This window comes from Dermochelys coriacea, chromosome 23 (genome assembly GCF_009764565.3).
Source record: "Dermochelys coriacea isolate rDerCor1 chromosome 23, rDerCor1.pri.v4, whole genome shotgun sequence".
NCBI classification, from domain to species: Eukaryota; Metazoa; Chordata; order Testudines; family Dermochelyidae; genus Dermochelys; species Dermochelys coriacea.
In genome coordinates this window covers 10,728,744-10,800,540 of record NC_050090.1, presented here as the reverse complement: position 1 = coordinate 10,800,540, position 71,797 = coordinate 10,728,744, and the positions used below count along the sequence as shown (strand labels likewise).

General features: G+C 50.2%; 1 pseudogene; it reads right to left on the bottom strand.

The window, feature by feature from the left end:
- Nucleotides 1-45,123: 45,123 nt before the first annotated feature.
- Nucleotides 45,124-71,250, bottom strand: LOC119846952 (annotated as a pseudogene).
- Between the last annotated feature and the right edge of the window lie 547 nt (nt 71,251-71,797).

Below are 71,797 nucleotides of genomic sequence, written 5' to 3'. Positions count from 1 at the left end.
AACATATCACTGAGGAAACGTCTCTCGTCCCATCTCACTGCCTGGGGACCAAGACACCCCTGTGGGAAGCCAAACAGCAGAGGGCCTCAAGGGAAATCTGTCAGGAACACAAGTCAGAGCAGTTTAGCAGAGCAATTTTTCATAGTAACTGATGCAGAAATGGATTGTCCTAGGATGGTGGCTGGGCACATTTCACCCCCGGGATGCAGTCAGCTCCGCAGAGCAGCTGGACAGGAGATGTTTGGGGGAGCTCAGATACTCAGGTGGGGGTCAGAGGAGAACAGTGTGAAACTCCCTGTTAGAAGCAGTGCCCAGAAGTCAGCAGGGTGGAAAAGAGTAAATATTTTTACTCCAGATCATTTATGAAGATATTGAACAAAACCGGCCCCAGGACCCACCCTTGGGGCACTCCACTTGACAGGTTTGTAGCTGCTGGGGTTGCATTTTGATTTATTTTTGTAAGTGCCTCCATGAGCCCTGGGACACTTTCCATGTGGGATTGTTATTGTAGGGTTGTCCATAAGTGCTGAGGTTACTCATATTTTGGGGCTGCATGCACACTGGTTTGTTATCAATGGGTCTTTTTGTGAGCTGTGGGGATCACTCCTGCTGGCTTGTTATTGTAATTTTTCTTGTGAGTGCAGGGGCTGTGGTCACATCGGTTTGTTATTCTAGGGTTGCTTGTGAGTGTTGCGGCTGGGGGTCGCACTGGATTGTTATTGTAGGGCTGCTCATCAGTGCTGGGTTTCTTGTTAATAACAACAGTGAAGTGGAATGAGAATCCCCAGTTGTTTCCACCCTGGTCAAAGAGAAACCCCCACGTGTGGTGAGGCTGTTCTATGGGGCAAGGGAGGTAACTTCATTGTCTGGGGGAGGTCTCCCTCTATCTCTCTGCTTTTCCCCCCAACTCTGCCACAGAGCAGAAACTCCTTGTCTCCCCCAAAGTCATCCATTGCGGGGTTGGTTTCTTTTATAAAGTCCACTGCTGGGATAAGAGCAGGTCTGTGAGTTTGGGCCCTGCACCACAAAGGGTTTCTCCTCGACCAGAGTGAGTAAGCCGCTGAACCGATTCAGAGCCGGGGGCTGGGGTAATCCCACTGGGTGCCCCTCAAGTCAGGACCCCCACATAGTGACATGTGACCGAGGGGAGCAGGGGCAGCCAGAGTGGTGGACACACACATGCTGCTTGAGGAAAGGAGGCTGCGCCCCATCCATGTGTCTGTGCCCTGGAGCAGAAACAGAGGCAGCAAGGTGAGTGCCCTGGCTTTTTAAATCATTTTCCTGTTGGTGTTTACCCCAGTGGCAATGTCAGTGCTGTTTAAACTTTGTTTGTTTGTTTGTTTTTTGCAGTAATGTTTTTTCTGTACCCTGGCTTGTTTAGTTTGTGGTTGTTTTTCTGGTGCTGGCACTGCACATGCTGCTTTGTTATTGTACAGTTCAAAGCACACACTAGTTTGTTGCCATTTCCATGTCTCCTTTTAGATTTTCACTGGTTGTTAACACCTTTATGGAGATGGCAAATGTTTTCCCCCGGCTTTAAAAGGGGCAAACTGAGGCAGCCTGACAGGAGAGGACTTAGCAAAGCTCACACAGAGAGTCGCTAGCACAGCTGGGAATAGAACCGAGGAATCCACCAAGCCCTGGGTGTTAGCCCCAAGATCCTTCTTCCCAGCCTCTGCAATAGAAAGTCTCATGTCTTCTCCGTGCATGGAACTGACACCATTTGCCATGGAAGCAAAATATAAGTGGGGGCTGGAATCTATCTGGATTAACATGCAGCCATAGTTGCACTAAAGCTAGGGTAGTGTTAAAGACATTTGTGTTTTGACAGTGGAAAGAATGGTGAATATCTTGTAGTTTTGAATGAGTGTTAATAAAACAAAACCTGAGTTATAGTCTTTAGTCAGGTTTCAGAGTAGCAGCCGTGTTAGTCTGTATTCGCAAAAAGAAAAGGAGTACTTGTGGCACCTTAGAGACTAACAAATTTATTAGAGCATAAGCTTTCGTGAGCTACAGTTCACTTCATCGAATGCATCCGATGAAGTGAGCTGTAGCTCACGAAAGCTTATGCTCTAATAAATTTGTTAGTCTCTAAGGTGCCACAAGTACTCCTTTTCTTTTTAGTCTTTAGTCAGTGATGGACTGTTTGGTGTATTGATTGTACAATTTGTAGTTCTGGAAATTTATGATAAACTGTTGAAATATAGGTGTTCTGGTGATTTTTTTTCCTTGGGAATGTTTCACTTTTCTATATGTAAGCAGAGTCAGAATGAGCTCTCCCCTGACATCTGGTGGTGAGCTGTAGAAAAGGCCTTCAGGGGCTGATTTCATTCGCAAGGGCACACCTACCCTGCCTAGCATGTTGGGACTGCTTGCCCAAATGGTCACTTTGGCTGCTGTGGGATCCCCAGTCTCTTTGTTATTGGGGCAGGACTAATAAAGTGTTGTTATCCTGGTTATGTGAATCAAGGACAGTAGAACTGTACTTCGCATTTTATGACTGAAGGACTCACCCTCAACTAAGTAGTACTCACTAGGCAAGGGACATGGGTTCCAAAATCCAGTTGAGGTATGGTGTGGTATTTATACTTGGTATTGTGGGCTCTGTGTGAGAGCCCTAAACACTACTTTGACCCTGTCTCTCCACTGTATAATAGCAGAGCTAAGTTTTTCTTGTTACATGCTGCAGCTTGAAATTATTGATACCTAGGTCTGAGCATTAGACCTATGTTGGGCTATTGGTTCTGATGCAAGAAGACTATCCATGTGCGCCATCAGTGAGGCTCCCCTATTAACAGCTGAAATAACTGAGTACTGTGTTAAGTAGGGGGTGCCTGAAGACATATTGGTGAGCAGCTAGTAGAACAGCTAGTGGAGAAATATGGCCAGCTGGGCAGCTGGTGGAGAGGCCAGCAGGGTGCCTAGTGGAGAGGACTGGAGCAGAACCCCACAGAGAGGCATGGCAATTGGCCATCAAGGACTTGAGCAGTGCAGAGTGTAAGGTGCCTCCATACCTCCACCCATGCTGGGATGTGAACTCTGCAGACAAACTTCTGAACTCTGGAGCTGCATTGACCAAGGACAGCAACTGTGGGTTGAGTGACTTTTGGGTTGCTGGACTTAAGACCCTGAGGAGAAAAGACACTGCCAAACTTACTTGGGGGTGGGTCTTTTGCTCATGGTTTGTGTTATGAATCCTGTTTGTGGAGGTTCCCCAACATAATGCCGCATTATTTCCCTCCTTTATTAAAAGGCTTTTGCTACACTCAGACTCTGTGCTTGCGGGAGGGGAAGTATTGCCTCTTAGAGGCGCCCAGGGGTGGTATGTAATTGTCCCAGGTCACTGGGTGGGGGCTCGAGCTGGTTTTGCATTGTGTTATTGAAGAGGAACCCCTAGATACTGAACCCGGCCCTTATTGCTGCCAACTCTGATGGGCAGAAAGGTTACATATATACTCCTCTAGCAGAAAGATCCAGTCAGAGATATGGTCCACATCTGTATATACCATTGCTTCTAAAATTCCAAGAGTACCAATTTTAGGTCAACGCATGGCATATTTGTTTCTAAAAAGTACTTTACAATGATAACGTTACATTTGTGTGCCAGTCTGAAGCTGCCAAATTTTAATTTGATGAAAAAAAAATAGCATGGCAAAAATGAGAGATAGAGCAAGACACAGGTTGCTAAGATAACAAACCCTGCTCTGATCAACCAGTGCACCACAGCGCCTTTCAGAGTGACTAACCCTGCTTGGGTTAAGACTAGTTCTAACCACTATAAACCACACTCCTCTCCCAGAGCTGGGGTAGAACTCATGATTCCTGATCACCAATAGCCTACTCCTGACAAGTGAATACTTGTGTAACCCATTGAGAAGGCATTTGTCATGTTCTTCTCCATTGGCTGGTCTAAAAGAAGGCTAATAATTACTCATGTTGTTCAGCTAACAAGAGCCTAAATGGGGGATCTGATACTTAAGGGTTCAAACCCTCCTGCTGTTCCACAGGGCGGCGACTGTCTTTATGTTGAGGGTTTGTACACCACATAGCACAATGGGGTCCTGGTCTGTGACTGGGGTTCTAGGTGCTACTATAATGCAAATAATAAGAGCAGTCTGGCTTTATGGGATTCACACAGTGAAGAGCCCAGTTTAAAACAGGTTTTGTACTTAAAAATGATGATAATCTGTAAATTATGGTGTGAATCACAAAATGCTGTAACCAAGTACTGTGCTGGCAGGATGGGGGAGCAGGGGAGGTATATCCACAGACAGCCCCTAAAGAGTGTTGCTGCTCACAGAGGGGACAGCCCCCCTCCCCTTACCAGGAAGTAACCCTGAGAGGACGGGCAGGGGACAGGGTGCTTTCTTTGTTGCCTGGGGAAAGTGAAAGTGGTTTTGGGTCAGCAGCAGGAGGGGAGCTGCCTCTGTCCCCTCGCCCAAGCAAGAGACACCTGTGCTGCTGTCACTGAGCTGTGCCTGCGTCATCATTCCAGGCAGGGCCATCCTTAGGATTTATGGGGCCCTACGCAGTATTATTAAACTGGTGCCCCTATGCTCTACTGAAGGTGATCCCCAGCCAGCGACACTAATCCCAGTGTGTCGAGGGGGCACAGCCACCATCCCCGCACACGGACCTCCAGAACCTCCCCCATTGCTGACACACACTGAGCTTCGTACGCAGCTTTCGCTGTGGCAGTGGCTCCAGGCAGGCTTTGCGCCGTCACATGGGCACTGCACCTTGCCAGAGCCCACAGCCCTTCTGCAGCCTCTAGCCACTCCTGGCTCACCACAAGTATTTTAACAGGAAGTACCAAGCAGTAATAACAACAATAATACAAGTGTGTGTGTGCATGTGTGTGACAGTGAGCCAGTGCATGTGTGTGTGAGAGAGAGAGAGAGAGCCAGTGTGTGTGTGTGTGTGAGAGACTGTGTGTTGGGGGACTCTGTGACAGAGTGTGTGTTGGGGAGTGTAAGACTGGGTGTGTTTGTGTGCATGTGACAATCTGTATTGGGGGACTGTGACTCGTGAGAGCCAGTCTTTCTGTGTGTGTTAGGGAAGTGTGACTATCAAGAGAGGGAAAATTACTTACAACTGTTGAGAATAGGCCACTTCCACCTTAATTGAATTAGCCTCATTAGCACTGACCCCCCACTTGGTAAGGCAACTCTCATCTTTTCATATGCTGTAATATTTATACTGCTTACTATATTTTTCACTCCATGCATCTGATGAAGTGTGTTTTAGCCCACGATGCTTATGCCCAAATAAATTTTTTAGTCTCTAAGGTGCCACAAGGACTCCTCATTGTTTTTGCTGATACAGACTAACACGGCTACCACTCTGAAACCTGTCTACATATTTCAAAGAGAAATGAAAACAGTGATATTATTACATTCACAGTTCATCTAAATGTTAACATCTCCTTTGATCTCTGAATTAACAGAATACAGTGATACACAGGAACCATTTGGTTACATTGTAAAGCTCTAAAAATATACATGTAAACACACAAAAACACAGTCATTATCTACTAATATGTTTCTAAAGGTTGAATCTGGGTCAATTAGCCTGCTAGTTGTGTAATCCTTTCTAGCCCTGTGTCACAGAAACAGTATTATTTGATTTCTCCAATCATCAGGATGAGGGATCCCAGGGAGACTTTGCACATAAAGGAATGGAGCTTTCCAGTCACAGCCCCCTATATCCAGAGGTAGCTGGGGAATCACATGGTGCTATCAAAGACATGATTTCCTGACACACACACTCTCTGTCTCTCTCTGCAGCTGTGGCTCCAGTGTTCATTGATGTGCTGCGCCCCCGGAGTCAGGGGATTGGGCTGGCCTGTAGAACCGCAGGCTGGTTCCCCAAATCCGAACTCCAGTGGGTTGGAAAGAATTGGCAGAACCTGGCAATGGAGATTGTGACCAACGTGACTCAGGACAGGGAGAACCTGTATAGTGTTGTGAGTCATGTCACTGTCACAGAAGGAGAAGAGAATGGAGACATCAGCTGCATAGTGCGGAATGGCCTGCTGGAGCCTGAGTGACAATTTGCCATTCACCTCTCAGGTGAGTCCCCCCCCCCCCCGTGTTGAAAGGGTTACCACGGAGTGAGGGGGCCTGGGTCACTTGGGAATTGCACTTGACTAGGGAATTGAAGCTAGACAAATTCAGACTAGAAATATGGTACAGATTTTAACAGCATGGGGAATTAGCCAATGGAACAACTGACCTTGGGACATGGTGGATTCTCTATCACTTGGAATCTTTCAATCCAAACTGGGCATCTCTTTCACTAAGATCCACTCTAGCAGGAACAGAAGTTCTGGGTTGGATGCAGAGATCAAGTACTGGTCCCCAGCTGGACAGGTCTCCCTATGACTCCAGCCTTTCAGGGCAGCCACATCTGCTTTTCCTGCACAGGTTGTGTCTGAAAGGGCCAGTGAATGGGGCTGTGAGCCTTGGAGCTGCGCTGAAGGGCCAGGGTCAGGAAGGGTCTGTCTGGCAGGGAGTCAGTTCTCTCGGGATGTAGCCTGCCCGCTCGCAGAGTCTGTTCCAACATCCCCAGCAGGGTGCACAGCCCTGCAGCAGGCAAAGACCAGGAACTGCAGCCTCCAACTTGGCTCCTGGTGCCCGTGCAGAACCTGAACAGGAGTCTCAGTGGCTGCTGGCCCAGCACCTGAGTTCCTAGGCTCTCTGCAGTATCCGGAGCTGGAGAGAGAAACCCTAGGAAGTGGAGGATGGGGGGAGGGAAGGGACTTGCCCCCAGAGGTTCAAGTCAAGACTGGGGACATCTGAAGTCTGGCCTGTATTTTTCAAATACAATGTTGCCAACCCTACAATAGATCCAGTAGGTCCCCTATCCAGGGGGTGGGGTATGGGTTTTCTTTCCTAAAACACACAAAACACCTCATGGTTTTATCCTTTTCAGGTGCCATTGCAACAGGAGACGCCCAGGGGCTTTTGGTCTGAGCCTGGTGGGACTCTCACTTTCCCGTGCTTACTGTTCAGACCCCCAGTTCCTGAGCTTCAGAGCCAGGCTCCCCTGGAGAATGTCAGAGACAGAGAGAAGGAGCCACAGAGACACCATCTGGGCCAGAAATATCACAGTGTGAGAGGTTCTTCAATCCCACATCACAGCCTGTGACACCCCCCCCATTCCCCCCCTCGCCCCTCTGGGCTGCTAGCTTGTGGTCAGGCTGGGGAGAGCTCACTGCTGGGCGGGGGAAGCGGTGTTTGCACAGGAGACGCTGCAGATGCTCAGGGAGCTGTTGGCTTGTCCTGCAGTTCCCTTCCTGTGCGGCTGCACAGAGCAGCCAGATTGGTGTGTAGAGAGTCGCTGAGCAGGAGCCGCTGCTCACAGCACCAACTCTCCTCTCCTTTCCCTCTTCAAAGCAGCAGCCGGTTGCTCTCTAGTCCCGCAATGTCTGGCTCCATCAATATCCCCTGCAGGATGGGGGAGACAGGTCTAATTCTGCCCTGGCTGCCTGGGGGGTTGAGCTGTAGGGAGGGAAGCAGGATTCAGCCCAGGATCCAGGCCCACCAGAGGGTTGGATGCTCTGTGAGATCAATGAAACCCCCTTATCCTATTTCCCAGCTTGTGTGTCTGACACTTGCCCTGTGTTTTCGGGCCCATCCCAGCCAGGCTCTCCCCACACTGGGACACAAACAGCCCCTGTGCATTGGCTTTCAGGCCAGAAGGGAGGATTAGCTCAGCCAGTGTGACCTGGACAGACCAGAGACTCCCCCAGTTCTCTGTAATGAGCCAATAGCTCGTGTGGAACTAAAGCCTCTCCCAGGAAGGTCTCCAGCCTGGCTCTGACGCTGTCAGGGATGGAGAATCTCCCCTGCCCTGGATGGTTTCTCCCAGGGTTAATCACCTGCCTGGCTAGAAATTGAGGCCTGTTTCTCACTGTCATTTGTCTGGCATCAGCTGGGAACAGGTTCCCCAAGGCGCTGCCTGTTCCCAGTGTTGGGGGGGAGGGATGTAATGGGAAGGGTTTGTGGAAGGTGGGAACTTTGGGTGAATAACCCCAAGTCACTGGAGTCCTAGGCTGTGGGCTCAGCTCTGACGTAGCAGTGTCAGCCCTAAAGGTCAGAGCCTGTCGCCAAGGGGGGCTGAACAGGTGCCCCAAGCACCCCCTTGAGGGAGTGGCAGAGGGGATGGAGCCCAGGCCTCCGAACGCCTGGGGACTGGATGGCGCCACCTCCCTGGAGTCAGCAGCATGTGGCCCCGAGGTGACAGCTGAGACCTCCTTGGGCAACATGTGGCCACAGCCACCTTAAGCAGCAGAGGGGACAGGTCAGAGCAGGGAGCGACTGTGGATTGTTTGCTCCTGACCCCATCAGGAGCAGAAGCTCCTGGACTGTTTGCATCCCTCTTGGTTCCTCTTGGGTTTTCTGAACCCAAAGCAGTGATAACAACTGTTTCTCTCCAAGCAGCATTAGGAATAAATCAATGGGGACACAGCTCCACCATCGGATAAATGATTAGCACAAACAAGAGTGCTTTTATCTAAAACTACCTTTTTTATTTGGTTTCAGAGTAGCAGCTGTGTTAGTCTGTATTGGCAAAAAAGAAAAGGAGTACTTGTGGCACCTTAGAGACTAACAAATTTATTTGAGCATAAGCTTTCGCGAGCTACAGCTCACTTCATGGATGCATTCGGATGCATCTGATGAAGTGAGCTGTAGCTCACGAAAGCTTATGCTCAAATAAATTTGTTAGTCTCTAAGGTGCCACAAGTACTCCTTTTTTATTTGGTCTCAAACACACACATATGTGCTGTAGCAGGAGATTTCAGAGCATCCCAAAATATTACATTTACCAAAAGTCTGAGATGGTTTTGAATAATCAACAGCCAGGCTTCCAGGGACCCTCCTTCCATCCAGCTGCTGGGGACTTTAGATGTCAGCTCCTTGCCCGAAGAAAAGCTTGTTCAAACAGCTCCGAGGTATTTACTTTTACTTAATCTTTTAACTCTTACAAAAAAACATAACTCCTAGTGGGTTACCACTACTCCTAACTTCAGCAAAGGGGCTGGCTGAGCCGGGAGGTGGCTTTTTGGTCATGGCTGCATTTCTTTGCTGGCTGTGTGGGCTGCAAAGGCAGGGGATGCTGCCGGCCAAGGCACCAGGAGGGGGCCCCACTGGGATGGGGAAGGTGACAGACAGATATTGACCTGCCCAGCAGCAGTAGCAATTGCCCTGCAAGTTCACAGCTGGGTTCCATCCCCCTGGTGATTCCCAGGAAAGGGAGATCTGCTCCCTGCTGCTTCTCCAGGACTTTCCCTTAGCCTGGGCCTGGAATTGCCCCCAGTGCCCCCTGTGCCAGTTGGGGGGTGGGAGGGGAAGAAAGAGAGGGAGGATGTTAGAGTAGATGCTGGAAGGGTTAGGCACTGGACACAGCTCCTTGGCTGTCAACTGATGAGCTCCGTGGCACAGCTTGTGTCCTTCACAGCGTGGTCTGTGGGGGCAGACCAAGGTGTTGGCTGTTCCCTAGACAGCCCTGAATGGCCAGTGGCTAGCCTCACTTTGGGGTCATATCTCTCCCGGCTGTACTGCCCAAGCTGGGTCAGCATGATACCTGCACTGGGGCCCTTTGTTCTAGGAGAGCATGCAGCGCCAGATATTTGGAGCTCCACCTGGCCAAACATCTAGGCTCTTCTGCAAGCAAAATGATACTGGGAAATAAAGTTCCCCAACACCAGAGAGAGCTCATCCTGCCCAGCTGGGCTGGTATCAGAGCCTCTATCTGAAACATGGCACAGACCCACCCACCATTTACCTCCTGCCCCATTGCACATCTGATCATCTGAAAGTTTGGGGCAAAGAACACAATGTGCATTCTGAAGCTGGTTTACCCGTATCAAAATTAGACATATTGACTCTTTTGACACAAGAAGTTAGCCAATATTTGGGATTTTGTGGTTTGTTCCATTGAGAGGAGAAAGTGCTGACAGAGTTGGGTATGTTCGTTGATTAAATCTAATTTATTTACATAACCTCTACAAAGTCCTGTTTCCCTGAACACAACAGGAACCAAACATCAGGAGGCACGTTCTTTGATCCCAGCTCCAAGCCTCTTTCCAGCCAGCACTCTGCCCAAAAGCGCTCTCTCTCTCTCTCTCTCAGCTTTTTCTCAGAGTCATGCTCCAAGTGCTTCTCTGGCTGTGTCTGTCTTTCTCGTTGCCTTCTCTGTTTGCTTCTGGGGAGTTTATGCTGCTTGTGTCATACAGGAAGTCACACAGCTGCAATCAAATCAACCCCTACTTCTCATTTGTTAGCAGACCCCAAGGAACCCTCTTGGACCACGCAGCCCTGCCACACCTGGGCCTGCCTGCGGTCCAGTCCATGGGTGGTGGTTGCTCATTGCTTCAATTGAAACTAAACAAAGGGGCATTTAATGGTTCCCTTATTTAGCCAGAATGGCAGGTGATTATCACAGCCACCAGCTTCAACAATGTACAGCAATTGCCCATAGATCAGAGACACACTTGTTGGGAGCAACTAATCTCCAGCATAAGAATATCATAATAACACGTGCAAATAACCTTTATAAATATCGCCATTAACAACATCAGTGATTAAAATATGAAACAACAGAGAAAAAACTATACTGCCTGCAGCCCAGAAGAATCCTTATTTCAGATAATAACCCCCAATTGCAGGGAGAACCCAGCACTACCTCGATGGGGCTGGCTGGCATGGAGAGAGGGAGAAGGGCTTCTCTGCCTAGCTGGCAGGTATCTGGGCAAAGCCCAGCTGCCTGGGGTGGGGGCAGAAAAGGGCCATACCAAGGCTGGGGAGGGGGAAATCTGAGCTGCCTGCCTCAGAGGGGTTTATGTAGGAAGTGGGGCCATTGGTGTTTCCCAGCCTAGATGCCCATTAGAACAGTCCCTGATGTACATACAGCAGTGCTATCAGAGGGGCATTTTCTGGCTTCATTTCTCTGGCTTTAGGCTGGCTTAGCAGAAAAGTAACATCAGTGTGTTTTATCTTAAAGCATCCATGTCCCGAGAGAGAAGAGACACCGACATACGCAACCATCACTGTGCAGCAGGACAGATGTTATTAATGGAACGCAGTACTTGTCAGTGTGCAACCGCATCAAGGAACTGCCCCAAATCAAAGGCAACAGTAGTCCCAGGTGTGAAATGCAGCCAAGTCCGTATCGCTGAAGGCCCTGTGTAGACGTGAGACATCAGAGGGGGGATGTGCCCTTCCAGTGGTGGGAAATGCCCCGGCACCCCACACAGATTAGCCTCACTCGCTATTCTCTGGCCAGTCATCCTGTGACTGCCCTGATGGGAACCTTACACTGATAGGAAAATAAAAACAAGGGAAAGTAACAACAGAAAGCCAAATAATTTACAGGAGACGGGACCTTTTGCTCAGACACTCTTCATTACTATCCAGTTTCATCTGGGGAGGGATGTGGGTCTGGTTCAGTTCGGTCTGGGGAGGGATATGTGTCTGGTCCAGTTCCAGGGGTTCAGTCTGGGGAGGGATGTAGATCTGGTCCAGTTTGGTTTGAGAAGGGATGTGGGTCTGGTTGGATTTGGAGGGATGGTGGTTTTTGGGGGGCACAGCTGGTTCTGATCCTAGTCTCTGCACCTCTCTGCCTAGAGGAAAGTCCAAACAAGACTAGTGTGAACAACGACGCTGTAAATAAAATGTATTAACATTTTTCATATTTTTAATTTTTAAATGTTTTAAACAGTTTTTTAACTCTGCCCCTTTTTCATACAAAAATTTGATTTAAGCCCTCATAGTTCATATGAGAAATGTGACGTGTGAGATAGGTCTGACGGTTCCCTTTCAGTGGGAGCAGCATATTGCTGGGGTTTGGCTGCTTTGGCTTTTGTTCGCTGTTTTTTTATTTTGTATTTTTTTCTTTTAGAATTTATTTTATGTGCACTTGTGTGGATCTTTTTGCTCTAGGGCTGCCATTGCTGGTGCCCTAAAGTCTGCAACTTAAACTAGTAAATATTGTAAATAAAACCTGTGCAGTTGTGAGCTGTGTCAAAGACAACTCCTGTGTCAATCTCCTGTCTTTTACAAGCGTTCCCCCTGGGGGCCCACAAATATGCTTGGAGCCGGGCCCACAAAAAGTTAATCCAGCCCTGCTTTCCCCCCTAAATTTGAGGCCTCTTTGCAGGAGGGATTATTTGTACAGAAGGAAGGAGCTGAGCTGGGCTGTCTGGCCAGGCATGGCCAGGCTGGGCTGGGCTGTCTGGCCAGGGCTGTCATGGCAGGGTAAAGATCTGGCAGAGCTCGGTGTGGCCCTGGCTTGGTTGGGAGTGAGCAGAGGGCTGCAGGCTGCAGGGCAGAGTGACTGACAGCGTCCCCAATGGGGAAGGGAAGAGGGACTGAAGGAGGCTGCAGCAGTTACCTGGGCAAAGACAGTTACCGCGGGGGCCTATTGTGCAGCACTGACCAATAGTGACTCCCCAACACCCGCTCAGAGCTGGGCACTGGTATCTCCCCAGGTAACTCCCCTGCCTCCACTGCTCACAGTGGCTCAATGGGGTTCTCCCACTCTCAGCCCCTCTCAGTCCTAGGGCTGTCAACTTTCTAATTGCAGGAAACCGAACACCCTTGCCCCACCCTCTGCCCCACCCCTTCCCCGAGGCCCCACCCCTGCCCTGCCCCTTCTCTGAGGCTCCGCCTCTCGCTCATTCCATCCCCTTCCCTCCATCACTCGCTCTCCCCCACTCTCCTTTACTTGCTCATTTTCACCTAGCTGGGGCAGGGGGTTGGGGTGCAGGGGGGTGAGGGTTCCAGCTCAGGGTGCAGGCTGGGGATGAGGAGTTTGGAGTGAAGGAGGGGGCTCTGGGCTGGGGGGTGGGGCTGAGGGATTTGGAGTGTGAGAAGGGGCTCCGGGCTGGGGCAGGGGGTTGGGGTGTGGGAAGAGTTACGGGCTTTGGCCTGGGGGTGCAGGCTCCAGAGTGGGGTCAGAAATGAGGGGTTCAGGGTGTGGTGGGGGCTCAGGGCTGGAGCATGGAATTGGGGTGCGGGAGGGGATTTGGGGTGTGGGCTCTGGGAGGGTTCAGGATACAGACTCTGGGCTGGGAGTGCGGGCTCCGGGATGGAGCCAGAAACGAAGGGTTATGGGTGCAGGAGGTGGCTCCAGGCTGGGGCATGGGGTTGGAGTGCAGGGGGGGGTGATAGCTCTGGCTGGGGGTGCTGGCTCTGGATTGGGGCTAGGGATGAAGGTTTCAGAGTGTGGAAGGGGGCTCAGGGCTGGGGCAGGAGGTTGGGGTGCAGGAAGGAGTGTGGGGTGTGGACTCCAGGCAGTGATATATCCCTCTGGCTCCTAGGCAGAGGGACGGCCAGGGACCAATGGGAGCTGTGGAGACAGTGTTCGGGTCGGTGTCTGTGGGTGGGGGCAGTGTGCGAGCCCCCCTGGACCGTCCTCCACTTAGGAGCCGGACACATCAACTGCTTCCCAGGAGCCACACAGGAGCCAGGCAGGAAGCCTCCAGCCCCACTGTGCCACCAACTGGACTTTTAACGACCGGGTCAGCAGTGCTGACCAGAGCTACCAGGCTCCCTTTTCGACCTGGTGTTCTGGTCAAAAAACAGATGCCTGGCAACCCTACTCCCCTCCCATGATGCTGTTGCTCCCTTCATGAGTCTCCTCCAGTCCTGTGGGCTCGGGCAGTCCCCATTTCTCCAGCACAAAGGTGATGATGGACGCAGACACTAGGAGGAGCAGGACCATGGAGCAATGAGTTGCCCAGATGGCGAGGGAAATGACCGGCCCTGCAATATGGAAAGGTACACGGTGACAGCCATCTGCAAAGCAGCGTGTGGGACTGCAGTGCCAACACTAGACACAGAGCAGCTGCTGTGTAATGGGGACCCTGAGCAAGCTCCCAGAGGCCTAGATCTAAGGGGGATCATGTTGCAGGGGAGCACGTTCCTCTGATGGGAGGCCTGTAATGGAGGCTGTTGGGGAGGCTCCTCCCTTTGCCCAGCACAGCGCTGAGGGGTCAGAGGAGCAGGGAACAGCCCAGGTTTGCTCAGGCTGCACCAGGACTCTGTTCAAAGGCCTCACAAGAGCCAGCGATAGATGCAGCAGCCCAGACCCTATCGCCCCTCTCCAGTGTGGCTGGCAGTTCACCATGGGGGTGACCCCGCTCTGGGCAGAGGGGCAGCACAAGGCCTTGGTACCTCTCCACTGCTGCTCATCTGGCCTGTGCAATGGGGACAAAGAGTATCTGGACCTGTTAGTGCCTCCAGGTGACACTCGAGAAATGTGGCTGCGATGGCTGAGCCAAGCCCCCTATACCAGTCAAAGGGACATGACTGTTCCCCGAATGAAACTTCCCCAAAGGGTCTCACCCTGCCTCCATCAGACCTGCCAAGTGTCATACATGTTACAGTCATTGTGCAGCCCTATCTTCTTGCATAGAAGATGTGTGTGGGTATGGACTCCCCATACTGCATCCTGGAGCCTGGCGGTGGCTCTCAGCTACAAGCCAGGAGGCCCCGCGCTCTAGGCCAGGTTCTTCTACTCAGTCTTATTAACTTCTCTGTGCACTTCACAGCCAAGCTACTAGCCAAGTGCTCATGCCCCTTACAGTATAGGTGACAGCTGTCATTCACCCCTTGTACGTATAACGAAGGGTTGCACTAGGTCACTTGAGGCAGAGCTGGGAACAGAGGGGGGTGTTCTAACACAGCAAACATCAGATTCAGCCACTTTGGCTCACTGCCTTTAAGGAATGTGCTAGATTTATGTGCTTGGCTATGCTGTCTGTAACACTACCCACAATCTGCTCCCAGAGCCTGGAAGTGACCCCAGGTGTCCTGGGAACCAAAAACCTACTCCTGTCTCACTATCATTCGTGTGATCCATTGAAAAAGCAGATGTTATATCTGCCACTAGGGGCTGGCGCACGTAGAGGATAAAAACCTACTTCTTCTGCCCGGCACCCTGTCACTGAGCTATCTGCATCTGGATTCTCTCTCTGCCATTGCATGGACGATTATACTCTCTCTGACGTTCACTCCCCTTACCAGTGATGCTGAGGAGCTGGGCAGGGCTGAGCTGGGATCTGTTCACCTGGTTGTTGCTGTCCTTGATCTTGTACCTGCAGGAGTAATTCCCAGAGCTCCCCCTGGACACTACATGGTCATAGTTGTAGGTGACCTTCTTCTCCAACCCCGTCTGGGACAAAAACCCCTCCCCGTCCTTACACAAGACGACAGGGGTGGCCCGGGCCTGTGAGAACACAGAGCACTGGAGCCGCATGGAGACTCCCGTGTGTGTGTGTGGACGTCTGGCTCAGGTAGAGGGTGGGAGCACGGAGACTGCCTGGGAAGGGGAATGGGTCAGAGCTGTCAATGGGGCAATAAGTCGGGCCTGTTTCAGGGGGAGCCCAGAGAGCAGTTTGCCAAAGGAAATTGGTTACTGTGGAAGCAGCTGGCAGCTACTAAGGGCACAACTACCCTGCAATCAAAACCTGCAGCTGGCCTGTGCCAGCTGACTCCATCTGGCGGGATTCGGGCTACAGGGCTGTTTACATGGCACAGCCCAGCCGCGGACCTCTAATTGCAGAGAAGAAGAACTTCTGCCTGCTCAAGGGCTGTGGGCTCTGTGCAAAGTCTCTGGAGCAGGCTGTTATTTCAGCACAGCTGGTAATGGGGGGATAATGTCAGATCTGGGACTGTCAGCTCTTTGGGGGCTGGGACCAGAGCTTCACATAGGGGTGTGCATCACCTGGCGCGATGGAGCACTGATCCCTGGGAGGGACTTCTGGGGGTCACAGTAATAATAGTAATTAATAATAATCTGTTGCTGGATGCATTTTCTATTAGTATAATCCCCTCTGGCAGGATAAATAGCTAGAGGAGTGAGGGTGTCTGGGGACAGACAGACGGACTCATTGGGAGCTGAGCAGATCTCCTGGCTGCTGGGACTCAGCGCTGGGAACAGAAAGGTGCCCTGTGGTTAGTGCTGGAGATAAAATCCCCCCCTTTTCTGAGGTCCCTCTTCAGGGACAAGAACTGCCTTAATAGGAAAAAATTCCTGATTTGTGTGTTGGTGAAGAAGCAAACCAGGCAGGATGTTAGATCTGGGGCATGGCAGGTTCCTCGTGCACACGGACCTTGGCTGAGCTGGGACCAACTTTCCCTTCAGTTCTCTAGAGGGCCAGATCCTCAGCTGGTGTAAACCAGCATTGATTCCAATGGAACTACACTAATTTACACCAGATGGGGATCTGGCCCAGTAGCTCTTATACTTAGTGCTTCTACAGGTTCCCATTTCTCTCCCACTGAAGAGGATTTGCCGACAGTCTGGGCCAGGGGCTGCTCTCGGTTCTGTTTCCTCCCAACCTGCTGTGAATTAGCGCAGAATTCCTGCATACTCCCCAGGCAGCAAGAGGCACAGAGACAGGATCATCGGGGCAGTCAGGGGAACAGATTTGGATGGAAACAGCCCAGTGGTGTCTGCTGCTGATGGCATCTGAAGGGAACAATCCTCAGTTGTTCCCTGGTCCCACCTGCCCCCTCCCCTCGCTCTGTCTAACTGCAGCAGAAGGGAAGCTCCGGTCTCTGTCTGCTCCGATCTGCTCCCTAGGGTTGGATGTTCCAGCCAGTCCCTCTCCCTGCTCCCAGGGTCCCCTGGGCTTTGTAGGACTCAGGCAGCAGAGACACAGCAGCCTCTCTCTGACCTGCTCTGTCCCCTCTTTGGGTCTGATATTCATCACATCTCCCCATTTTCTGCCCTGCACCACCTCCCTTTTCCCCGTCCCAGCCACAGCGTCTCTATTTATGGCTGGAAGATTGAGAACCGAAGGAGCCTGGTTTGCTTGTTGAGTCTAAACATATCACTGAGGAAATGCCCCCCATCCCATCTCACTGCCTGGGGACGGAGACAGCTCCTGGGTAAAGGTACAACTGGGACAGGGTGAAAGGTCACGGGGGGGGGGGCTGGGATGTTGGATGATCCTGAACCTTTTGCCTCCACCCTGGTCTCCAGTCCCTGGTGAGAGCTCCCCAGGAAAAAATTCACTCTCTGTGCTTAAGGGGAATATAAATGGGGTCTGGGATTGGGAAGGGGGGTAGTCTCATGTGGGACCCGCTGCACTGGGGTGAATTACTCCCCTAGAGAACAGTTACCAGAGGACTGCACGGGCTTCACCACCTGCTTAATCTCCTTTGTCCCATCCTCAAAACACAGCTCCAGCCACTTCTGCCCACCCTGCCCAATTCTGAGCTCCTGAGTGCTGTCCCTGCCGATAGATGGGAACAAGGTCCCTTCCTCTTATTCTGGTCCCTTTTGCATCCCTGCTCATTCTGCTGTCCCTGCTGGGAGATGGGCACCAAGGCACTGCTGGATGGGGAAGAACACAAGGCAGCTGAGAAAGAGCATCCAGAAAGGACCTCTGAGCAGGTGGGAGCCAGAATCAGTGTGACTAAACAAGTGGGGGAACCAGGGGAAAAGGTCCAAAGAAACATTTGGGAAAGAAAGAAAATCTTGTGAATAGATGTTAGCACCTCTGAGGGAAGTCAAACAGTTGAGGGCCTCAAGGGAAATCTGTCACAAAGCAGAGCCATTTAGCAGAGCAACTTTGCAGAGTAATTTATGCAGAAGCGGATTGTCCTGAGATGATGGCTGGGCACATTTCACCACTGGGATGGAGTCAGCTCTGCAGAGGAGCTGGACAGGGGACATTCGGGTGGAGCTCAGATGCATGGGGGATGGTCAGCAGAGCTCAGATCCTCAGGGGATGGTCAGAGGAGCACACTGTGAGAGTTCCTGTTATAAGCAGAGCCCAGAAGATAGCAGGGTGGAAATACCTAAATCATTGTTTCAAAATCTTTTGTGAAAATTATTCCCCCTCCCACCCGCCTCTTGGTGGCAAAATGATAAATAGGGAGGGAGGGGAAATCCCGAAACCTGAAAACTTTTAAAAATCTCTTAAAAGTGTGTGTGTGGGGGTTAAAATGAAAATGTTTATCTTTTCTTCTTTTTATTTTCCAATTTTGTTCTAACAAACCCCCAAAAAGAGATTTAATGTTTTCTTTGAAAAAATTGAAACTTTGCAAAAAATGAAAATGTTTGACAAAAACTCTCACTTTTTAAAAAAGGTCATTTTTAGATCACAGCCTTGTGGCAGCTCTAAGCCAGAGTGACCCTAGGGCTGTGGGTCAGGCTGAGCTGCTGGCACGCTTGGATGGCAGCAGGGCCATGCTTGTAGCTCAGACAATGCTGCCCAGGAAGGTCCTGATCCAAAGCCCCTTGGTGTCAATGGAAAAACTCCTCTGACTTCACTGGCCTTGGGATCAGGCCCCTGTGTAAGGGGTCGGTTCTCCCATGACAGAGAAATGGCTCTGGACTTTCACTTCAAGTGACCCCAACCCAGACTAGCCAAGGAACAGGAACAGGGAAAGTCTTCACCATGAGAGGATGCAGAGCTTGATCTGTAATCAAAGAGGTGCTGGAATTCAAGCAATTTTTTTTACATTCATAACTGATGCATCAAGCCCAGAGGTGCCGGGGTTATGATCTGCCAAGCCTAGAGGTGCTGGTGCTCAGCCCTGGCAAGCCCTGGCACAAATTAAGCACTGGGAGGGTGAAGGGGAGGTTAATGACAGGATCATGCACAATGTGGAAACCCCCTCAGCCAGAGCTCCAAATGCAGCTGATACATGAAGCAAGAGCATCCGTAGAATGAGTTCCTCCTGCTGCACAGATCCTGCAGCTCCTTCACTTGCACAGACCCTGAAAAGAGAAGAGAGACGGCTCCACACAGGGAAGAAATGACCAGGGTGTCACTGTGCCTCAGTGGGTCACAACTGAGAAGACCAGATTCAGGACAAGCTGCTGAGAAATAGGGTAGACACACCCCAAAACTGGTGGTTATTCGTCCATAAGGTATAACAAACCAGGAACAAAAGTAAACTTCTGTCTCACCACACTGGCTAATAAGAAGTCAGAAATGCAACCTCCTAAGGTATTCCAGTCCTTGTTTCAACACCCAGACATCAGACTTAAAAATGAGTGGTTATTTAAAACCAATTTAATCAATCAATCAATGGTTCTTCTGATCACAGAGGACCAGCCACAAAGCCAGGTCAATATATAACTCAGATCTTACCCAATAATCACGCTGTTGCCAATCCTTTAGTATCTAATATCTAAAGGTTTATTTATAAGAGAAAAGAAAGATGTGAGAGTTAAAATTGGTTAAAGGAAACAAATACATACAATTGCAAAGTTCTTGGATCAGGCTTGAAGCAGTGATGGAATAAATTGCTGGCTTGTTAAGTTTCTGGTTGAGTCCAAATAATTGGAAGGTCCTCAGGCCCTTGGTTAGAATGCTCCCATTAGTACAAGTCCATAGTCCAGAGATCAGAGCAGGAAAGAGTCAACATGGAGATGTTTCAAGGGCCTTTTATAGCTTCTGCCATGTGGAGGGAAACTCATTGTTCCGGGCAAAACCCTCAACATAGTTTGTGGAAAAGAAATGACACTCAAGATGGAGTTCAGTACCACATGATCTACTCACATGCCCTTGCATGCTTTGATGGGTCATAGCAGCCATTACCCATAGTCTGGCTTTCTCAGAAAAGTACATCAGGTGTGGATAAACTTCTTTCATGGCCCATTGTGTTCATTAATGTGCCTTCAACTTAAATATTCCCTTCACAATGGGCTAGCTAGACTGGATGTAACTACCTTGTGGAGAAAACACATTTGAAATACAGGTATACAGCCAATATTCATAATTTCAGATACAAAAATGATGCATGCATACAAAGAGGATAGTCACATTCAGCAAACCATAACTTTTCCATTGACACCTTACATGACATACTTTGTACAATATTTCTTGTGATTGTATAACAGTGGTAGCAACAATGATCTACATGGTCATATTTTAATCATATAATGTCATACGGGGCTTCTCTCTATGTTAGTGCTTTAAGAGAGACTTGAAGGAGTCCGCTGCACAGAGCTGGCAATAGAGACAGAGATCTATACATGTCTATGTTTTGGGATAGAGATATAAAGTGATAGACAGAGGATCTATATGGGGCTAGACAGATACAATATTACATTGAAATACCATGCACAGTTAAGCACAAACACTAAAACTTTCAAAAATGAGTATGATTTTGGGGGCCCCATTTAAGATACGGAGGGGGGGGCTGCTTCCACAGCCCCTGACTTGAAGTGGTTTCCATCATATACAGGGTTTACAGTTTGGTTCAATGGCTCTCAGTATCCCCACTATACAAATTGTTCCAGAAACACTGCTTGAGGGGGGTGATAGAGGAGGGGAGCCTAACTGCCACCTTGAGGGGATGGGGGGACCCAACTGTTACCTGAGGGAGGCTGTCAATAGGCTGGGAGTGGGGATCAGGAAAAGCCCTCAGATAAGAGAGGGACAGTGGGATGGAGGGAGGGGACAGGGGTTGGGCAGAGGGAAGGGAAGGTAGAAATGGGGAGGGGGAGGAGAAGGGACGGGGTGGAGATGGGGGAGGAGAACAGGGGATGGAAATAGGATGGGGGAGGGGAGAGAAGCAGTATAGAAACAGGTGGCAGAGGTGAGAGCCCTGACAGTGCCCATGGGAGTTGCCATTTATTACATTTAAATAAGAGGCAAATTGGTGAACCAGACTGGTTAAGACAATTGGACTAAATAAAATAACATTTAAGGTATATAATTAAAATGGAAGAGGTTAGTTTTTCCTCCCATTCTTTATAACTAACACTGCTAGTGCTTTCTGTTGGAAAGTTAACAATAGCACCAACCTGGTGCGAAATAATTCAGAGCTAGAAGAAAACAGCTTGCTTTGTGGTCCTGTGGCTGAATTTCTCCAGCCCATGCAGGTCACGTGATTTTTTGTAAAGCAGCTGCCCTGACTACTTGCTTTCAGTGGAGTTTATGAGTCCAGCTAAAGGCAGCCTATTGAGTATGCCCAAAACTACTACATCCAATTTCTATACTTGTGGGTGTGTGATACTAATTGTGCATCTGCGTAGCAATAATGCCCCAGACACAACTTATTCCTCTCCCCACTTCGCTCTAGATCTTTTACAGAGATATCTCCCTATTAGGCACATGGGTTACACTCACAGTCTAACATCTGAATTGCAAGGCTCCACTGGAGACAGTCAAATACCCAGTTAGGGTATAGAATATTGAAGCAGGAACAGAGACCTTGTTCCTTGGCTCCTCGTCCAGCACCTGTCCACTGAGCCCCGACTGCATTTTGCCGTTATTATTTATTTAACAGACCCTCCAGAGACCCCAGCTAAGGTCAGGGCCCCCTTTGCACTGGGTGCTGCAGAGACACTAAGGGCTGGTCTGCAGGGGGAAATTGACCAGCAGAACTATACTGATCTAATTAACGCACTACAGCTATCCCGAGATAACTCCCCGTGGGGACACTCTTATTCCAGTGTACGATGGGCTTTATCCAGTTTAGTTTATGTCACTTTGAAAATGGTGTAAACTAATCCTGACCACAGCTCTCTGATTCCAGAATAAGAGTGTCCTTGCAGGGAGTTATCCCAGGATGACCGTAGTGGTCCATTTCCCTGTGCAGACAAACCCTTAGTGAGCGACAGCCCCTGCCAAGAAGAGTTCCCAATCTAAGGGGGAGATTTTCAAAAGCATCTGAAGGACTTAGGAGAACAGTCACACATTTGTGCTCCTAAATCCCTTAGAGGCTTTGGAAATTCTCCACTTAGACAAGGCAGAATTATTATCCCCATTTCACAGATGGGGGCTGAGGCACAGAGAAATGAAGTAACAGGCCCAAGAATGCTGTAGCAGAGCTGAGACTTGAACCCCAGTCTCCCTGAAGTTCCACCCTGGTGCTTTACCCATGAGCCCATCCTTTCCCCCTAATCATACAACCTCTCTGGAAGGAGGAATTATGTGTACAGAAGAAAGGGGCCAGGCTGGACTGTCTGGCTGGGACAGTTCATGGCAGGACTAAGCTCTGACAGAGCTCAGTGTGTCCCTGGCCTGGCTGGGAGTGAGCAGAGGTCTGTAGGCTGCAGGGCAGAGTGACTGACAGGGTCCCTGACAGGGGAAGGAATGGGGAATGGGGGAAGCTGGGGGAGTTATCTAGGCAAAGACTGTTACTACAGGGGCCTATTGTGCAGCTGTCATAAATATAAAGAGAAGGGTATCAACCTTTATGAATGCAGTAATATAAAATCCCTCTTGGCCAGAGGTACAGAATCACTTACCTGTAAGGGGTTAATCAGTTCAATTAACCTAGCAATCATTTCTCCCCTCAGCCTTCATTTGGTTAGGCTAAACAAGCCAAGCTCTTTGAGCCAGGGGAAAAGGTCCAAAGAAACATTTGGGAAAGAAAGAAAATGCATTAAACTGCATTAAATTCCTGTGTGGACACTCTTACTCAGAATTAAAGCCTTAATTCAACTGGTGTTAAACTTACTTCTAAACTAAACTATACTGAACTAAACTGTGTGTGAGAGAGGAGAAGGGTCTGGGGAGATACCAGTTCTGAGCAGGGTGACACCATTGGTCTGTGCTGCTGTCAGGGTTCCCTCCCCACTCTGAACTCTGGGGTACAGAGAAAGAAAGAAAATCTTGTGAATAGATGTTAGCACCTCTGAACTCTGGGGTACAGATGTGGGGACCCGCATGAAAGACCCCCTAAGCTTATATTCCACCAGCTTAGGTTAAAAACTTTTTTTATTACCACAGGGTAATAAAAAGATTTAAAACACAGAGGATTCCCCTCTAGGGTCAACTTCCCAGATACAAAACAGGAATAAACCACCCTCTTAGCATAGGGAAAATTCACATGCTAAAATAAAAGATAATCTAATGCATTTTCTTGCTATTACTTACAAATTCTGTAATTTTAGCTGTATCATTTCAGTAGGAGCTGGGTTACCTGCTTGGTCTCTCTCTTTGTCCCAAGAGGGAACTAAAACAAAGAGCACAAAACAAAACCTTCCCCTCCCCCAGATTTGAAAGTATCTTCTTTCCCCATTGGTTCTTCTGGTCTTTGAGCCTCCTCTCCTAAATTGGGTTCTCCATTCCTCGGATCATCCTAGTAGCCCTCCTCTGCACCTGTTCCAGTCTGCATTCATCTTTCTTAAACATGGGAGATCAGAACTGCACACAGCATTCCAGATGAGGTCTCACCAGCGCCTTGCAGAATGGTACTAATGCTTCCCTGTCTCCACTGGAAATACCTCCCCTGATGCGTCCTAGGAGACTGCATTAGCCTTTTTCATGGCTTATCTTATCTGAAACAGGGATTCTTTTGTGCTGCAGGCAGTGTAGGTTTTTCCTGTCCAGTTTCATATTTTAATCACTGCTGTTATTAATGGCAATATTTATTATAATGATTCTATGCACTGTTTTTACACTGTTGTTATGCTGGAGATTGGGTGGCTCCCAAAAAGTGCATCTCTGATCTATGGGCAATCGCAGCACCTTCCATTCAGGCTCAATAAGGGAACCATTAAATATTCCTTTATTTAGTTTCAGCTGAAACAATGGAAAACTACCACCCAAGGACTGGACTGCAGACTAGTCTGGGCATGGCAGGGACATGTGGTCCAAGAGCAGGGATGGGCAATAATTTTTGCATGGGGGCCACTCCGTGAATTTTGGTAAGTCATCATGGGCCGCACATTTCTACTATATTAATGGAGGGGGTTTGGGATCTGGGAGGGAATTTGGGTGAAGGAGGGAGCTCCGGGCTGGTGCAGAGTGTTGGGGTGCAGGAGAGGAAGAGGGGTGTGGCTTCTGGGAGGGAGTTTGGTGCAGGAGGGGGCTCCGGGTTGGGGCAGGGGATTGGGGTGCAACAGGGGGTGCAGGGTCTGGGAGGGAGTTGGGTGCAGGAGGGGGGGGGGGGGGGGGGGAAAAAAAAGGTTTTTTTCTGACCTGGGGCAGGGTTTGGGCATGGGAGGGGATGCGAGGTGCAGCTCTGGCTGGGAGGTGCTTACCACAGGCAGCTCCGGCCAGCAGTGCAGCAGGGACTCAGGCAGGCTGCCTGCATACTGTGGCCCCACCTCCCGGAGTCGCTGCGGCAGGCTGCTGCGGTGCACGCTCTGTGCTCCTGTGGGGAGGGGAGGCAACGGGTCTCCGTTCACTGCCCATGCTCTCAAGCACCACCCCCACAGCTCCCATTGGCTGGTTTCCAGCCAATGGGGAGCAGTGAGGACAGTGCTGGGGGTGGTAGCAGCGTGTAGAGCCACCTCCCCTCCCCGCCAGGGGTGTGCAGAGATGTGCCAGAAACAGCCGGCCACTTCCTGGAACGGCGTGGGGCCATGGCAGGCAGGCAGCCTGCCTGAGCACCCTGCTGTGCCGCGGGACTTTTAGTGGCCCAGACTCGGAGATCATGAGTGGGCAGCCAAAGAGCCCGGAGGGCCAGTCAGAAATGTTAGATGGGACGGATCCAGACCACAGGCCATATTTTGCCCACCCCTGTCCAAGCGGGTTCCTTTGGATCTCATAAGAAAAGCAGGGTCTGGCTGTGTGAGAGAAGCAGCAGAAACAACTCAGAAGCAACCAGAGAAAGCAACAAGAAAGACAGCCAGCCAGAGGAGTATTTGGAACAGGACCCTGTGAAAAAAGCTGAGAGAGAGAGAGAGTTCTTGGGCAGGGTGCTGGCCAGAAAGAGGCTTGGAGCTGGGATCAAAGGAAGTGCCTCCTGTTGTCTGGTCTTGTGTTCAGGGAAACAGGACTTTGTAGATGTTATGTAAATAAATGGGTTTCCATCAACAAACATACCTGACTCTGTCATCACTTTCTCATCTCAGTGTAACTATGCACAAGTCCCAAAATACTGGCTTATTGCTTGGGTCAAAGGGAAACATATATATATATATATATATATATATATATATATATATATAATTTTGATAGGGTTAAACCAGCTTCTGAATTCACAGGAGTCACATATATCTCTGTAAGTAATATCCTGTCCTACACTCATTTACTAAAAGCTCTAAGAGATAAATTGGTGTTTGTTAGTATAAGAAAAGGCAAAGTAATACTAGGAAAAATCTCTGAAAAGTGAATGAGACTCCATATCTCTGAGATCACTTGAGTTCTTTGCCTCCAGCTTTCAGGACATGCTCTCCCTGGTGATGAGATGTGGTTATCAAATTTCATATCTGCTGGAATGGATGTGTGGGGGTGTGTGTGAAAATCAGGCTGATAATGCGATGCTAACTTCAACCTTAACTCCAAGGAGACCAGCTACTCCTCCATGATAGCAGCGCACAGCTCTTTCCTTTGTGAAAAAGCTTTAAACGTTCAATAAAACGTTACATATTAAAAATAATAATAATACTAGGACAGAACTTCAGTGACCCAAACTCCTGGAATGGGGGTTTGAAAGAAGGGGTGGAGTGGAGGCAGTGCCTGGGGCAGAGCAGGGGTCGAGCATCCCCCGGGATCTGAGTAAGTCAGCGCCTATGCATGATACCCAGGGTGGGTACCCCACAGCACAGCCGCTGCTAGAAGTGTGATACCATGTATGCCCCACTGGCACCTATATCGCATGCAAACCCATAGTGGGAAATCCTGCCCCCGCTGAAGTCAATGGGAAAATCCCAGGATTTCACCCCTTGCATGTCTTCCTTCCCCTTTGGGAGGCCCACAGTGTGGAGGGTTACCAGCATGTGGTGCTGGGGTTTCACTAATAGGATCTGTCTCACTAGAGCAGATTCCCACTTGGGTAACACTTCTGAGGTTTTCAAACCTACCTGGGGGATCTGAATGTCCAGTTCCCAGGAGTTTTAATGGGAACTTTGAAACTTTGAACATTTCTGCCTTGGTTGTTTGACTGCAGAGGTTGGTGGATTCTCCCCTATTGCTGTGGTGTGGAGTTTGGGAAGGATGTTTTCCTCTTGCCTGGATGCGTGTCTGTATGTCTGTGGGGGGCCGGGCCTGACTGGCCAGGATAACAACAGATGTGGGAGGCAGCTACTTGTTCCTGGGTGGAGATCTGGGGCAGCAGCAGTGAGACCAGGGTAACAGACACAACCTGAAGCTTCGGAATCTTGAGTAAATTCATTTTCCAAGCCCACGGCTCACTGCCGAGCTGGAGCAGGCAAACAAATCGCTCTTTTCTATCACTTCACTTTGTCATTATTAAAAGCTGCAACTCACCCTGGAGCTTCCCAGCCAATTCACTGAGGCATCTGGGGAGAGAATGACAGTTACACATTGTCACTGGGGTGTAAATGCCTTTAAGGGAAGGCACCTCACTGAGCACGAATTATAATCCCCTGGTTCCCACCTCTCCCCCAGCCAGGGCAGAGTTCCCCCGTGGGCAGCACTGAACACAATGGAGCCTGATCCTGATCAGAGTCGCTAGGGGATACCAGAACAGAAGGATTTAATATGGCTGTGGAACATGTTCAGTGGAAACTGTCTGTTGGGGTTTTCCTCAGAGCTCTTTTGTCAGTTTCTGGAAGAAAATTTAAACATTTTGTTCAAAAAATGAGCGCCCCCAAACTGAAATATTTCCTCAAAACCAGAAATATTCTGATTCAAAATACCACCATGGTGCCATATGGGACTTGTAGTTCAGTTGTCTTGTGTTGATGTTCTCCTCTACAGGCTGGGCTGGCTGACTGGGCTTCATCTCCCATGATGCACTGCAACCAGGGACTCCCATGGTATACTACATCCTATCACGAAGAGGGGAGAATGTGGAGCATCATGGGAGAGCCAGAGAGCCCGGCTGAAAGAGGAGACCAGGAGCAGGAGGCACCTGAACTACAGCTCCCATGAGGCACTCTTGCACCAACTTGAATCGAAATATTTTCTTTTTCAGCTCAAGTATTTTGATTTTTGATATTTCACTGAAAAGTTGAAATTTCCCACAGAAAATTTTGAGAAAAATAAAACAAAATCATTATTATCTAAATGTTCCACAGGGAAAAAGCCTATTTTCCAACCAGGTTGAGGATTCAATGCTCCCCAGGGTTAATTTTCAATTTTTTAACTAAAAATGTAAAATTAGCAAGCCAGACTCTACGTGTAACAAAGGTTGTGTGTGACTGTGCTTCTCAGAGAGCTAAATCTCCCTCTGGGATGTGACACTCCTCAGGGCTTCCAAACACCTTAGACATTTATTGGGCTTTTAAAGAAGAGTTTTATCTATTTATAATTTGAACCTGAGATACCCTGAGATAAGAATATCCCCCACGTACGTATCTCAGCCTTGGGCCTCACAATACAGCCAACAGGTGGGCACTACTTGCCCACCAATGCACAGTCTGTTGGGACTTATTGCTTTGTTGTCACATCCTGGTCCACATTTGTACAGGGTGGGAAGAACTGGTCAGCACCAGGCAGACCCAGCTTCCAATGGAGGGGGTGGGACACTTTCCAATGGGTGCTTTCCCCGGGATGTGTCCTTTCCATGAAGGAAGGGAAGTGGTAACACTTTGACTCAGTCCCCTAAGCCATGGCAATGCAGGACTAAGGATTACAGGCAAAGGGTGGGACAAAGGAACCTCGGGGACTCAGATGCACGAGCCCTGGGACCTCAAGATCTCCTCATTCACTTTAATCACAGGCAGTTTGTTGTTGTAACTCTTGGCCAGACAGTCTGATCTGGGATCTGTCCATCCCCCACCAATTAACGCCTTTTCTCCCAGCCCCTGCATTTCTCCCTCATGTGCAGGTGATCCCAGTAACCCCAATACTCTCCAAAAGTTCTTACATTCAATATGATCTTCAGGAATGTTGCTGGTATCGCACTGGACTTGTTCCCGGTGGAGAGTAATAAGGACAGGGGGTATCAGTACTGATGCCGAGTGCTCTCTCTCTGTCACCTTGGTGACACGGAGTCTGTTTTCAGAGATCCAGCTGTGAGGAGATTTCTTCCCATAGCTGGTTCTCCTGCTAGGACCGTACATCTCCATTCAGCTCACACTCAGTGGAAAGGCAGCAAGTCCTACTTCTGGATAATCAGGGAAGGTAGCGGCTTCATCATTTATGAAGGGAATATCTGATAAAGATGAGATTTGAACATTCTGCTCTACTTCAGCAAAATGGCCAAACAACCACCCAAAACCCCACTAGATCAGCATGGAGTTAAGATTGTGGGCGACCGAAAATCCCTGGAATCTCAGGACAGACGTTGAAGAGAACTCAGTCGTATTCAGAAAGTTAAAACTGGGAGACATTTTTCAACAGATTTTTTTTCTCAATTGTTTAACCCAAATCTAATGTTTAGCCAAAACAATTGGATTTTAATGAAATTTTCAATAAAAAATTTCTTAAAGAAACAAAATGAACATTTTTTTTTCTTTTGAATGGACATTTTGTTTTGTTTCACTTTGAATTTTTTGTCAAAAACCCAACATTTTCTGTGAAAAATGTTGAACAAAATTTTTTATTTGAATTTTTTTCACCCAAATAAAACTGGATTTTTGGCCCAGGTTTGCTCACAATGTAGAAAGGCTGAACGTTCAGCCTTAAGGCTCGACTTAAATTTGCACAGTGTTGGGTTGCCCAGCATCCAGTTTTTGAAAAGGGACTCTGGTTGAAAAGTCTGGTCAGTGGTGCAGTGGGGCTAAGGCAGGCTCCCTTCCTGCCCTGGCTCTCTGCAACTCCCAGGAAACAGCCGGCATGCCCAGCCCCTAGGCGCAGGGGCGATCAGAGAAGCTGTGTGCTGCCCCCATCCCCAGCGCCGGCTCCACAGTTCCAATTGGTCAGGAACCGCGGTCAATGGGAGCTGTGGGGCCGAGCCGCCTGGCCACGCCTCCACTTAGGGGCTGGACATGCCACCACTTCCAGGAGCTGCACGGAACCAGGGCAGGCAGCGGGCCTGCCTTAGGCCCGCTGCGCCGCCAACTGGGTGCCGCCTGAGGTAAGTGCTGCCCGGCCGGAGCCCGAACCCCCACCTGAACCCCAACCCCCTGCCCCACATTGGAACCCCCTCCTGCACCTTAACTCCCTCCCAGAGCCTGCACCCCATATCCCCTATCCCAGGCCTCACCTCCATCCCGCACCCAAATTCCCTCCCAGAGCCTGCACCCCCGCCCGCACCCCAACCGCCTATCTCAGCCCTAAGTCCCCTCCAGCATTTCAAACCCCTCAGCCCCAGCCTAGAGCTCCCTCCTGCCTCCCCAAGCTCCTCATCCCTGGCCCCACCACAGAGCCCACACGCCCAGCTGGAGCCTGCACCCCCTCCTGCACCCCAACCCCCTGCCCCAGTCCTGAGCCTACTCCCACATTTGAAACTCCTTGGCCCCAGCCCGGAGCCCACTCCTGCACCCCAAACCCCTCATTCCCGGCCCCACCCTAGAGCCCACCCCCCCCAGTGCAGCCCTCACCCCCTCTTGCACCCCTGCACGCTGCCCCAGCCCAGTGAGAGTGTGTGAGGGTGGGGGAGAGTGAGCGACGGGGGGGGCTGGATTGGGGTCAGGGCCTCAGAGAAGGGGCAGGGCAGGGGTGGGGCCTTGGGGAAGGGGCAAGGCAAGGGTGTTCAGTTTTGTGCAATTAAAAAGTTGGCAACCCTACACAGTATGGAAATGCAACTTCAGAGCCCCACTTCTGGTCCAGTCTGATAACCAGCTCCCATGTCCCAGGAGGGCAGAGTGGGGGTGTTTGGGGGCAGACACTGGTGATATGGCATGGGGATGGAGGAAGGGAATGTTTGGGGAGAGCCAGCTGTTTAAAGCTCTATAGGTTGGGGGGCACAGGAGGCAGGCAGGAAACATGCACTGCTGGGAGTTTGGGGGGGGGGGTCACAGTACTGACGGTCTGTGTGTCCTGTCCGCTCTGCCCCCACTTGCTTTATTGGCAGAGTCGCTGCACTGGGAACCCAAGCTGGGCCGGACACTGGCAGAGCCTGGAAACTACCTCTAGTCTCTCCATGCTCCTTTCCCTCTGTGTGTGCAGCTGGTCACCCCATGGATTGCCTCATCTCCCACCTGGCTTTCTCTGCCCCACCCCCAGCCCAGGGCTGGCTGCTCCCCTCGTCATGCTCGTCTGGGCCAGGGATGTGTAAATTTGCTGGAATCCCTCTCGGGGCAACGCGCAGATGATGAATCTGCTCTAAGCTCCGGGGCCATGAGTCCGGCATGGGCCAGGCAGGGCTTAGAATGAGCGTATGGGCCCCATGGCCGTCAGAAGGGCAGCAGCGGGCCCAGTGAGCTGCAGAAGGTGACTGGAAAGTCAGAGGGGGAAGGGAGCAGGAGTGGAGGGGAGCCCTGAGTGGCAGGTGCTGGCTGCAGAGCAGTGGGGAGTGACCCTTAGACACTCTCTGCAGGGTCAATGTGGTGGGCAGAAGGAGGGGTCCCTCAGAGCCCCTGATAGGATGGTGGGCAGACAGTGAGCCAGCAGCACTTAGCAACTCCCCCGGCACTGAGGGCAGCCAATGACCTGGTCCCCCTGGGCCATGCTGCAGAGGTGACAGGCTCAGAACCCCCTCTGCCCATTGCGTTGTTCACACTTACAGCGTGCTCTGAATCCCCACGGGTGTCCCTGCTGCCCGGTTCTCACCAGCAGGCAGGGGAGCCCTATGGCCATCCCAGGCACAGACCTGCACCAAAATCACAGCCGCTGTGAGTGAACCTGCTGTGGGTGTTTTGGGGCGAGTCAGTGTGTGGACGCACCGAACCTGGCACTAAACCCTCTCCAGCTGATGGAGCTAATGTTGGATGTTACCCACCACAGCTGGATGGACTAGAGACCCTTGGTTCCCAGCCTGGCCTGGCCCCTCCCAGCCCCAACCCTGAAGAACAGACCCAGTTCTAGGGAACTGGCTGGGTCGGTCAGTGTCGCTTTGTGGGCGACCAGCCCCAACACCCCCTGAGTATAAAAGGTCACTTTCATTCTTTCACACATTTAGGGACCATTTTCAAACACACTCACTCTGCTGCCGGTGAATTCGATGGGAACACACCGCTTTGGCAAACCCCTTCCTTAAAGCGTCTCCTCATAATCCCCAGATCCCATCCCAACCAGAGAGTTCATCCTTCCCTGGCCTTTTCAAAAATTCCTCCAGAACAAACAGACTGAAACCCCACTCAGCAGGAGAGCAAAGCTCTGCTTAGAAGCTGGAGCAGCTGCTGGCCCTTCCATGAGGCAGAGAGAAGGGAACCAGAAGAGAAATGAGATGGAATAATCTCCTCCTACCTATGATCCCCTGGTAGAGACGCAACTTGGAAGGCAGTGAGAAAATGTGATTGTAGATTCGATTCATTGTGGGCAGAGAGAGAGAGAGAGAGAGAGAGAGGGAAACTGAATGACACGGCCCCAGTTCATCATTGTATTGAAGCAAAGCCCGTCCCCATGGCCCGGCCCTGCGCTCTCCTCCATCAGTCCCACTGTCTGCTCTTGGGACTTGCAGTGTGGCCAAATCTGACAACTTTAATTCCAGTCTCACGGCATTTGATATTCTAGGTAAAGTCCCAGGTCTGAGAGTCAGTGAGAATCTCGGCTTTCATTAAAAAAACAAATAAATTTATATCCCTTGCGTTTGGAGAGAAAAGCCTGGAAATGGGACCCAAGAGACCCCCAAAGATCAAATCCCCCAGGCAAACACAAAGACTCCACACTGGTGACTTGTTGGAAATCCCATGAGTTTTACGCCAGTCTCAAGATTGTTGGGGTGACTCGAGTGCTGTGAAAGCTTGGGGCTGGACACGCCGTGTGAGGAAAGGTTGGCAGGGCAGAGCTGTGTCCAGAGCTCTATTTTCAGAGTGGTTAGATCCTGATTCAGGAAAGCACTTACACATGGGCACAGGTATAAGGGGCATTCCGGACTAGGGGATGCCTTTCTGAATTGCAGCCTTAGGTACCTGCGAGTCAATATTCCATCCATACACATGCCCCTGGCTGAGACCTAGATTGTGACCATCTCTGGGGCAGGGTCTGTCCCCTTCATTATTGATCTGTGCAGCACCTGGCACAATGGAGGCCTGATTCCTCATTGGGGCTCCAGGGCATGACAGTAACACACCTAATAAATAATGTACAGCACCTAGCACAGTGGAGGCCTGATTCCTTAATGGGGCTCCAGGGTGCTACGGCAATAGAAATAATTAATCACAATGATAATCCCTTTCATCATCTCTTTGATCTTTGCCCCCAGCCAGCCTCCCAGAAACAAAGGATCTATTTCACTGTGTCTTTGATCATCTCTCCCTCAGCATCACAGACACACTGGGTAAAGGGGATCAAAGGGGTTGTTTCTGACACGTTTGCCTGTACATCTCATAACAGAGCTTGGCCTCACTCTCACACCTACCTTTCTTTCCCAGCAGATAAAGCACCACAGTCAGAACCAGGATGGCAGGGATTGTAATTCCCAACAGGAGCTTTAGATCCAGCCCTAAGAAAGAAACTCGATGTGAATGGCCTCTCCAAGCAGCCACCGACAAATCCCCACTGGCTGGAGCTGGCTGAGCCCTGTGGTAAGTGACACCTCAGGTCCCCATGACCCTACCGGGGAGCTCACCCCTCGGTTATCTGCCGGGTGCCGTTACTGGCTGTTCTTTGCAAGGAAAGTTGGTTGAACTTTTTCCACAAATTTTTTTTGACCCAACATTTTATTAATCCAAACAGTTTAACTGAAATCAAAAACTGTCCCCAGATAATTCACACGCACGGACCTTTCTAGTCTTTCCACCAAAATAATTGTGAAATGAAAAACAACGTTTTGGTTAGGTTCAATTGACTTTTTTTTTCATTTTGGTTTTCAAAATCCAGAAATGGAAGGAAAACCTCCCTTTGAAAGGAAACAAAGCAAAACTCCCTGTGTTTCTAACTGACAGTTTTGTCTCATTTTAGTTCTGAAAACCCAAAACAAAGGAAAATGTCTAGTTGAAATGAGGCCAAATGAAAAATTTTTGTTGAATTTCATGAATACTTTTTTATCAAAACACTGAAATTTTCCACAAGAAGTTTTGAATGAAATTTCTGGCAGGAATCACTAGGTGGCGCTGTTACACAAAGTCTGACGCCATCTTTTCCTTGTGGTGGGAGGGGTGCACGCAGCCTTTGCAGACATACTGTGTAAGTGTTGGTTTGCTGATGCAGACACTTTAGGGAGAGCCGGGGCAAACAGCCAGGTTGGGGCTCTGCTAAAGTCAGTTCCTGGGGATTGGTTGCTCCCTGGGAACCAGGCACTGGTGCTGGACTAAGATTCCTGAAAAGGGGTTTGCCCGCATGCTGTTTGTGACAACTCTGTTCCAGGATTGGAGCACAGAGAGTAAATAACTAATTACACTGAGAGACAGAACTTGTGAGCCCAGGTGTGATGATGTGTCTGGTACCTTCTGCCAGAGCAACAACAAATACAGTGAGTGCAGAGGGAGGAAATAATTCACTGACTGCAAGTTTAGCAGAGGGGGTCAGTGAACTCCAAATGAAACTCTTGCCTATCAGAAGGGTTTGGGATTCCCCCTTTGAAAGAGGCATTTTCCTGCCCTGCAAAGATGTTGCCCAGCTCAGCAATGCTGGTTAAAGCCTGGGAGAGAGAGCGCCGCACTGGCGAGCATATCACCTGTTGTGTGTTCTCTACATCCATTGTCACGGCGATCACATTCAGATTGGGGGTTGCCCAGCCCAGGACTCACCTTTCCCCAAATAGAGTCCTGTGAATAAAGAAACGCTTCAGAATCATTTACTTTGGGGAGGAGGGGAAGGGGGTTTAACCCTGATACCACCACTGCTGGAGTCACTACCTGGGCAATAACTACTCCAGGCCCATAAAGAGGACAAGGATCATTGGTTCTCCATGTCCACTGAAGGTAGGACAAGAAGTAATGGGTTTTATCTGCAGCAAGGGAAATTTAGGTCAGATGTTGGGAAAAAACTTTCTAATGATAAGGGTCATTAATCACTGGAACAGCTTCCAAGGGAATCCCCATTGTTGGAGGTTATTAAGAACAGGTTGGACAAACCCCTGTCAGTGATGGTCTAGGTTTATTTGGTCCTGCCTCAGTGCTGGGGGTTGGACTTGCTGACATCTTGATGTCCCTTCCAGCCTGACATTTCTATGATGTCGCTGCCCCCAACCTATCTGAGCTGGGCCATCTGAGCTGAGATGGGTGGAAAATAGGGAGGGGGGAGGGGTTCCCTGTGACAAATTTTGAACAAAGATGCTTTCTTAGACAACTTTCATTTCAGATTTTGAAAATGGATGAATTTCAGCTTTAAGATTTTCAGGTGTTTGTTATTTAATTGTCTGTTCACCACCCCCCACCCCATGCAGAGTTGTTGGGCAAGGCCGAGCTGGGATACGGGCACATGCACACACACACTGGCCTTACAAGTGATGATGAGACACTGGGCAGGGCTGAGCTGGGATCTGGTCACCCGGTTGTCACTGTCCTTGGATCTCGTACCCACAGGAGTAATTCCCAGAGCTGTCTCTGGATACCACATGGTCATAGCCATAGAAGACCTTCTCCTCCAAACCCGTCTGGGATGAAACCTCCTCCCCATCCTTATAGAAGATGACCCAGGTGACCAGGAGCTGGGAGATCACGGAGCACTGGAGCTGCACAGAGTCCCCTAGCAGGGCAGACATCTGGCTCACATAGAGGACGGGGGCAAGAAGAGTGCATGGGAAGGAGAATGGAGCCATTGGTGGCACTCAGCGTTGTTAGTGGCACCGGAAGTCAATGGTGGGTGGGTCTGTGCAACGTCTGGGATGGAGGTTCTGATTCCAGCCCAGCAGGGTAGACGGGGAGACGAGCTCTCTCTGATACCCAGGACGTTTATTACCTGGGATCTTTTGTATTGTGCAAGAGCCTAAGGGCTCGGCTGGGCTGGGGAACCCATTGGGTGCTGTGGTGCTGTTCACTGTCCTAGAACAAGGGGTCTGGCGCACACACCTTGCTGACCCAGCTGGGGCAGTACGGCCGGGAGAGGGGCGACCCCCCAGTGATGTGGGCCCCTGGCTCTTGGGGCCAGTCTAGGGCACGGCCAACACCTCGGCCTAACCCCATAACCCATGCAGTGAAGGCCAGTCGCTGCCTGATGGACATCAGCAGCCGGCAGCCAAGGATCTGTGTCCAGTCCTTAACCCCTCCGGCGTCTTCTCTAACATCCTCCCTGTCCTAGTGCCTCTCCTGCCCCCCAGCTGGCACAAGGGACACTGGGGGAAATTCCAGGCCCAGACTAAGGGAAGGTCCTGGACCAGTGGCAGGGAGCAGATCCCCCTTTCTCGGGAATCGCCAGGGCGATGGGATCCAGCTCTGAACTCACAGGAGAATTGCTGCTGTCACTGGGCAGGTTAATATCTGCCTACCACCTTCCCCACCCCCCGCAGTGCCCCCTGCTGCTGCCTTGGCCGGCAGCATCCCCTGTTCCTGCTGCCCAGGAAGCCAGCAAAGAAATGCAGCCACAACAGAAAAGCCTCGTCCCAGCTCAGCCAGCCCCTGCTGGGCTGGACACAGGGTCACTGGGCGCGGCTCCCTGGCCCGGGTCATACAGGAGCTCAGCCTGGGTGATCTAATGGTCCCTTCTGGCCATACTCTCTTGAAAGCCCTCGATCTTGCTCTGCCATTCACCCTCACTCATCTTCCTGGGATGCTGGGCAGGGCTGAGCTGATATCATCACACACACAGACACACAAACACACTCATGCCTTACTGGTGATGCTGAGGTGCTGGGCAGGGCTGAGCTGGGATCTGTTCACCCAATTGCCGCTGTCCTTGATCTCGTATCCACAGGAGTAATTCCCGGAGCTGGCTCTGGACACCAGATGGTCATAGTTGTAAGTGAGTTTCCCCAGTAAGCTCCTCTGGGACGAAAACTCCTCCCTGTCCTTACAGAAGACGATGAGAGTGGCCAGGGCCCGGGAGAACAAGGAGCATGTGAGCTGCACAGAGTCCTCCAGTCAGGCGAACGTCTGGTTCAGGTAGAGGGTGGGGGCAGGAAGAGCACCTGGAAGGGGAATGAATCAGAGCTGTCAATGGAGTTGTTGGTGGTGCCCGGTGCTGTGGGTGGGACGGGGTAAATGGCTTGTGGGTTTGTGCCATGTCTTGGATAGTGGCTCTGATTTCAACCCAACTGGGCAGACGGGGGGGGGGGGGGCAGAAGCTCTCTCTGGTGCCTGGAAATTTCATTACCCGGGGTCATTTGGGTTGCGAAAGAGCTTAAGGGCTCAGCCTTACATGCTCCTAGAACAAGAGGCGCGGCGCGGGCACCCTGCTGACCCAGCTGGAGCAGAATGGCTGGGAAAGAGGCGATCCCTTAGTGAGGTGGGCCTCTGGCCATTGAGAGCTGTCTAGGGAACAGCCTACACCTCGGCCTGCCCCCTCAGCCCATGTGGTGAAGGCCAGTCGCTGTCCCACGGAGCTCACCAGCCAGCAGCCAAGGAGCTGTGTCCAGTACCTAACACCTCCGGCATCTGCTCTACCACCTTCCCTGTCCTTGTGCCTCTCCTGCCCCCCAGTCCCCAGCTGGTATAGGTGGCACCGGGGGCAATTCCAGGCTCAGGCTAAGGGAAGGTCCTGGAGCAGTGGCAGGGAGCGGATCCCCCTTTCCCAGGAATCACCAAGGCAATGGGACCCAGGTCTGAACTCACAGGAGAATTGCTGCTGTCACTGGGCAGGTCAATATCTGCCTGCCATATTCCCCATCCTGGCAGTGCCCCCTGCTGGTGTGTTGGCCAGCAGCATCCCCTGCTCCTCCTGCCCAGGCAGCCAGCAAAGAAACGTGGCTGCGGACAAAAAGTCAAGTCCCAGCTCAGTCAGCCCCCTCTGGGCTGGACACAGGATCGCTGGACGTGGCTCCCTGGCCCAGGTCAGATGGGAGCTCAGCCAGTCTGACCTGGACAGCCCAGAGACTCCCCACAGCTAATGAGCTAATGGTCCCGTCTGGCCATGTCCTTTCGAAAGCCCCCTGCCTGGCTGGGGCTCACTGTTAATGGTGCTGCTGATATTTAAGGAAGAGGTACAGGTTGCATCCATGGGGGGTGGGGGAGGCTCCAGAGACAGCCCTGTGGCCGCAAAGGGCTGGGAGCTGGTGCCATGGGAAGGTAAATCCCTTGGGGTCAGAGCCGTGGCATTCTCTGCTTCCCAGGGCCAGTGCCCCATGGGTGGGATGGGCCGTGGATATGACCCTCTATCGACATTTCACACTGGCCCCAGGTCACAGGAGAGAGGAATTGGGGCAGGGAGGAATTGGCCAGGAGACCTGCGCACCCGGCTCAGATCCCACACAGCCCTGTCCACCTTTCCGTGCCATTGCTGCTGGCACCACACTGAACAGGGCATGGCCCAAGGGGTGGTGGCTGGATGCCCTAGAGGGAGGGGAAGGGGTAAATGCCCTGGGTAGATTGGGGACAGACAGATCTCCTGGCTGCTGGGACTCAGCACGGGGAACAGAAAGGTGTCGTGTGGTCAGTGCTGGGCTAGAATCTCCCCTGCTGTGAGACCCCCTAAATAGCTGATGGGGTCTCTGCTCCCCACCCATGCCCCTGCTCCCGAGGTGACAGCACCCCTGCAGTGACGGGTGGGCTCTGGGTTTGTAACATGTCCCATCACCCTCCCTAGCCCCATGCAGTGAATGGGATTCACACGCAGGCACCTGGGAGCCAGGGCCTGGGAGCCTCTCTCTCCAACACAGAGGAGCCTGGGGCCTGATTCCCATCCCACCAGGGGCACCCCCGCCTGCTTCATGAGACTGTGCCTCATGCACTGTGCAGAGCCCTGACCATCCAGGTCCCCTCTGGGCCAGTGACTCCCATGGGGGCTGCCTGGAGGGTTCCCATGCCCGCAAGGGATCAGCACTGAGCGTCTCTGCATGGGGCTCTTCTGACAGCCCGGCACCGCCTACGTTCATCCCCAGCCCCGATAACTGAGCTCAGCCCTTCACTTCCCCAGCAGAGCCTGCAGCAGGGAACGCGCTACGGACAGACAGAGGGTCAGGCCCAGACATGATACGGATGTTTGAGACACAGGCCCAAAGCAGAACCCTCGATCCCAACCCCTCCTGAAAACACAGATCTGGGGTTGGATCCAAGCTGTGTAACTTGGGCCTGACTCTATAACGAGTCTGACCCCGAGACCCAGACTCAGAACACCCAAATTCTGGGAGAATCCAGAACTGTGTGTGGAGCTGGCCAGACAGCTGAGCTGGTCATGGTGTCTAAGCTCCTTCCTGGGGTGAGAATCTCAGGTGCTGGTGGACTCTTCAGTGCAGCAGAGACAGGCAGAGCCAAACCCGAGGGCTGGATGGTGAGTATGGGCAAAGTCCAGTGAGAAAGGAGGCAACAGTTTCTCCCCGGGAAGAGAATTAACTCTGGAGGCCTTTAGTTAAACACAAGTGACTGGGCTCAGTGCAGGGGAGCTGGGGGAAGTTCTCTGCTCTGGGCTATCAGGGGGTCAAACTGCATGGGATAATGGTCCCTCCTCACCTTAAACTCTGTGAAGCTGTGACTGTGCCGACTGCTAGCCCTGGTCCATCCCCAGCCCCAAGCACTGGCCCTGTGCTGGTTTGGGACAGTTCCACTCCCTCGAACATCACAACGGAGCAACCCTCTCTGCCACTAAAGGGGATCTGCTGATTCCCTGGGCCAGGGCCTGCTCTCAGTTCTGTTTCCTCCCAACCTGCTATGAATTAGCACAGGGTTTCCAGATACTCACCAGGCATCAAGAGGCACAGAGACAGGGTCATCAGAGCTGTGGGGGGACCCGCGAGGGACAGAAACGGCCCAGCAGTTTCAGCTCCAGATAGTGTGAGGTGGGGACAATCTGTAGTCGTCGCTCCCTGCTCCAACCTGCCCCCTCTGCCCCTCAGGGTGGAAGGACCCTCCCCCGTTCAGCGTCTCCACCAACCCTTGAGGGCTGGGTTGTGAACCCAGACACAGTCGCTGCTCTGAGTCCCCGTCAGGGCCATATGGCTGAGGCAGCAGGGATACTGTGGCCCCTCTCTGCTCTGCCCCTGTCCTATCCTCATTTCTGATGGTCACCGATCCCCATTTCCTGTCCCATACACACACAGCCCCCTCTCCTCTCTGGCCACAGCATCTTTATATACCACTGGAAGCCTGAGAATCAAACACATATCAAATACATCAGCAAAAACCCTCCCCTGATTTAGTAACAGAGGGGAGCAAAGGCCTGGCCTGGGGGGATGGCTTAACAATAATCATACCTCACTCATCCATAGATCTCAAAGTGCTTTACACAGGAGGAAAATAGGTGGGGAAACTGAGGCACGGGAAGGCATGGACATAAATGGCCTGAGGTCACCCAAGAACTAGGAACAGAAGCCAGGACTCCTGATTTCCAGGCCAGTGCTCTGTCCATTAGACCATGCTGCTTCTCTTTACCCCAGGGACCAGTGTGACAAAGGTATTTAGGCACCTAGCAATGCAGCCAGGCGCCTAGTGGGATTCCCTAGAGCTCCTAGGCAGGCTGGGCACCTGACTCCTGTTGGCAGCCAATGAGAGTTAGGCACATCGCTCCCTTGGGCAATCTGTCAGTTGCACGAGGTGCCTGTCTGCATTGCTGGGCTCCTAAATCTGGCCCTAGGTGCTGAAGGACCTGGAGCAGTTGAGAAAGGGCAGCTCCTTCTCTGTGCAGAGCGGGGCCAGACAGCCCTTAAGCCGCCTGCCCTCGTGTGTGAGCCGTGCCCTGCATGGGCACTGGGAGGTCACTGCCGGGATTGTAGCTGTGGCCACGTGTAACCTGAGGAGCCCCTAGCTGTCTCCTCAGGGCCAAACGCTGCTGACTCCAGGGAGCTGGCGCCATCCAGTCCCCAGGCATTAGGAGAGCTGGGCTCCGTCCTGCTCTGCTGCTCCCTCGCGGGGGTGCTTGGGGCAGCCAGTCCCCACCTGTACAGCCCCCCTTGGCAATGGGCTCTGAGCTCTAGGGCTGACAATGCTACGCCAGAGCTTAGCTGACAGCCCAGGGCTCCCGTGATTTGGGACTGTTGACCCAAAGAAGCTCCCACCTCCCACAAACACTCCCCCCATTATGTCCCTCCCCTCTCTAATGCTGGGAACAGGCTGAGCTTTTGGGGGCCTGGGCCCAGGTGACACCAGGCAAGTCCCAGTGAGAAACAGGCCCCGATTTCTGGCCAGGCGGATGATTAAACCCTGGGACAAATAACCCAGGGCAGGGGGGATTCTCCATCCCCTGACAGTGTCAGAGCCAGGCTGGAGGCCTTCATGGGAGAGGCTTTAGTTCCACACGAGCTATTGGCTCAATGCAGGGGGCTGGGGGGAGTCTCTGGTCTGTCCAGGTCAGACTGGCTGAGCTTACGTCCCTTCTGGCCCTCGAAGCCAATGCACAGGGGCTGTTTGTGTCCCAGTGTGGGGGAAGCCTGGCTGGGATGTGCCCACAAACACAGGGCAAGTGTCAGAGACACAGGCTGGGAAATAGGCTGCAGAGGTTTCATTGATCTCAGAGAGTGTCCCACCTCCTGCTGCGCCTGGACCCTGGGCTGAATCCTGCCTCCCTCCCCCTGGCCCGAACCCCCAGGGCAGAATTAGACCCGTCTCCCCACCCTTGCATGGGACATTGATGGAGCCAGATGCTGGAGGACTAGAGAGCGACCGGCTGCTGCTCAGAAGAGGGAAGGGAGAGGAGCGTCGGTGCCATGAGCAGAGACTCCTGCTCAGCGACTCTGCACACGCAATGCAGCTGCATTTGCAGGATGAGTCGACAGCCTGAGCATCTGCAGAGGCTCGTGAGCAGACACCTCTTCCCCTGCCCAGCAGTGAGCTCTCCCCAGCCTGACCCCAAGCTAGCACCCCAGTGGGGTGGGGTCAGGGGGGTCACACGCTGTGATGTGGGATTGAAGAACCTCTCACACTGTGATATTTCTGGCACAGACGGTGTCTCTGTGGCTCCTTCTTTCCGTCTCTGACGTTCTCCAGGGGAGCCTGGCTCTGATGCCCAGGAGCCGGGGGTCTGAGCAGTGACAGGAAAGTGAGTGAGTCCCACTGAGCTCAGACCAAAAGCCCCTGAGCGTCTCCTGTTGTGATAGGTTTCAGAGTAGCAGCCATGTTAGTCTGTATTCGCAAAAAGAAAAGGAGTACTTGTGGCACCTTAGAGACTAACAAATTTATTTGAGCATAAGCTTTCGTGAGCTACAGCTCACTTCATCGGATGCTCCTGAAAAGGATAAAACCATGAGGTGTGTTGCGGACTTTAGGGAAGTGAACCCATCCCCCTGCCTGGCCTATGCCCAACAACCTGAATAAAAGTTACCTACTGCTTGTAACTGCTGTTCTTCAAGATGTGTTGCGTGTGTCCATTCCACTCCAGGTGTGTATGCGCCCCACACACAGTTGCCGGAAATTTTTCCCTCAGTGGCACCCAGCAGGGCAGCTTGAACGCCCTCTGCTGTCGCACGCTCATAGTGCTGGTATAAAGCACCCACTTTGTGTCCAACTGAACAAGTCTAATTTATTTCAGTCCATTGATTTTGGGATTGCACAGGGAAGACCCTGTTTCTCTCTCTCATCGGCAATGGATACCACCAGGGATTCGGGGCGGGGGTGGCGGGGGGACGGGTGTAAAGGAACTCATAACCCTGGGCAGGAACAAAGTATTTGAAGTCGGAGGAAGGGACACAGGGAGCTCCCTCAAAATCTTAACTGGGTCCATAATGGTGTCATTGAGAGGCAGAGCTACTTTTGAAGGGCCTGCAGTGGCTCAAATATCAACTAGGCTGTGAGAGGACTCCTTCACTACCTCCTTCTGTATGCCCAGATTTAAGGCTACTCTCTTCTTATGACCTTCTCATAAACAAAACAGGGAAATACAACCTAGATGGAGCTATTATAAGGTGGGTGCATAACTGTTTGGAAAACCATCCCCAGAGAGTAGTTATCAGTGGTTCACAGTAATGCTGGAAGGGCATAATGAGTGGGGTACTGCAGGGATCAATTCTGGGTCCAGTTCTGTCCAATATCTTCATCAATGATTTAGATAATGGCATAGAGAGTACATTTATAAAGGTTACAGAGTAGCAAAAAGTATTCGCAAAAAGAAAAGGAGTACTTGTGGCACCTTAGAGACTAACAAATTTATCTGAGCATAAGCTTGAGCTGTAGCTCACGAAAGCTTATGCTCAAATAAATTTGTTAGTCTCTAAGGTGCCACAAGTACTCCTTTTCTTTTTACATTTATAAAGTTTGCTGACAATACCAAGCTGGGAGGAGTTGCAAGTACTTTGGAAGATAGGATTAAAATTCAAAATTATCTAGACAAACTGGAGAAATGATCTGAAGTAAATAGGATGAAATTCAATAAGGACAAATGTAAAGTATTCCACGTAGGAAGGAACAATCAGTTGCAAGCATACAAAATGGGAAATGACTGCCTAGGAAGGAATATTGCGGAAAGGGATCTGGGAGTCATAGTGGATCACAAGCTAAATATGAGTCAACGGTATAATACTTGCAAAAACAGCAAACATCATTCTGGGATGTATTAGCAGGAGTGATGTAAACAAGACATAAGAAGTAATTCTTCCACTCTACTCCACGCTGATTAGGCCTCAACTGGAGTATTGTGTCCAGTTCTGGGTGCCACATTTCAGGAAAGATGTGGCCACATTGCAGAAAGTCCACAGAAAAGCAACAAAAATGATTAAAGGTCTAGAAAACATGACCTATGAGATAAGATTGAAAAAATTGGGTTTGTTTAGTCTAGAGAAGAGAAGACTGAGCGGGGACATGATAACATTTTTCAAGTACATAAAAGTTTGTTACAAGGAGGAGGAAAAAAGTTGTTCTTAACCTCTGAGGATAGGACAAGAAGCAATGGGCTTAAATTGCAGCAAGGACCATTTAGGTTGGACATTAGGAAAAATTTCCTGTCAGGGTGGTTAAGCACTGGAATAACTTGCCTACGGAGTTTGTGGAATCTCCATCACTGGAGCTTTTTAAAAGCAGGCTAGAGAAACACCTGGCAGGGATGGTGTAATACTTTGTCCTGCCATGCATGCAGGAGAATGCCCTAGATGACCTCTTGAGGTCCCTTCCAGTCCTATGATTCTGTGATTCTTTAACTCCTGGTGCATGTTATAGTCATCCAGGGGAAGCGACATCCCCCCTCTCCCGAGGCTGCCTCATCAGGGGAGGAGGAAGAGGAGGCCAGCACAGGCTGTGGGTGCTCTTCCTCCCTTTCTGCATTATCAGGATCCCCTTGAGCCAGCTCTGGTAGTTCGGTACTGGACCAGGTGCCGCCTGATAGGATGGTGCCACCCTTCTTTCCTAGACCACCAAATAGGAGTGCCTGGAAACTGGGGGAAAACCCACGAGTTCCAAAAGGGCCACTGGACCAGGGTAGGCCCCAGTGACCTCATGGTCACTCAATGTTACTCCTGTGCCTGGGTCCATGGAAGGATGGAAATGCCAGGAGCAGCAGCAAAAGCAGCTCGTCGAATGGGAGGAATAGGACCCGATCTCTGATTTGGAAGAGGACGCATCTCTGTCCAGTGACTACTGGGGTGCCATTCCCACCAGTGCTGGAGACCAATGCAGTGGTGGAAAGGTTCGCACAATGGCAAGCATAGCTGGTTCCCCTTTTGACAGTACCGAAGGGCACGGTACTGAACGCTGAAGTGACCAGCAGGTTCACTCCTGTCCACCGGCACTGATAATGGCGACTCCTGAACTGCCGGCAATACTGGTACCGACAGCCAGAGAAGGTCCCTGGCAGCAGCGGAAGCCTCCAGTGTGGTTGGTACTGAGCTAGTAGAGGTACTGCACGAGGCTGCAGATATAGAAGGCTCTTCTGGTGCCAGAGTTGATGGTGGTTGTCTAGATACCAAAGTCAAAGGCTCCTGACTTCTGCAGTACCGAGACAGAGTAGTGCTTTGGCTCAGAACGCACTCTGCTCTGAACTCCATGCCTGGCTGTCTTCAGTGCCAGGAATCACCCCCTTTCGGCCGGCTGTTTCTTATGCCTGTTTCTAGGCACTGGGGATGGTGATTGGTGCCGGGACTCTGGTACAGTAGCAGAACTCCTTATAGACACCGAGGCACTTGATGCCATTTCTAACCTGCCTGGCTCAGATGCAGGTCTCAGTGCCGCCTCCATGAGCAGGAACTTGAGCCTGGCCTCCCAGTCCTTTGTGTGAGGCTTAAAGTCCTTGCAGATCTGTCACTGGTCGGTCCCCAACATAAGCTTCTCCCAGGCAACTCAAGCAGCTGGAGTGCAGGTAGCTCAGGGGCACAGCCTTGGTGCAGGAGGTGCAGGGCTTAAAGCTAAATCACGATAACTAATTTACTAAACATCACTAAAATTAACTCACACTCGCTAAAACGAACTATGACTCATTATGTACAACAAGAAAGTCCACTGAGAGAACTGGCAGATGACAGGAGAGCAGTTTCAGCAGCTGTCTCAGGGGGTCAGAAGGAGCTATGGGGCGTGGGTTCGACTGGGCGCTTTATACCAACGCTAACAGCGCGCTGCAGCAGAGGGTGCTCGAGCTGCCCTGACAGGTGCCACTGAGGGAAAATTTTCCAGTGATGGTGTGTGGGGTTCGCACATCCCTAGAGTGGAATGCGTATGGGCAATCACTGGAAGAAGAATTCCCCTTTCCTGGCAGCCCTAGCCAGGCTAATGCAAAAATATCGTTTTTTCACTGAGTGAGTCTTCAGGCCTTCCCCCCTCAGACTGGCCCTGGGCTACAGCCCTCCGTGGACTGGCTGGGCTGACACCCAGCAGGTCTGGACTTGGTATCTGCATTTCCACCCACTCGAGCGGTCACCAACCATGATGGCAGTGACTCAAACAGCTTCTTATAAAGTCTTGTTTGATCTCAACAGCAGGAGCCAGGCACAGCCAGAGAACAGGATTTAACACAGTAACAGGCTCCTTGCAGGTCTACCTCATCCCTAGATGTAGGCAGCCTGTCCTACCCCAGGCCCTCACCTCTGGGGCTGAGGCCATCTGCTCCCCACAGTCTCTGCCTCCTCCTCTCCATCCTTCCGGGTGTCTGTCAGTGCAGCACAAGGTCCCTGTTCCCTCCTGGGTCCTGAGACAGGTTCAGCCCCGGGTGGCTCAGCTGGGGGCCAAAGGGGATGTCACAGCGGATGGCTCTGCAGTGTCTCTTATCCTTTGCAGTGTTTGCCAGGAGGTGGGGGCAGCCAACCCAGCTCGAATTAACCCCTTAACCCCTTGTGTTCATGCAGTGATCCCCACACAACAGTCAAACAGAGCAGACAATGTCAGAGGTTATTACAGGGTAGCTCCAAACCCATCACACCCAGTGATTCTCATTTGTTCCCCTAACTCCCGGCACCAGGGTGGAAATGGCTGGTTTGGGCGCTGGCTACAACAGGAGAAAAGTGTTCTCACACCATAACACCTCCCTGGGGTTCACCTCAACCAGCTACAGGGAGTTAAAATGCCTACAGCACTGAGGTGGCCTTGTCTCCACTGGGATCTGACGCTGAGAGCACTGTCTGGGTCCAGCCAGCTCATGACACACACACCTTTTACCTACTGTGGACCCAGCATTTGTGGGTGGTGCTGCCCAGAGCTCCCTGCCCCCCATTCTCTGCTGGGTCCCATCACGACCTGCACTAAACCGATGGCCAGGCCCTAGGGTTTAAATGCAGGACACCCAGCAGTAAAGCCAGACATGGCGCACAGGGGCATTGGGGTCACACTTTACAGCTCCACACCACAGCCATGGGCTAGAAACTTACTTTTTATTTGCTTTAAACCAAAACTGAGATTCTCCCACAATCCCAGGACTCCAGGAGCTGGGGCTTTAAAGGAAGCAGTAAATACCATGTGTCATGGATCCACAGGTCTGGTGCTCTGGAACAGTCCCTGGGAAGTCCCCTTCAGCATGTCAGCCCATATAGGGTCACACTCTCCGCAGGGTAAGCCACTTGGCTTCACTGTCTCCTGGGACCGAACCTCAGAGCTTTCAGCCCCCCAGCTTCATGCTGTGAGCTCCTCTCAGTGAGTCCGCCTGAGCTGGACACCTGGGGGAGACTTGCACACCCAAAGGGAGTAGTGCACCCCTGACTCTGGAGTGACTCTCAGCCAGCACTGTAACAGCAATGGGGTTTTTAGGTATTTAGAACACAGCATAGGAAGTTGTTAGTTAACACAGAGAATCAAAAGTTCCAGCATAATCCATCTGGGTCAGTCCAGAGACCTCAGACCCCTCTTTAGCCCCAGTCCAGGAGCTTCTCTCTGCCTCCAGCAGCCCACATTTAACAACCCCACCTGGCCCTGCCCCTGTCCTTTGTCCTCCAGCTGGTCACACCCAGCTGGCTTCCCAAGGTGGGTAGGGCCATCCATGGCATCTGTTGCTAGGTGCCAAATATCCAGGCAATTGCTGTGGCCATTGTCTTCTGAGAGTCTCCAGAGGCTCCAAGCAGCTGGGCATCAGTCACAGTTGTGTCTCTGGGCCTCTGCAAAGAGCAAACATCCTTCTCCCCATCTAGTTAACCATGTACCAGATAGGGGAAACAGAGGCACACACCATCTTTATCCAAAATATTATGAAAAATTCCCACTCTTTGACATGAGACTTGGCAGCGCTGCAGCTGGCAGCCTGTTCCCCTCCTCCACCCCAGCCCCCTCGCTACAATTTCCAACAGTGTCTGGACTTCCAACGTCCTTGTTCCATGAAAAGCTTCTGCAGCATCATCCATCGTCCGTGCTGCCCCATGAGACTAGCCAGTCCTGCCAGAGGTCAGGGGAGGGCTCCGGTGGTTGGGGGCGGGTTCAGCACTGGAGGTGCTGCTCAGTGTGAGGCTATCACAATCCAGTCTGATACACCAAGTGACCAATCCTCGCACATAGTCGTGTGGCCTGAGGCTGGCAGGAGCAGCGTGTGTGTGTGTGTGTGTGTGTGTGTGTCTGCAATGGGAGTGAGTCAGTGCTACTGCAAGACCCTTCCCCTCTGCATCCCCTGACTGGTGTGTATTGAATTTCCTACATTTAACAGTCACGTTAATGCAGTTCCCTCCAATTAGCACATTCCAATGCAACTGGGGGTCAGGTCAAAGCGTTATCACGAATCGCTGCCGATTTCCTTTGGGTTCAGGGGGGAGAAAACTTCTGACGTGTTGCCATTTCTCTACGTTCCCTGTGGGGCGAGGTTCTTTCCCAGGTGTTGGTGTTTAGGTCTGATTCCCCCATCGTATTTCCTGGCCCTGGTATCCCTGGATCAAGAGTCAGCTCCAGAGCCTCTTCTGGAGTCAAGTTCTGAGCATTTCTCTCTGTGTGATTCCTTTTGCCCAATGGGAGGGGTCCAGACCTCAGGATTTTGATGTTTTTCCGCCCTTCTCTTTGGGGGCTGTTTGCAGTTGTGGAAGCTCCTGCTCTGTTTTATTCCCCATCCTCAACTTGGAAAGCAGGTTAGTGGGTAGATGCTTTTGGATTTATTGTAACCCACGAGCTATTTTCTTTCAGTTCCTTGTCTCCACGGCCGAGTGCTGTCAAGACGCTGGGGATGTTTCTCGGGTTGCAGGTGGCCCTGTGATTTTTTCCTGCCCCTCCCTGTACCTGAGGGCAGGGGATTGCGCAGGGGCTGTGAAATGTCCCTGAATAACAGACCCACTAACTCCTAATTTCTGTGGAAATCCCAGTCGCTGGGGTGCAGATACTAAGAGGTTTCCCCTGGTCCCTTCCTGCAGTGTGATCAGGGCTGAGGAATGGGAACAATGTCTTGGAACCTTCCACAAGAATCTCCAGGAAAAGGGCCATTGAACTGACACTATAAAATGAGAGATTCCCCCCCTTCTAAATCCAGATACACCCCAACCACTGTCAGCGTCTCACCGCAGGTCTGGATCACAGGGTCAGCCTCACTGGGTTGATACCGTCCCCCAGATCTCCCCAGAGCCCAGCACCCCCCTCAGGGAGTCTCTCCAGTCTCACTCTGTCCCTTACAGTCTCATTCAGGACCCCCAGCTCCCAGTCCAGGCTGTCCCACACCTCCACCTCCCAGTACCCCCTGCAAACCCCACCCTTAAAAGCATAATGATTCCTGGACACAAACCCCTCCTTCCCCAAGGCTATCAGGGCTCCAGAGAGGTCAGCCGGCCATGGAGATTGGGGGTCATGTTGGACTCTTCTGCCATCCCCATACACGGTGATTTCAGGGTGTTTCCAAAGCAGCTCCAAGATGATGCAGACTGGGGAGAGAAACCAGAATAACCCCATTAGCCACGGGTCCATTAGGGACCCCACGATCCCACAGGAGAGAGATTCCAGCCAGCACAGTCGAAGCGAAGGACAGAGTATTAAGGGTTGGGGTGACCAGTGGGACTAGTACTGCACCTGGATCTGGATGGGAGCGCAGGGAGCTCCAGGGCTGTGGCTGGGCCTGGTCCTTGAGCTGGTGGGGAGGTGCAGTGAGGGTTGGGCTCCTTACATCCTCTCACTCCCCCCTGCACAGGATCGGTCCGAGAGGTGTTAGGGCTCTGAGGGTCCATGGAGGGTGTCCGGGAGTGAAGACTCTGCAGGCTGCAGGGGGAGGGCGGAGTGGGGCTGTTGGGGGAGCTGACGAGATAGGGATGAATCATCACTGAAGGGCCAGTGGAGATGTGTGTGGGGGGGAGCATCAGGACTAGCTGAGGTGGGGATTGTGAGGGAGCTGCCCAGGGGTGAGACTCACAGCTCAGGGCAGCATGTTCCAGAACATTTGTGGCATCCAGCCCCATGGCTCTGCAGCCAGCACATGCCCCGCCCCACCTGCCCCATGGGGACCCCACACCTCTGACAGCTCAGCTATGTAACGCCAATACCACTAACCCCAGTGCAGCGTCTGCTCAGCCCCTCACAGCCCCACTCACCCATGTAGCTCCAAGGGGCCTAGTGGGGGAGATGCTTGTTTTTGCTTTTGACCAGTGTTAATTTTGCAATGTATTCCAAATAAGGTAATTAATACAGAAGTATGTGTAATTTGTCTGTGGTTTTAAGCTTTAAAAAGCTGTGTGCGCTTTGCATCAGGGGGGCAGCTACTTAGAGCTGTTACCCCCCTGCGCTTGTAATCAGTAAAGGAGCCTCAGGCTTGTACTGATCCAAACACAACGCGTGATTAATTTTCCACCACAAAGGCAAGGTGACACCTGTCTGTCTAATCAGACATGAGAGCAGGTAACCCTGTATCTGCTGCAGCTCACAGTGCTGCCGTTGGACTGGGGTGGCTCTAATGTGACTCTGATTCAGTGTGGGAAGTAGTGAGCAAAGTGACGTGAGGCTGCTCCAAACTCTGGGTTCATCTACACTACAGCTAGAAGCGAGCTTCCCACTTTGGGCAGGCAGACACATTCTAGTATTCAACCCAGTGTGCTAAAAGTAGCCGGGTAGCTGGGAGCAGCAGCTGCAGTGGCTTGGGCTAGCTGCCTAAGTACAAACCCACTTGGACCCCCGGTACGTAGTCAGATGGTTACCCTCAGCCACTGCCCATGCTACCCCACTGTGACACACTGTACCTCAGAGTAGCACCCTGGAAACCCCATATTCACCAATGTCATATAGTTATGCTATGTCTTGTACCAAGAATGCCTTGTGAGGTATCATTTTAAAAGTCTTTATGTGTTGAACATTAATCTCTTATTGGATTGTATGTGCTATGACTGTATGTCAGGTTAGGAAGTATTGCTGACTAAGAAAGCCAAGGAAAGTGTGGGCCCCTTACTGAATGAGGGAGGCAAGCTAGTGACAGAGGATGTGGAAAAAGCTAATGTACTCAATGCTTTTTTTGCCTCTGTTTTCACTAACAAGGTCAGCTCCCAGACTGCTGTGCTGGGCAACACAAAATGGGGAAGAGATGGCCAGCCCTCTGTAGAGATAGAGGTGGTTAGGGACTATTTAGAAAAGCTGGACGTGCACAAGTCCATGGGGCCGGACGAATTGCATCCGAGAGTGCTGAAGGAATTGGCGGCTGTGATTGCAGAGCCCTTGGCCATTATCTTTGAAAACTCGTGGCGAACGGGGGAAGTCCCGGATGACTGGAAAAAGGCTAATGTAGTGCCCATCTTTAAAAAAGGGAAGAAGTAGGATCCTGGGAACTACAGGCCGGTCAGCCTCACCTCAGTCCCTGGAAAAATCATGGAGCAGGTCCTCAAAGAATCAATCCTGAAGCACTTAGAGGAGAGGAAGTGATCAGGAACAGTCAGCATGGATTCACCAAGGGAAGGTCATGCCTGACTAATCTAATCGCCTTTTATGATGAGATTACTGGTTCTGTGGATGAAGGGAAAGCAGTGGATGTATTGTTTCTTGACTTAGCAAAGCTTTTGACACGGTCTCCCACAGCATTCTTGTCAGCAAGTTAAGGAAGTATGGGCTGGATGAATGCACTATAAGGTGGGTAGAAAGCTGGCTAGATTGTCGGGCTCAACGGGTAGTGATCAATGGCTCCATGTCTAGTTGGCAGCCGGTGTCAAGTGGAGTGCCCCAGGGGTCGGTCCTGGGGCCCGTTTTGTTCAATATCTTCATAAATGATCTGGAGGATGGTGTGGATTGCACTCTCAGCAAATTTGCGGATGATACTAAACTGGGAGGAGTGGTAGATACGCTGGAGGGGAGGGATAGGATACAGAAGGACCTAGACAAATTGGAGGATTGGGCCAAAAGAAATCTAATGAGGTTCAATAAGGATAAGTGCAGGGTCCTGCACTTAGGATGGAAGAATCCAATGCACCGCTACAGACTAGGGACCGAATGGCTCGGCAGCAGTTCTGCGGAAAAGGACCTAGGGGTGACAGTGGACGAGAAGCTGGATATGAGTCAGCAGTGTGCCCTTGTTGCCAAGAAGGCCAATGGCATTTTGGGATGTATAAGTAGGGGCATAGCGAGCAGATCGAGGGACGTGATCGTTCCCCTCTATTCGACACTGGTGAGGCCTCATCTGGAGTACTGTGTCCAGTTTTGGGCCCCACACTACAGGAAGGATGTGGATAAATTGGAAAGAGTACAACGAAGGGCAACGAAAATGATTAGGGGTCTAGAGCACATGACTTATGAGGAGAGGCTGAGGGAGCTGGGATTGTTTAGTCTGCAGAAGAGAAGAATGAGGGGGGATTTGATAGCTGCTTTCAACTACCTGAAAGGGGGTTTCAAAGAGGATGGCTCTAGACTGTTCTCAATGGTAGCAGATGACAGAACGAGGAGTAATGGTCTCAAGTTGCAATGGGGGAGGTTTAGATTGGATATTAGGAAAAACTTTTTCACTAAGAGGGTGGTGAAACACTGGAATGCGTTACCTAGGGAGGTGGTAGAATCTCCTTCCTTAGAGGTTTTTAAGGTCAGGCTTGACAAAGCCCTGGCTGGGATGATTTAACTGGGACTTGGTCCTGCTTTGAGCAGGGGGTTGGACTAGATGACCTTCTGGGGTCCCTTCCAACCCTGATATTCTATGATTCTATGATTCTATGTTTCTGAAATATGCTGTGAGGCTGGGAACGCCCACAAAAGAAAGGAGCAGCCAGACAACGTTAATGGTTCATCAACATCCATCCAGGAAAGAATCCACTATCCCAGAGACTGTAGGCAATGGAGACTGCTTGACCAATGGGGGCTGCTTGATCCCCTCCTCACAGCAAAGATCTTTCCAGCAAGCTGGAAGAAAGTATAAAAGAGGGGAAGTGACATCATCACTTGACCTCTCTCCACTCCCAACTCAACACTTGGAAGAACATCTGGAGAACAAAGACTTTGAACTGGGGAAGGGTGGGCCCAGGCTGGAAGGCAGTCCGAGCCTGTGTACTGAGGAACTGTAACCTGCTTGGACCATCTGTCAGGGTCAGACACAGCCTGATTCAAATCCTGCTTAGTTTGTAGAACTCACCCTGCAAATTTATTTTTATTTCTTAAGTAACCAACTTTGATCTGTACACTCACTACTTGTAATCACTTAAATTCTACCTTTCTGTAGTTAATAAATCTGTTTTATATTTTACCTAAAACAGTGCGTTTTGGTTGATGTTCTTGGGAAATCTCATCAGTGTGTCTGTGGAGTGGGTAATGATCTTACACTGGCTAGGCTTCTGACCAGTGCAGGATGGTACAGTTCTGGGGTGCAAGATTGGGGAGCAGGGGAGAATTGGCTGGAGCCTCCCTATTGTTGGTTCATAAGTGGCTGGGAGATCTTCACATAACTCGGTTGGGTGTGTCCCTGCCTGTGGATGGCTGTGTAAGTACAGTGCCTGTCACAAGTTTGTAGCTTGAAATCAACATCACAGTGTGAGAGGCAGCCCAGATTGCTGTGTTTGGGCAGGGGTCAGTGGTCCCACAGTCGACATTGCACCCCAGAGACCACGTCACACCCACCCACACGCTATTGTGCATTAGCTCAAGCAGAGCGAGCATGTGTCTGGTTACCCAAGCTGGGAAGCTCGCTTCCACCTGCAGTGTAGATGTACCCGATGAGTCAAGGGTCTCAGAACTGACAGGACGTGTCAGACAAAACTATTGTTAATGAACAACAGACAAGGTCCCCGATCAGCCCCTAAACGGAGCTCACAAATTGCCCCAGGGGCAGCAACCACAGCTGATGGAATTGCAGGGAATGAGGTGAGATTAACTCAGTCACTTTGAACGTCAACTACTTCACTCTAAGGAGATCCACCTGGTGTTTCATGTCTCACTTTTGAAACCCTACATGGAAAACCCTTTTGGCAGGCTTTGGTACCTTCTCTGGGAGGGATACAGCCCCCAGCACACCTGTGAGCCAGCAGAAAATATACCCATCCCTACACTAGTATGAGCATTCCATAAGAATCACCCCCAAAAGCCTGGTCCAGTGTTGGCCAGAGGACCTCACTTGGCAAGGAACTAATGCCAGGGAGATATCTTGAAGCCTGGTACACAGGGCTCTTAGGAGCCAGTAAGCGCCAGCCCACCTCCCACTGACCTGCTGACAGTTACCAGAACTGCAATCTCAATTTTGACAGAGGACTCCCCTTCTGATATCTCATTGGTGGAATGCTGTGTGTTCTGATTGGTTCTCTGCTTCTATTTAAATGAAGCACTGGATCAGGAAGTTGTCCATGCGACTGGGTTTTTCCCTGCTCATGACTGTTTCCCTGGTGCTACCTGCCATAAGCGTTGACTCTGTGAATGCTCTGGGGCTGGAGCACCCACGGAAAAAAAAATAGTGGATGCTCAGCACCCACCGGCCACCCCGTGGGTCAGCTCCTCCCCTTACCTCCCCAGCTCCTCCCACCTGCCGCGATCAGTTGCTCAGAGGCGTGCAGCAGGCACTGGGGGGGAGCGGGAAGAGCAGAGGTAGGAAGAAGTGGGGCTGTGGGCATGGAGGAAGGGGTGGAGCTGAGGTCGAGCACCCCCTGGGATCTGAGTAAGTTGGCACCTATGCTACCTGCTCCTACTCCTGATCTCCTGGTAATCTGACCCTGCTGCCTCCTCACACATGACTCCAGTTCCGACCAGTAGGTAGGGTTACCATATTTCAACAATCAAAAAAGAGGACACTGGGGGGAAGCTCTGCCCTAGCCCCGCCCCCGCCCCATCCACTTCCTCCCACTTCCTGCCCCGACTGCCCCCCTCAGAATCCCCAACCCCCCCGCTCCTTGTCCCCTGACTGCCCCCTCCTGAGACCCCCCACCCTAACTGCCCCCTACGACCCTACCCCCTACCTGTCCCCTGACCCCCTATACCGGAAACCTACTGACTGCTATACTTACCTACATGCCTCCAGCTTTCATCCAGACCACACCACACAATCCATTCTCTATAGCCAAGCTCTACGATACAACCGCATTTGCTCCAACCCCTCAGACAGAGACCAACACCTACAAGATCTCTATCAAGCATTCTTACAACTACAATACCCACCTGCTGAAGTGAAGAAACAGATTGACAGAGCCAGAAGAGTACCCAGAAGTCACCTACTACAGGACAGGCCCAACAAAGAAAATAACAGAACGCCACTAGCCATCACCTTCAGCCCCCAACTAAAACCTCTCCAGTGCATCATCAAAGATCTGCAACCTATCCTGAAGGATGACCCATCACTCTCACAGATCTTGGAAGACAGGCTAGTCCTTGCTTACAGACAGCCCCCCAACCTGAAGCAAATACTCACCAGCAACTACACACTGCACAACAAAAACACTAACCCAGGAACTTATCCTTGAAACAAAGCCTGTTGCCAACTGTGTCCATATATCTATTCAGGGGACACCATCATAGGGCCTAATCACATCAGCCACACTAATCAGAGGCTCATTCACCTGCACATCTACCAATGTGATATATGCCAACATGTGCCAGCAATGCCCCTCTGCCATGCACATTGGCCAAACCGGACAGTCTCTATGTAAAAGAGTAAATGGACACAAATCAGACGTCAAGAATTATAACATTCAAAAACCAGTTGGAGAACACTTCAATCTCTCTGGTCACTTGATTACACACCTAAAAATCGCAATATTACAACAACAAAAACTTCAAAAACAGACTCCAGCGAGAGACTGCTGAATTGGAAATAATTTGCAAACTGGACACCATTAACTTAGGCTTGAATAAAGACTGGGAGGGGATGTGTCATTACAGAAAGTAAAACTATTTCCCCATGTTTATTCCCCCCCACCCCCCACCGTTCCTCACACGTTCTTGTCAACTGCAGGAAATGGCCCACCTTGATTATCACTACAAAAGGTTTTTTTCCTCTCCTGCTGGTAATAGCTCACCTTACCTGATCATTGTTATTACAGCGTGTATGATAACACCCATTTTTTCATGTTCTCTGTGTATATAAAATCTCCCCATTGTATTTTCCACAGCATGCATCTGATGAAGTGAGCTGTAGCTCACGAAAGCTTATGCTCTAATAAATGTGTTAGTCTCTAAGGTGCCACAAGTACTCCTTTTCTTTTTGCGGATACAGACTAACATAGCTGCTACTCTGAAACCAATGATTTCAGACTCCTCATAAACACCGTCTCTTCTGGGGTGCTGCAGCCAGTCGGTATTTGCAGCAACACAAGAGAGGCTTTTCAGAACCAGACTGCATTGCTTGGGCAACTGGAACACAGGATTGACAGATCCCTTGGTCAGTCTGGAAAAGCAAAACTGAACTCTACATTCATTTTGGCAGTTACATCTGCCCAGCTTTTCAAAGCCTCCTTGATTTCATCTCTCTCCCTCTCGCTCGCTATTGCCTTGTCTCAACCTTTTTGACCTGAAAAGCAGCAAACTTAAGCCCAGTCTGTTTGTACCCTAGTTCCTGTGACCCAAAGTGCAGTGAAGTTGTGTTCTCGGGTTCTGCTTCCCTTGGACCCAGTCATTACACGTTAACCTCCAGTCTTTGAGACTTCCATTGTCTGGTGTGCTGCATTCATATGTGGACAGTCCTTGATCGTGTTTCCATGTAAATGGAAGCAGGCCTATGTTACTTCCCCAGCCCAGAAGAGGAATTCACTCCTTCACACCCAGTGACTAACAAAGCAAATTGAGAGGGAAGCTGACCCATGCATATTTTTCATTAAAATAAATATATAAATAAAGCCCCCATTCTCCAGAGGGAGACAAGGTCAAAGTGAAAGGCTAGGATAAGGAATCATAAAATCACAGAAACACAGGGGTAAAAGGACCTCAAGATATCAGCTAGTCCATCCTCCAGCCCTGAGGCAGGACCAAGTATACATAGATCATCACTTCTTAAAAACCTCCAGCGACCAGCATTCCACAACCTCTCTTAGTAACATATTCCTGTATTTATCTATGCTCACAGCTGGAAAGTTTTTCCTAATATCCAACCTAAACATTCCACGATGCAGAACAAGCCAGTTACTACTTCTCCCTACCCTAACCCTAAGCAGGAGAGGATAAGGGAAGATCAGATTTCAAGAAGAAATCTCTCACCTCACGGTCAGAGGTGTCAGACAGCTGACAGGTTGAGGAGGAGGAGGATGGAGTGCTGGTTCTGGGCTTTGCCTAAGAACAGATCATTAGAGACTTAAGCAAAACCAGCCTCAGTGAAGTGCTACAATCTCTGACTCCCTGAATCCTTCCCTTCCTACCCCCTACCAGACCCCCCGTAACAGGTTGGGTCACAGAGACCCCCTTGGGACTGTCACCTGAGGTACTGGAACTACCTCTGAGCCCATAATTCTGTCAATTAGCGATGTGAAAAATCACATCCCTAACATAAATTGCAGCAAAAACCGTAGTGTCGACACAGTTACAGTGGCAAAAAAATCCATTAAAAAGAAAATCAAGGAAATTAAACACCCATAAAGTACATTAAACAGAGTTAAGGTTGCCTAGTGCTGCCTCATGCCCTTCCAGCATGTGGATGGTGGTGAAAAATAAAACCTCTTGTCAGGGTTCCTTCCCCACTCTGAACTCTATGGTACAGATGTGGGGACCCGCATGGAAGACTCCCTAAGCTTATTCTTACCAGCTTAGGTTAAAAACTTCCCTAAGCTACAAAAAGAAAAGGAGTACTTGTGGCACCTTAGAGACTAACAAATTTATTTGAGCATAAGCTTTCATGAGCTACAGCTCACTCCATCGGATGCATGTAGCTCACAAAAGCTTGTGCTCAAATAAATTTGTTAGTCTCTAAGGTGCCACAAATACTCCTTTTCTTTTTGCAAATACAGACTAACATGACTGCTACTCTGAAACCTGCCTAGGTACAAACTTTGCCTTGTCCTTGAACAGTATGCTGCCACCACCAAGCGTGTTTAATGAAGAACAGGGAAAGAGACCACTTGGAGAACAACCACAAACAAAGAGCACTAACAAAAGCCTTCCCCCCACACAAGATTTGAAGGTATCTTGTCCCCTTATTGGTCCTTTGGGTCAGGTGCCAGCCAGGTTAGTTGAGCTTCTTAACCCTTTACAGGTAACAGAATGTTGCCTCTGGCCAGGAGGGATTTTATAGCACTGAATACAGAAAGGTTGTTACCCTTCCCTTTACATTTATGACACGCCCCCCAAATCACAGACAGGGTGAAACACTGGCTGGGAATTCTTCCTGGAGCTCTAGGAGAAAACAGAGTTAATAAGACACATGCACCTCTGAATATACTACTAACTGTATAAAGACTAACAATATTTCCCACATCTTAAGGACGATTTGGACCAGTTGATTCTGGGAAACTTTCAGGGGAGAGTGCATCAGCCACTTTGTTAGAAGCTCCTGAGATGTGTTGTATGTCGAAATCAAAATCTTGGAGAGCTAAACTTCACCGAATACGTTTTTTCTTTTTTCCCTTGGGGGAATGAAGCCACTGTAGCGCAGCATGGTCGGTTTGCAGGTGGAACCGCTGTCCCCAACATATGGGCCGTAGCTTTTCCAGAGCATAGACTATGGCGTAACATTCCTTTTCAGTGATTGACCACTGGCTTTCCCTCTCAGACAGCTTCTTGCCGAGAAACACGACAGGATGGAACTCCTGATTCACTCCTTCCTGCATTAAGACTGCTCCCAAACCACGCTCGGTTACTAGGAACAGTTTGTAAAAGTCTGGGGCCCTTAGCACACGGTCAACATGAGTGTCACTTTAAGCTGGTAAAGGCCTTCTGACACTCTTCAGTCCACTGAACTGCATTTAGTGGTTTCTTTTTGGTTAGGTCAGTCAGTGGGGCGGCGATTTGGCTGCAGTGTGGTACAAATTGCCTGTAATATACGGCCAAGCCTAAGAAGGATTGGACCTGTTTCTTTGACTTTGGGACAGGCCATTTTTGGATAGCATCCACTTTGGCCTTACGGGGGTTGATAGTTCCTTGACCCACCTGGTGTCCAAGGTAAGTCAGTCTGTTTAGGCCTATTTGACACTTCTTAGTCTTAACAGTTAGTCCTGCCTCCCTTATGCGCTCCAAGACTTTTTGTAGATGTTCCAGGTGTTCTGCCCTGGAATCCAAAAATATGGCCACATCATCAAGGTAGGTGACTGCATATTCTCCCAATCCCGCTAGAAGACCAACTACAAGTTTTTGGAAGGTGGCGGGTGCATTCCACAGCCCAAAAGGGAGCACATTAAATTCATACAACCCAACATGTGTGGTGAAGGCTGACCTTTCGTTGGCAGATTCAACTAGCAGTACCTGCCAGTACCCTTTGGTTAAGTCCCGTCCCAGTTTCTCGAATAGTTCATCTGTGCGAGGCATTGGATAGTTGTCTGGGCGAGTTATAGCATTTAGCTTACGGTAGTCCACGCAAAAACGTATCTCATCATCTGGTTTGGGAACTAGAACCACTGGAGACACCCATGCACTGCCAGAGGGGCAGATTATCCCCATCTGTAACATATCCTGGATCTCCCATTCTATAGCAGTTTTAGCTTGAGGAGACACCCAATAAGGTTCGGCTCTAATTAGGTGAGCATTACCTGTGTCAATGGAGTGGTATGCCCATTCAGTCAGTCCTGGGGTGGCTGAGAACATTGGCGCGTAGCTAGTGCACAGCTCCTTGATCTGCTGTTGCTGCATATGCCCAAGGGCCATGGAGTGGCTCACCTCTTCCAAGCCACCATCACTTTTCCCTTCATAGTAGACACCTTCAGGCCACTCAGCGTCATCTCCTCCCTGGGCTGTAAACTGACAAACCTTTAATTCTCAGGAATAAAAGGGCTTTAGAGAATTAATATGGTACACCTTAGGCTTTCGGTTGGAGGTGGGGAATGCTATGAGATAATTAACAGCTCCCAGGCGCTCTTGGACCGTGAATGGCCCTTCCCACGATGCTTCCATTTTATGGGCCTGGAGCGCCTTTAAGACCATGACCTGCTCCCCTACTTTGAAGGAACGCTCTCTGGCATGTTTATCATACCAGGCTTTTTGCTCTTTTTGAGCATCCTGTAGGTTTTCTTTAGCAAGGGCTAAAGAGGTTCGGAGAGTGTTTCGTAGGTTGGTCACAAAGTCTAGAATGTTAGTTCCTGGAGAAGGTGTAAACCCCTCCCATTGCTGCTTCACCAACTGTAATGGCCTCTTAACCTCGCGGCCATATACAAGTTCAAATGGTGAAAACCCTAAACTGGGATGTGGACAGCTCTATAGGCAAAGAGCAACTGCTGCAACACTAGGTTCCAATCATTGGAGTGCTCATTTATAAATTTACGTATCATGGCCCCCAAAGTACCACTAAACTTCTCCACCATGCCATTTGTTTAATGGTGGTAAGGGATGGCAACCAAGTGATTTACCCCATGAGCTTCCCAAAGGCTTTCCATAGTTCCTGCCAGGAAATGAGTTCCTGCATCTGTGAAGATGTCGGAGGGTCAACCTACCCTGGCAAAAATGTCTGTTAGTGCCTGGCACACACTTTTAGCCTGGTGTTGCTTAGAGCTACTGCTTCCGGCCATCGGGTGGCAAAATTCATGGAAGACAGTATGTACTGCTTTCCTCTGGGTGTCTTTTTCGGAAAAGGACCCAAAATATCCACAGCTACTCACTGAAATGGAACCTCAATGATGGGGAGGGGCTGGAGAAGGGCTTTGACCTGGTCTTAGGGTTTTCCCACTCTTTGGCTCACCTCACAAGTTCGGACATAGGCAGAAACATCGTTGCCCATTCCCTCCCAGTGGAATGACCTCCCCAAACAGTCTTTGGTCCTGTTCACCCCAGCATGGCCACTAGGATGATCGTGGGCTAAGCTCAAGAGCTTTTCCCGGTACTTAGTTGGAACTACCAACTATCTCTGAGGATGCCAGTTTTCCTGGTGCCCACCAGAAAGAGTTTCCTTGTATAAAAGTCCTCTTTTTACAACAAACCGGGATCGATTAGAAGAGTTGAGAGGCAGTGGGTTGCTCCGTGCCTCTGTCCAAACTCTCTGGAGGCTTTCATCTGCTTCATGTTCGGCCTGGAACTGTTCCCTTGATGCTGGAGACATCAATTCCTCACTGGATTGTGGACCTGGGCTTAGTCCCTTTGGAAGCGATGCAGGAGATGGGACTGTTTCCATTGATGGTGAACTGCTCTCCGCTGGGGCACTATGGGGTATTTCAGGCTCTGGCTGAGCCTCTTGTGTAGGGTCATCTGCTGCTGCTGCCAGTGCAGGCTCGGTGGTGCCCTCTGGTGTTGGAGCAGTAGACGGGGTTGCAAGCGCTGGACTCAGTCCTGGCAATGGTTCTGGTGCTGGTTGCTTTGCCAGTTTCAATTCGGGGACTGGCTTTGGCTGGGTCTCTGGGACTGGATCCACTTTGGCCGTTGCAGTCATTGGCTGGGGATCTGGTTCCACCACCTCCATCTGGGTCTCTGGTAACACAGACGGGGCCCTGGTGGAAGGCTCAAGAACAGGGATAGGTGTGGAAGCTTGCTTAGTCTGGCTGCAGGTAACCATTTCCACCCTCTTGGACAGCTTTACCTGGTTGGCCAAGTCTTCCCCCAGCAGCATGGGAATGGGATAATCATCATAGACTGCAAAGTCCACATTCCCGACCAGCCCTTGTACTGGACAGGCAACTTGGCTGTAGGCAAATCGAAAGAGTTGGACTTGAAGGGTTAAATTGTCACTTGGGTGTCTGGGTTGATTAAGCTGGGGTCCACTAAGGATTGATGGATAGCTGACACCCGCACTCCAGTGTCCCTCCACGCTGTAACCTTCTTCCCACCCACACTCACAGTTTCCATTCGCTCTAAGGGTATCTGGGAGGCATCGGGGCCTGAGGACCTTTGGTGTTACCCTGGTGCAATGAACTGTAATCTGTTGGGGTTCTTGGGGCAATTAGCTTTCACATGCCCCAGCTCATTACATTTAAAACATCGCCCAGTTGATTGGTCACTGGGGCGAGGTGGGTTGCTGGAGAATGGTGTGTGAGATGATAAGGTCTGGGGTTTTCCTTGGGATGGAGGTGGAGCCTTGGGTTGCCCCCTGTGATAGGGTTTTGTTTCGGACTGCCCCTTCTGATATTCGCTCCAATTGTTACTAGTTTTTTTCTTTTCTACTACCTCCATCCATTTGGCTCCAATCTCCCCAGCCTCAATTACAGTTTTGGGCTTCCCATCTAGGATGTATCTTTCTATTTCCTCAGAAACTCCCTCTAAGAACTGCTCCATTTGCATTAGGAAGGCCAACTCTTCGGGAGATTTAACATTTGCTCCCGATATCCAGGTTTCCCAATGTTTCACAATGTGGTAGGCATGTCGGGTAAATGACATGTCTGGTTTCTACCTTAGGGCTCTGAACCGCCGACGGGAATGCTCAGGTGTTAGCCCCATTCTGACTCTCACCTGGGTTTTAAAAAGTTCATAACTTTTCATGTGTTCCTTAGGCATTTCAGCCGCCATCTCTGCTAAGGGTCCACTGAGCTATGGCCTCAGCTCTACATGTATTGGTCTATAGAGATGCTGTACCCAAGGCAGGCCCTTTCGAAGTGTTCTAAGGCGGCCTCGGTATCATCGCCTGCCTTGTAGGTGGGGAACTTTCTGGGATGGGAAGCAGTACCTGGAGAAGGATTGCTAGGTATATTCTGCTGAGCCCTTGCCTTCTCCATCTCCAGTGCATGCTTCCTCTCTTTCTTTCCCCTCCATAGCTCTCTTGTGGGCAGCTTCCTCTGCCTCCACCCTGGCTTTTTCTACCTCCATAGCTCTCTTGTGGGCAGCTTCCTCTGCCTCCACCCTGGCTTTTTCTGCCTCCATCTCCAAGCGCCTTAAGGCCATCTGTCTATCATGCTATTTTTGTTTCTCTTCAGCTTCAAGTTTGGCCAACTCTAGTTTATTATTATTTATTATTTATGCTTCACTGGTAATCATTTTACTGCTTTCTTGTGCTTAACTCTAGCTATACCCGAGAGTTAGGGAGAAAAAAAAAACTTATTAATTTCCCTGCAGGAGGTTAACTACCCTGCCTTTAGGTAGAGAAACTCCAGCTCAAAAAGAAAATCCCTTTGTAAAAAAACAAACACCTCTGTCTCCACGCAAATAGACAGAAAACCCTCTAGCTGCTCTCAGCTTAAAAAAGACCTCTTCAGGTCTGTGCTTTTGGTTCAAAATGATCTCTGGCTCAAATGATCCCACCGCTCTGCCACCATGTCAAGGTTCCTTCCCCACTCTGAACTCTAGGGTACAGATGTGGGGACCTGCATGGAAGACCCCCTAAGCTTATTCTTACCAGCTTAGCTTAAAAACTTCCCCAAGATACAAACTTTGTCTTGTCCTTGAACAGTATGCTGCCTCCACCAAGCAGCATAAACAAAGAACAGAGAAAGAGACCAGTTGGAGACATTTTCCCCCCCAAAATATCCCCCCAAGCTGTACACCCCCTTTCCTGGGGAAGCTTGAGAATAATATCCTAACCAATTGGTTACAAAATCATGAAAGACCCAAACCCCTGGATCTTGGTACAATGGAAAAATCAGGCAGGTTCTTAAAAGAAGAATTTTATTAAAAAAAAGAAAGGTAAAAATCTTCTCTGTAAAATCAGGATGGAAAATACTTTACAGGGTATTCAGATTCAAAACACAGAGGATCCGCCTCTGGGCAAAACCTTAAAGTTACAGAAAACAGGAATAAACCTCCCTCTTAACACAGGGAAAAGTCACATAAAACAAAAGAAACTAATCCGCCTTGCCTGGCTTACCTATATTGGTTGCAATATTGGAGACTTTGATTAGGATGGGTTGGAGAAGATGGATTTCTGTCTGGCCTCTCTCAGTCTCAAGAGAGAACCACCACATAAACAAAGAGAACAAACAAAAGTCTTCCCCTAGCCCTGGAGCTGGCAAATGTCACTGGGAATAGGTCAGTAAGGGTGGTGCAAAGGTAAACTACCCAAGGAAGGGGCCAATTTTCCATCTCTTGAAGACTTCAAGTCAGGACAGGATGCCTTTCTGGAAGAGGTTTTCATCAAACACAAAGTATTCAGTGCACTACAATGGTAACTGGACGAAACTCCATGGCCTGTATTACACAGGAGGTCAGACTAGATGACCTAATAATCTCCCCTAACCTTAAAATTTATTGATCGACAGAAGGAAGGACTAAGAACATGCCACTGTGTGTTTTATGTTCCTCAGATTTGAACACCAGCATTTCTCCACAGGCACTCCAGCAGCGTGCCCTGTGCCAGCCGTAGCTTTAAATGAATGGTGGAGGGATTAGTTGGAGCAGCCTGGCAGAGCTGTGACACGAGGAGTGGTGCACGTGAAACTGGAAGGATCAGGTATTCCTCATTTCAGTGCTGAGTGGAGTAGGCCGCGTCAATCAAGGTGCACAAGGGTGTGTTCTTGCCACAACGATTGTCAGCAGGCTGGTGTCATACATGCCAGGGGTCTCCAGGCCTCAGAGAGGGGTAAGTGAAGGCAACGACTCATAAGGAATCTTCATTGGAAGGGTAAAGGGGTGGTGACAGTATGAAAGTCTGAGATGGATTGTGTGCAGTAGGCTCAGTATCCGAGTGTAGGCCAAGAGTAGGCAGCTTCTGTTCCCTACTTCGGACCTAACCCCAGGTTTTGCCTTAGCAAAGAGACGGTGTTAGCGCTTGTGCTCCTGCGCCTGTGATCTGTTCCCCAAGCATTCTGTAGAAAGACGGGTAGAGTGCCAGTCTGAGTGTCATTCACCTTTCGGGCAAAGATGAGGGTGCACTGTGAACCTTAACTCTTCATTTCCCCTTCTAAGAACTGAGGAGACAGCAATCCTTACCCAGCGAGGTCACATTCTCATAGTTCTCCTGCATGACGTCTCCGTAGAGGGCTCTCTGAGCAGGGTCCAGCAGAGCCCACTCTTCCTCGGTGAAATACACATCTCGAAAGTCACCAGCCCCTGAAAGAGCAAGAGCCCCCACTCTGCATCTGCTGCCCAGTGACAACCCCACTGTTCACAGGAGAGGAGGGCCAATCACATGGAAGCTCTGGGAGGCAGGCAGGCAGGATCCCACACCCTCCCCACCAGAGCAGCCAAGAGGCATCGGGGAACCCCTCACCCCTTCTAGCAGACAGAGATGGCAGGGGTCTTCACATTCAACACTCACCTATGAGCCAGAAGTGGATACAAGAGATGGAGCCCCCTAGCAGTGTCCAGGGACAGCTTCCTGGTAGGAATCCCAACACCCTCCATAATGCCAGCAGTTGGATGGGAAGGGATGGGGTGTCTTCCCCAGGCCATACTGGGGGTTGCCCTGTGGCTAGTAGGTTCAGACTCCAGTATTGGAGTCTGGTACATTTCCCCAGCCCAGTCCTGGGAGATTGTTTCCTGCTAGACCAATTAGGGAATTTCCACCCACAAACCCCATGGGTCTGTTGCTAGAATGTAGGCCCCACTGTAAACAAATCCCAGCAGGTTTGTCACAACCTGTCCCCCTCCTTTTCTCAATCCTGTGTATTGCCTGCCCCCTCCCACCTCCTGACCACCACCAGATACACCACCTCCTATGCATTTACTGCCCTTCTCCCGCCAACAGGAACCCACCAGCAACTCCCTGATAATCCTTACCTGAGCCGGCTCCACAGCAGCCATTTCCCTTCCCTGGAAGGATGGGATGCAACGCTGCGGCCTGTCAGGGCAAGAAGGGGACATGTCAGAACAGGACAGTAACATCACATCACAATTCCCCTTGGCTCTTTTCCCGCAGACTAATGTTCTCGACTCTGTCATGCAAATAAGAGAAATATTCAAAACACAAGTAGTAATGGGGGGCAGGGAGGGCTTTAACTACCAAGACACTGGTTAGAAAAGGAATTCAAACAAACACAAAGTGTCCAATAAGTTCTTGGAATGTGTTGGGGACAGCTGTTTGCTTCAGAAGATAGAAAGAGTAACCGAGATGGGGGGCATTTTAGGATTGATTCTCACTAACAGGCGGGAATTAGTCAGGAAACGGAAGGTGGAAAGCAATATGGACGAAATCGTTCATGAAATGATGATTTTGTGATTCTAAGAGAAGGCAGGCATTAGAGAAGGAAAATAAGGACAATGCACTTCGAAAAGGCAGACTTCAAGGAACTCTGAAAACTGGTATGTGAGTGTGACTTTTCCCTCCATATTCTTTATGAAAACATGCTTATGAAATGAATACGAGATAACTGAGATGTACTTTGTGCAAGATGGGTCTTGTAAGAAAATGGTCATTGGAAAAGTTACAATTTACGGACTGTGATTATCCAATGGGTGTGCACGTATCATTTCTGTATCTGAAGTTGGGAATATTGACAATGTATCTGTATTTCAACTATGCTAACACTTCAGTTACAACAATGGAAAAGCCAGACAGGGTGGATGGGCCATCAGCAAGGACTATGGACTGTGAAAAGGCTCCATACTGCCACTGACTCCTGGACACCGTGATACTACGGAGTCAGGTGGTCTTCTCACCAGATACTAAACATTACCTGGGACTTCTTGTAACTTTCCACTGGAAGGAAAGGGGGAATCAAGTTTGGGAAACAAAGGATTCTCACCTTATGTAAATCCTATTTAAGGGTGGGGAGGTAGGCAAATAAAACAACCCCACTCCATGGCCTATCTGCCCCAGAAGAAAGACTGCTAAAGCCACCTGCAGGGAAGGCGGGCGGGGGGGAGAGAAAAAAAATAGAACTAGAAGTTTGAACCACCGAAACTTTGCAACTTGCGTAAAATAAGATTTAGGGTAAGAAATTACATCGTGTAACTGGTTTTTTAAGTATATTGATATTAGCTTGCGTATTTTGCATTATTTGGTCAATAATCTGGTTTGTTCTGTCTGTTATCTCTTATATTCACTTAACATTCACCTTTGGTAGTTAAACTTATTTCTTGTTTATAATATAACCCAGTTTATGTAATTTCTACCGGGGGGGGGGGGGAAGAGGTAGTGCATATCTCCCTCCACATTGAGGGAGGGGGGCAAATTTCATAAAGCCTTTGGGTCTGTTCCCCTTAAAGGGAGTGGGCACCACAGTGTTGGGGCACGCCCGTAAGGCTGAATCTTTCCAGAGCAGATCTGTCTCTGTGCAGCTGGGCATGGCCCTGCTGTGTACTTGGCTGGAAGTGGCTTGTGAACCTAACCCAGCCAGGTAAAGGGCACCCAGGCTGGCAGAACAGGTTGCCTCAGTGGCATCCCAGCACATCAGGTGACACCCCAAAGGGCCCAACCCATCACAGTGAAGTCCCATGGGAATAAGATTCTAAGGAGAATAAAGCTCAGGAGAGCTAGCAAGTTCTTAGAGACAGCACTGAAGGAGCAACAGCAAACTACTACAATGTGAAGGAAAGAAAGAAAGAATAGTAAGCTGCAATTATGGCTCCATTAGGAGCTCTTTAATGACCAGACAATAAAAGGAATCCGACAGAAATTTGAATCATGGACAAATTGCTATGAATAGTACAAAAGAACAGCACAAGCATAGAATCATAGGACTGGAAGGGACCTTGTGAGGTCATCTAGTCCAGTCCCTTGCACTCGTGGCAGGACTAAGTATTACCTAGACCATCCCTGACAGGTGTCTTATCCAACCTGCTCTTAAAAATCTCCAATGATAGATATTTCACAACCTCCCTAGACAATTTATTCCAGTGCTTAACCACCCTGACAGTTAAGTTTTTCTTGATCTCCAACCTAAATAACTATTGCTGCAATTTAAGCCCATTGCCTCGTCCTAGCCTCAAAGATGAAGAACAATAATTTTTCTCCCTCCTCATTGTAACAAGCTTTTATGTACTTGAAAACTGTTATGTCCCCTCTCACGCTTCTCTTCTCCAGACTAAGCAAACTCAAGTTTTTCAATCTTCCCTCATAGGTCATGTTTGCTAGACCTTTCATCATTTTTGTTGCTCTTCTCTGAACTTTCTCCAAATCTTTCCTGAAATGTGGCACCCAGAACTGGACACAACACTCCAACTGAGGCCTAATCAGCACAGAGTAGAGCAGAAGAATTACTTATTGTGTCTTGCTTACAATACTCCTGCTAATACATCCCAGAAAGATGTTCGCTTCTTTTACAACAGTATTACACTGTTGACTCTCATTTAGCTTGTGATCCACTGTGACCCCCAGGTCCCTTTCTAGAGTACTCCTCCCTAGGCAGTCATTTCCCATTTTATATGTGTGCAATTGATTGTTCCTTCCTAAGTGGAGTACTTTGCATTTGTCCTTATTACATTTCATCCTACTTACTTCAGACCATTTGGTCCAGATCATTTTGAATTTTAATCCTATCTTCCAAAGCATTTGCAACCCCTCCCAGCTTGGTGGCATCTGCAAACCTTAAAGTGTATTCACTATGTCATTACCCAAATCATTAATGGAGATACTGAACAGAACAAGACCGAGAACTGATCCCGGTGGGACCCTGTGATGCAGCAGGGAGTGGCAAGTATTGACCTGGGAATGTTGCAGGGGAGTTTTCCTGGTACTGTCCTCATTGGGGATGGAAGACTTCCCTTGAGGGAAGATTCTGAGCATGTAACATGAGAGCCCGGGAGAGGGGTTGGTACCAGGTGACACCTTCTGCCAGGGAAACTGGGCAAAGGCTGGAGGAGCTGGGGGAGGTTGGGTGAGACGGCTGGAGGAGTTTTCAGTTTGGAGTTGGCTGGGAAAGAGGAGGGAGCCCCAAGGCTGGGGTCTAATCTCCCTGCCCCCAAGAAGGACCTGACTGAGGGATTCTGTTGTCTGTACCTAACAAGCTCCTGTGTTCTGTCTGTCAACTGTGTTCCTGTCGTCGAATGAACCTTCTGTTTTGCTGGCTGGCTGAGACTCACAGTGAATCCCAGGAAGTGGGGGGTGCAGGGCCCTGACTCCCACACCTTACATGACAGACCCCACTTGATGTGCCCTTTCAGCTTGACTGTGAACCACTGAAAACTACTCTCTGGGGATAGTTTTCCAACCAGCTATGCACCCACTTAATGGTAGTTCCATCTCAGTTGTATTTCTCATAAACAAGCTAGAGAAAGTCATGCAAGACAGTATCAAAAGCCTTACTAAAGTCAAGATATACCACGTCTACCACTTCCCCTCTATCCACAAGCTTGTTACCCTGTCAAAAAAAAAGCTATTAGGGTGCTTTGACACGATTTGTTCTTAACAAATCCATGCTGACTGTTACTTATCACCTTATTATCATCTAGGTGTTTGCTAACGGATTGCTTAATTATTTCCGGGAAATTAAATAAGTTGACTGGTCTGTAATTCCCTGGCTTGTCCTTACTCCCCTTTTTATAGATGGGCTCTATATTTGCCCTTTTCCAGTCCTCTGGAATCTCCCTTCCATGACTTCTTAAAGATAATCGCTAACGGCTCAGATATCTCCTCAGTCAGCTCCTTCAGCTTTCTAGGGTGCATTTCACCAGGCCCTGGTGCCTTTAAGACATCTAACCTAAGTAATTTTTAAACTTGTTCTTTCCCTTTTTTAACCTTTGGTCCTACTTCATTTTCATTGGCATTCATTATGTTAGATGTCAAATTGCTACTACACTTTTGAGTGAAAACTGAAACAAAAGTCATTTAGCACTTCTGCCATTTCCACATTTTCTGTTGTTGTTTCCCCCATGACACTGAGTACCGTGAGCCTGTGGGGACAAAATCAGAAAGATTAACTCACAAAATAAGTTACACCTAGCAAGGGACATAGAAAGCAATAAGTAGGGTACTACTTTAATGATGGGGGGAGGGGGAGTCATACAATTTTCAAGGGTTGGTCATGGCATAAATAGTGAACTTCGCGGACGTGTTATACACCCACAAAATGTACTATTTACATAGTGAATAATCCACGAAAAAGTGTGATTTCTCCACAGCGTTTCTCAAACTAGGGTTCCAGACCCAAAAAGGGGGTTGCAAGCCTACTAGGGGGTTGCAGTATTGCCACCCTTACTCCTGAGTTGATGCTGGCAGCGGAGCTGCCTGGAGCTGGGTGGCAAGAGAACAGTGGATGCTGGCTGGTGCCCAGCTCTGAAGGCAGAGAAGTAGGGGTGGCTTTGTGCCCTTGGTGTGCCCCGCTTTCTGCCCTTGGTGGCTGGTCCACTCACCCCATCCTAGTTATGGCCCTGTAGCTGCACCAGATTGTCTGGTTACCAAAAAAATTCACAGGCATTATGCAATAGTTGAGTGTTCATATTATTCCAGCATATTTTTCTTAAACAAATAGGTCTGCTGTGGCTTTTTCAAATTACGGCAATTAATAAAGGTCCATTATTACTTTTCTATGATTTTCCAATTTCTTTGCAACTCAGCTGCAATTATTTGAAGACCAGCCCACGATTCAGGTAGGGCCTTAATTATTATTATTAACCAAGATGAGAAAAACAGACACTACAATAAGGAAAGAAAAAGGTTAAAAATATGTAGATACGTTTGATATATTAAACTCAACCATAAAATTCATCTTAGGGCACTCAAGGAATTAGCTGAGGCACGCTCGGAACCATTAGCAATTATCTTTGAGAACGCCTGGAGAACGGTGAAGACTGGAGAAGGGCAAACATAGTACCCATCTTTTAAAAGCGGAACAAAGAGAACTGGGGAATAAAGTCAAGCCTTACTTAGATACCTGGAATGAACAAATTATTAAACAATCAATTTGTAAGCACCTAGAGGACAGTAAGGTGAAAATGTATAGCCAGCATGGATTTGCAAAAACAAATAATGGCAAGTCAATCTAATGTCCTGCTTTCACAGAGGTACTAGACACTGTAGACAGGACATATCTTGATTTTAGTCAGGCTTTTGACACAGGCCCCCAGGACATTCTCATAGTGAACTACGGAAATGTGGTGTACGTGAAAGTGCTATAAAATGGGTGACAATGTTGTTGAAAGGCTGTACTCAGACAGTAATCATTAGTGGTTCACTGTCCAACTGGGAAGATGTCTACAATGGGGTCCCCAGGGGCCAGTCCTGGATCTGATATATTCAATATTTTCACTAAGGAAAACCAAATGCATAACTACGAAGTGGGGAATAGCTGGCTGGGGGGGGGGGGGGGAGAAATACTACTGAAAATAGCAGATCACAAATTGAATCTGAGTCAACCATGTGACTCAATTGTGAAAAAACCTAATTAAGCACTGGAATAGATTAGCAAGAGGGGTGGTGGAATCCCCAACATCGGAGGTTTTCAAGGGCAGGTTGGACAAACACCTCAATGCTGGGGGCTGGAGTAGATGCCCTCTCAAGGTTCATTCCAGCCCTACAATTCTATGATTTTATACTGGAGAAATGTTTGGTCACTTTATTACAGCACTGACCAGCCCCTTCCACTAGCACTAAACCACCGAGACATTTTGAAACCCTTCCAGTAACGAAGTCTGGGAATCAAATGGGAGAGAAAAGCAGAGCAAAAGGAGTGACACTAGGGGATTCCCTAAAAAGAAAAGGAGTACTTGTGGCACCTTAGAGACTAACAAATTTATTAGAGCATAAGCTTTCGTGAGCTACAGCTCACTTCAGCTCACGAAAGCTTATGCTCTAATAAATTTGTTAGTCTCTAAGGTGCACAAGTACTCCTTTTCTTTTTTGCGAATACAGACTAACACGGCTGCTACTCTGAAATAGGGGATTCCCTGACACTGTCCCCAGGGCAGCACACTCCCACCGCTGGGGGAACAGTCAGGAACTGGGTTTTGCTCCCCTTGCACCTCACCTTGTTCACAGGAAAGTGAATCTGCCCAGGGATGCGGCAATAAGTGTGTAGGGCTGGGAATCTCTCTCCCCAATTATTTCTCCCACTGCCCTTTTCAGTCTCTCTCTCCTTTTTCTCCGTGTGTCTCCCTTTCCCTGTCTCTCCTGCTCTGGCTGACAGCCAATCCTGGGTGTTCACTCTCCTATGGCTGAATTAGCTCCTGCAATTACTAAGGGGTAGAGAGACATAGGGTGAGGAGGGGAGTGCAGAGTCACTCATGCCCATTCCCTGAGGTCTCTATCAATCACCTGGAGTCTCTGACTCAGATGTTGGTGTGGGCAGAGCCTTGGGTTGACCTATGGGGCTAATTACAGCTGGAGAAAATCCTCACCTTGGCTGGGCACAGAGGAAGCTTTACTCGCGGTCACACCCCAGCCCCACTCCCGCTGCAGGAGCGGCAGCTGCTCAGCCTGGGCTCCCCGATCACAATCGAGGCAGCAGCATCTGAACCAGGAAGCTCAACCCCAACATCCTAAGGCAGAGAAAGAGATGCAGAGAAACTGAGTAACTGTCCCCGCTTTAGCAACAACTGAAACCCCCTCCCCACAGGGACACATCCAGATCTTATCCGCCCATGGGAATTTGGAGTCACTCCCTGTTCTGCCTTGCAGTGACTCCAGATTAACACGCGTGTCAGCAAGACCAGAAACATGGCTCAGGAAGGAGGAGGCCAGACTCTCTTTAAACAGATCATTGCAGCAGGGGGATCGAATCTCCTTCCATCCCTCACGCCCCATATGCTGAGAGAGACTCCGGGAGTCTCGGGTCTGCAGGCCCCGCGCGCGCGGCTTTTCCCGGGATCTCTCCGCCAATCAGCGAGCGGGGAGGCGGGGCCGCCCCTCACGCGCAACACGAACCGTCGGTTGGGTCAACGTCATTTCCGGCCTGTGGTGCATCAGGCACTACAGCTCCCAGCCTGCCCCGGGACGCCGCTGTCCTCTAGGGCCCAGCCCGTACGGACGCCCCCCCGCTCCACAGCCCCGCCCCTTCCCTGTACCTGGCCCGTCAGATGCGGTGACGCCGGGTCAGACCCGCGCGCCGGCTTGGCTGGGCCTGCTCATGCGCAGTATTATCTGCTGAAGCCACTACGCCCTCACGCTGCCCTGACTTGGCCCGAAACTCCCCTGCGGGAGGGGCGCCCAGGGGGATGGGCAGAGTCTGGGTGGGGGGGTACACTGACTGCGGGGGTGGGTCAAACAGCTGGGGGCGGGGACAGTCGGGGCGGGGGAGCTGGGACTAAGCAGGGGGGAGGGGCACGAGGCCTGACCGTCCACCTGCAGGTCATGATACTCAAGCAGAGCTACCATGTGCCTGGAAGCTCGCTCCCGGCTGCAGTGTAG